We start from the raw sequence: 72,089 nt of genomic DNA, 5'->3' as shown, positions 1-72,089 counted from the left end.
CGACTGGAATAACTTAATATATAATGTGAGTAAAGGCCTTTTAAGTGCCGACATGCAGGAAAATTGCCTTAAAACAATTTTCAGATGGTATCTCACTCCAATTATCACCTCTCATTCCATTAAACGGGGGTCCAAGCTCTGTTACAGGGGTTGTGAAGTCGAAGGCACATACAAACATAGGTGGTGGGACTGCTCTTACTCTAACTTAATCTGGAATAAATTATCACTCCTTTTAAGTAGGATACTAGATAGCCCCATTCAGTTGTCGATGAACCAAGCCCTATTGAATGTACACTTAAGGCAGTTTAATAAAGACATTAATGAATTTATCAAAATTTTATGTACAGCCACACGCATATGTATAGCCCGTCACTGGAAGGAGGGGGCTCCCCCCTGGGACGAAATTTTACATAAAATTAGGCACATATACAATATGTCCGCACAGGCAGCAATATTACAAGACACTCAGGAAGCTTTTCACAAAGTCTGGTTTTATTGGATCACACATGACTCACACATGACTCCATTGTTTGAATTGACATTAGACCCCATACAGCAGAGATCTTATATGCCTTTATACATCCGTTGGTTAATCATAATTTTATCCTTATTGATGGAAATTTCACTGGGTGTGTCATGATCGGGAGGCACACTTTTCTTACTCTTTTTCTTCTTCCACTCTTATCTTCTTCTCTTCCCCCTTTGATTTTCCCAGCTCTTTTCTGTACTCCCTTTGTATTCAAGATCTTCATACATTTTTCGGTTAAGATGGGAATGAGGGTGTGTCCTTACCCCACTCAGGTTCCCCAGACAAGCTGATAGACAAGATGCATGGTGGCTGTTATTTAAGGAGTAATCGACCAATTAATTTAATCTATTTAGCAATACAAATGTAAATGTCTTAATTGCCTTTAGGAAATCTTAGTTACTGTCTACTTATATTGGTTTCATTGAACTGTCTGTCATTAAGTGGCTACGTCTTATGTGAAGGTCTTGTTTATTCTTTTGTATTGTTTAAATATCAATAAAAATGATTTCAATTAAAATATACTTAGGATGCCTCCAATGTATAGCGTGGTGTGGGTCCCGTAGTTGGTCTTTACAGAGGCCTGTGTAAAGAGGTGTGCTGAGTAATGTCTTGAATTAGCACTGTGCAGTCAGCTTTGCCGTTTTTTCACTGCCCAAGGCACTTGCTATATTTCTTGCTACATGCCGAGATTCCCCCAGTGTCCGTTTGTACTTACGAGCCGCATATTTTTAGTTGCTAACCACTTCTAGTGGGCTCCAAAATGGCGGTGGTGCGGCTGTAGACGATCTGTTTTCTTATAGCGGCGAGCTCTTCCGCACGATACCGGTCTTCAAGTGCTCACATCTGGCTCATTAAGTGTTGAGCAGCAGGTTGAGGTGATTAAGCCCTACGTAGCACTGTACTTGCTGTAGCTGGTCCAACGTTGCTCCGGAGCAGAGAAATTACACGGCCATTAGCCTGCTTGGCCAAGCCCCGCCTCCGCAAGAAAATATTTTTTACATGGGATTTGAAACAGGACAGTAAATCTTAAAAGGATATTCCAGCATAATAATATTATCTATCTATTACACAGAAACCACGTATCAGGATTGATAATGACATACCCAAAATGAAATAGTATGGCATAAAATATTGCTTTAACTCTTAGAAATTGTTATTTTCAGGTCGTCACAGCAACTTCCAAAATGCCCCTCAGAAATACTTTTTTCCCCCCTCTTCTTAACGCTGTTAACATAATCCAATCATCATCCATATGTAAATGAACCACTATTAGCCTGGGGGCGCACGTGCACATTAAGAGCTATAGCATTCTCCATTGTCCTTATTGGGACGCTTTAAATCACGCATTGTACTGAAGCCGCTTGCTAGTAACTGTGAGCTGTCAGATTTACGGAGCAAATAGAGTTCAATAGTAGCGCATGCACATCCTGATGCACGTCAACAGAGCTAGGTCACAAGGGGCGTTCATGGCCGTATATTAATATAATTCACTGCATTGGCTTTGAGAAGGCTAAAAGCGGAGGGCACTGGAAAAATGATTTTATTAAAAACGATTTATCTTAAAAACGAAGCAATATTTTTAAATGGATCATATTAGAAAGTGAAATATTTTTTAACAATATGTACGTTAGATATTTGATTTAAAAGCACTGGACTGTCCCTTTAAGTATCAAGGGACCATAGTCCCTCAATATTTACCTTCTTTTTTAGATTGATGAGTACGATTACAAATAAAACCAAAAGTCAAACCAGAAGAGGAACGCAAATTAAGAAAATTGAGTTACAAACAGGATACACGCCCCTTGTAAGCAATCAATCTATCCAATAAAGTGTTATCTAAACATCATATTCAAGTGTTAGCAAGAGGATTGCAGTGTTTTCCAGAGAAAATTTTGCCAGCCCGGGGGACAGTGTAATATTTTGCAATATTATAACATGTTCTGTTATTTATAAATGTTACTTAAATGGACAGTATACTGTAAAACAAAATTTATGCTTACCTGATAAACAGCTAGATTACGAGTTTGGCATTATGAGTGAAAAAGCATTGTTATGCTTCATAACACTGCTTTTTCCCTAACACCGCTATTACAAGTCTTGTCAGAAAAGGTGTACCGCACACCTTTTTGGCGGTCACGCAACGTCAGTACCGCACTTTTTAAAAAGTCCTTTTTTCAATGGGACTTCCATAGCGCCGGTATTACGAGTTTGCCTGGGAGGCCAAAAAGTGAGCGGTACACCCTATACTGACAAGTTCCGTACTGCCATCTGAAGTCAGTAGTTATAAAGCTGTAGCATAAGAGGCGGGGCTTAGCCGGTCTGGAAGATGGCTGCGTGATCCTATAGCTCCTAGGCCCTGTCACCCCAAACCCAAAAAACTAAAAGACATTGGCATCATTAACCATCCTTAAAAGCAACAACCAGTACCTAACACCTTGTAGATATCGGCAGAGAGAGGAAGCTGGGGAAATAAAGTCAGCAGCGGAGGTGAGAGGAGAGGCCAGAGACACCGGCTTTAACGTGCGGACTACCGCCTAATCACAGCACCGGATAGCAGATACAAGAGGGGAGAAGCACTGACCGAAGACTGGGGGTCCCAGAGAACATCCGATCAGAAGAGGTAGACAGCGAAGATAGTGACCAGAAAACGGAGCCGCCAAACCACGTGGTCACACGCTCAGCAACGGCCCATAATTATAGTGCGCAAAAGGAAGCAAGGTCGCATGAGCAGCGGTTCTGAAAAAGGAACAAAAAAGCACTAAATACCCGCAGTAAGTGTAACACATCGCACCATATGTTGGGGTCATAGATAGGAGTATTATAAAGTATTATAAAGCAAGCTCCACATGCTAAGCAGACCGTAGAAGCAGGCAAATAAACTACAAACAAGAGGAAACAGCATCATAAGGGGGAGAAATACCAAAAACTAAGCAAACACATAGGCAAAGATACACTGAACCCTGATATATATTTTAAAGGTACACACCTGACTGGATTATAAGGAAGGGAAGCATAACCTTTCTAAATACAAACGGGGCTGGACAGATTAGCAATATATGAACACCACTTCCAGTTACAATCAGTGAACCTTCTGCCCCCATTACATAAGAAAAATGCCAGGAAAAAAGATCAATAAACCAGACACTATCCCAAGGTCCAGAATGCTGCAACAATATTTAAAGCCTATTGAACATGTGTCAGACTCCACACCAGCAACCACTGAAATAGATAACCCACAGGGAAACATGGCGGAGAACACATCAGTGATACATGACAACACTGGGCTTACAAAGGAAGATCTATTGCCACTATGTACTAGGAATGATCTCAAAGAAATGGTCGCTGAAGTTAAAAATTGGTATGGGGACTTGAAAAGAGACCTATCTAGAGTGACACAGAGAGTAACAACCTTAGAAGAAAGTCATAACATTATGGATACGGATATTCAACACATGTCACGTCAGGCATATGACCAGGAAGAGACCATACAGCAATTATTAGACAAGGTTGAAGACTTAGACAATAGAGGAAGGAGAAACAACCTGAGGATAAGGGGCATTCCAGAAACAATACAGACAGGGGCATTGGAGGGGTGCTTGCAAGACCTATTTAGAACAGTTAAAGGTGATAACTGTGCCCCTGAGTTAGAGATTGAGAGAGCACATAGAGCACTACGTGCGAAACCACCACCCAAGGCACCGCCGAGAGACGTAATACTTAAATTGCTCCATTTCAAAGACAAAGAAGAAATCATGAAACAAGCAAGAATAAAGCAAAACATCACGCACGCGGGAAACCGCATACAAATCTTCCAGGACCTCAGCCCGACCACTCTTCAAAAAAGGAGAGAACTCAGTTACATTACAAGTTTCCTAAGAGAACAAAAAATTATATACAGATGGGGCTTCCTAGTCAGTATTATTGCAAATAGAGACAACACTACAGTGATCCTTAAAACCCAAGAAGATCTGCCGTACTTCTGTGAGGCCCTGAAGCTTAATCTACAACAACTGGAAAAAGTGAAGCAAGCAGAAAACAGACTACCTCCACATGAAAGTGGCCCTAGCTCTCCGTCAAAGAAAATTCCCCCCACACTAAAGAAAGCTCCCCAGCCGGAGAGAGCAGCTGATGCCACTATCGACTCGGAAACACATACTGGTGGACTACCTGCTGTGTAATAACGGCAGTATATACATGGACACTAGAGAACTGATATAAGGTTGTATGCTAACAATGTTTAATTTACTATTTACTTACTATACCGGTTGGGTTTGGGGGCAGGGATACTGCCTCTACTGTTTTTTGTACTGCATTAAGTTATACTGTTCTGTATTACACGACATTGGGACACAGATTAGTATCTGGGTTCGACACTGTAAATTGTTGCATTTCACCGGCAAAGGAAAAGGTTAGGCAGTTATTTGTAAGGAATATTTTCACTCTGTATTTTTCGGTCAAAGGAGGTCCAGAACGCTGACATATATACCGGTACTCATAGCATATAGAAAAGGGAGGGTACACTATACACACAAGAGCATTGCCTATTAGATTACACGCAGACTCATCTCTGGTTAGTATAGTAATTGGCAACCAACCATATAGAGTGCTTATAACAATCAAGGGCTAAATACATACAAAGAACTTGTATTTGTGAAAACAGGGCAGGTTAACACCTCTAGAGACACAGAGGGGGAGAAAACACACCCCATCATGCAGACAAAACGCTCCATAGCCTTCAATCATATACATAAAGAACAGGGCGATATAGTGTACATACAGGAAACACATTTCAAAAAGGGAAAAGAACCAAAGTTCATCCACAATAGGTACAAAATGGTTTTTCTGGCATCGGGGCCCACAAAAAAGGGAGGAGTAGGTATATTTATGAGAAACCATATACATTTCTGTCCATCGCGAGTTATTAAAGATCCTAATGGCGCTTATATAATAGTCATAGGCCTTCTCTTCAATACAGAAGTCACACTAGCAAATATTTACCTGCCGAACACAGGGCAGCACTTGCTACTCAAAAAGTCACTCAATTGTTACTGGAATATTCTAAAGGTATTCTACTGCTTGGGGGAGATTTTAACACCCCATTAGACCCAATAAAGGACACCTCTTTAGGTAAAACCAGCACACCTCACAAGGTAATAAAGGGAATACACACCCAGATGCAACAACTTCGAATACACGATGTTTGGAGGACAAAAAATCCATACAAAAGGGATTATACATTTTATTCACACCCACATCACATATACACTATGATAGACTATTCTTGCAGACCAAGTAGGGTTAACATTGATAGAAGAATCAACGATACTACCGACAACATGGTCAGACCATGCCCCAGTAAGATGCACAATTAGATGGCCAAATATACCAATAAAACCATTTATATGGAGACTGGACGAGCACATGTTAGACAATGCACTAAGTGAAAAAGTTATGGAGATTAGGCGCTTAATCTGCAAAAGGGATAAAGGTGTGTATGGAGGTCGTTAGCTAAATATGTAGAAAAAACTGGACCTTGGACAGAATAAGTGAAAAATTCTTCTACAATTTATTTTCAAAATAAAAACATGATAATACCAAGATAAAATAAATCACAATCCCTAAGTGTTGCAACACTATATCGATCAATTCATAAAATTTCTAAAATTCAGATATACATTTGTTTCATACACAAATAAAAGGATTTATCTGCTCTTTTGTATCCTTTGTTCAAAGATTTTAGATAGAATGTATTCTTTTATTTCAACACAATTAATAATATTTGTCTCTATTTGATATTTTATATCTATATTTCATCAACTTTAAAATTACAAATATGTAGCAAAAACTAACAATTAGTTAAAACAATTTAAAACAATTTAAATGCAAGATTATAAATGGTGTCCCCACAATGGCTGTTTACTTATATTGGTTGTAATTTTGTGTATCTAAAAAGTTCATCAAAGCATTTGTAAGTAATTGGAGATAAATTACTGAGGGCTGTGTTCTTTATCCTTATATTTATGTTGTGATATATTACGGTTTCACAGTTACCTCTTTGTATCCTCAGTGAGCTTAATTTGTAGAAAAGGAATGTTCCAAACAGTGTTTAGGGGTGATTTTCTTACCCTCTCTTGTGAGCTGTTACTACTCACGGCTTCCCAGCGGTTCCTATGTGTCCTCAGTTTGACTCTCAGACAAGGGGTTCCGGTAGGTAATTTTCTTTGTGTTACCTTGGAGTTCTTTGAGGCCATGAATAGTAATGACAGAGGTATCTCGTTTACATATGAATTTAATAAAGAACAGATCACATTCTTAGATCTGGATATAATGATAGTATCAGACAACATTGAAACTAAAACACACTTTAAAAAAGTCGATTCGAACAATTTTATACATGCCTCCAGCTGTCACCTCCCTAAATGGAAGGAAAGTATACCAATAAGCCAAAGTTTAAGGGTCCGGAAAAATTGCTCAAGGATTGATGACTTTGAATTCCAGATTAACATCTTGGAAGAAAAATTTAAGGAAAGAGGTTATAAGAAAGAAACAATAAATAGAGCAACAGAGAGAGCAAGAAACACAGAGAGAAAAGAACTATTAGAGTATAAACATAAATCTAATAATTATATGTCAGATGAGTTCAATGTCCCTTTTATAAATGACTTCAGCGAAGACCATTTACTAGTGAAAAAAATTTTAAGAAAACACTGGCATCTCCTAAAAAATGACCCAATTCTAGGAGACAAAATACCACCATACCCAAGGGTAATTTATAGGAGAGCACAAAATTTAAAAATGATTCTTGCACCGAGTGAGTACAAAAAACAGAATAAAAATAAGAAATCTTTTGAGAAAGATCTAAAAGGAGGGGATGTGAAAGGTTTTTTTCCCTGCCATGTATGCAGAGCATGCCAGTATGGCATTAAAAAGAAAACTGTTAGGACTCCTAATAACACTAAGGAGTTTAAAATAGAAAACACAATAAGGTGCACTAATAAAGGAGTAATCTATATGCTGCAATGCTCTTGTGAACTTTTTTACATAGGAGAAACGACGCGAATGCTAAGGGACAGGATAAGGGAGCATATCTGTAACATCAAAAAAGGGAACCTGGACACTTATCTTTATAAACATTTTAGGGAAATACACAAAAATAGAGTCTCAGATATGAAGTATTGGGGATTATATAAAGTGAAACCCAATTGGAGAGGGGGAGATTTAGAAGCATCTATTCTAAAAAAAGAAGCAGAATTCATATACAACTTCAACACGATTCACCCCCACGGTTTGAATTCAGAAATGGATATATCTCCTTTTCTAGGCACACAGTAATCACTATCTTTAATAAATTTGTATAACTAGTTTTAGTCACTAAAAAATGTATTATCCTAGAGATTTTTTCAAAAAAAAAAAAAAAAAAAAAAAAGGGATATTTAATTCCTTTACACAAACATATCACCACCTTATTTGTTAACCTTAAGTTAGAAAACAAAATAGGATATTTGAACAAAAGGACTCTAGGACCCAGTGGAAAAGAGAAACAGAAACAGTGAATGGACCAATGGAAATCAAGTCAGTGCTATATAAAGGTGTAAGGTGTGATCACACTTTATCTTGATAAAGCCAGGGTTGCTGGCGAAACATGTTGATATCTGTGTGAACACCAAGAAAGAAAAAGCCTGTTTTTTTCCTGCGTACAGAAGTACTTAAGTGCAGGAGATTGAGGAACTACAAACACAAAAGCTAACTTGCGCAAGTTACAGAAACAAAAGGATTGTCTACAGTTTGGTGCTGTAATCAGAGCACTTCTACAAAGACCAGTGACAAGGTAACACAAAGAAAATTACCTACCGGAACCCCTTGTCTGAGAGTCAAACTGAGGACACATAGGAACCGCTGGGAAGCCGTGAGTAGTAACAGCTCACAAGAGAGGGTAAGAAAATCACCCCTAAACACTGTTTGGAACATTCCTTTTCTACAAATTAAGCTCACTGAGGATACAAAGAGGTAACTGTGAAACCGTAATATATCACAACATAAATATAAGGATAAAGAACACAGCCCTCAGTAATTTATCTCCAATTACTTACAAATGCTTTGATGAACTTTTTAGATACACAAAATTACAACCAATATAAGTAAACAGCCATTGTGGGGACACCATTTATAATCTTGCATTTAAATTGTTTTAAATTGTTTTAACTAATTGTTAGTTTTTGCTACATATTTGTAATTTTAAAGTTGATGAAATATAGATATAAAATATCAAATAGAGACAAATATTATTAATTGTGTTGAAATAAAAGAATACATTCTATCTAAAATCTTTGAACAAAGGATACAAAAGAGCAGATAAATCCTTTTATTTGTGTATGAAACAAATGTATATCTGAATTTTAGAAATTTTATGAATTGATCGATATAGTGTTGCAACACTTAGGGATTGTGATTTATTTTATCTTGGTATTATCATGTTTTTATTTTGAAAATAAATTGTAGAAGAATTTTTCACTTATTCTGTCCAAGGTCCAGTTTTTTCTACATATTTAGCTAACGACCTCCATACACACCTTTATCCCTTTTGCAGATTAAGCGCCTAATCTCCATAACTTTTTCACTTTATACACCTTTCTATCTGGGAAGTAGATAGTAGGAGAATAGGGCAAGGGATATTAACTCTTAAGCGCTAGTTTATTTAACCCCCTTTTTTTGCTACATATCTATCACTTCCAATAAATAAATAAGCAGCTAGAGGGTGATGGAAATATTTTCCTATAGAGATAAACTTTTATCCGAATTAGATTTAAAAGATAAACCTAGTACATCAGGGGAACATGAAAGGATTGATGCCAATAAACTTATAAATGAACTTGAGAAAAATATGAATAAAGAGTTGAGACAAAAAATGGAACTCATATTCTTAGATAGATATTTGGATAAAGAGCTTATACCTAGAGGATTAAAATTTAAAAAATCCTGCACCTTCCAATTAAGTGATGCACATCAAGAAGAATGGGAAAGAGTACTATTTAATGCCTCTAAAGGGCTGATAGAGATTATAAAAAAATCTAGAAATGAGACATTATGCAATATTAATGAGGAAATTTTATCTATAAAAAATAGATTGGATAATAGTCAGGAACAGCACCTACTAAAAAATAGACAGAAGTTGATCATGGAGAGATTAGACACGTTAAAAAATGAGATTATTAATAACAGATGGAAGAAAATAGAGAGAGATGAAAAAGAAAAACAAAAAGAAATACAGGAGAATCAGGATATGGAAATAACAACAGAAAACTATGATATAGAGGATAGGAATGATAAACAAACCCTTAATGGGGGAGTTAAATATCATAAGGACAAGGGAGCTGAATACCAAGGAGGGGGCATTTATGAGGATCAAAGGAATATGAGAGATAAAAGATTTAATGAAAGAAGAGACTATTCACATTATAATTCAACATACAGAAGGAATAATTACCCTCATTATTACAACAGGGATTTTAGACCTTATAGGAATAGACAGTCATATAGACCTAATGAATATAACGGATCTTATAGAAATAAGGTTTTTAATACATATGATGGACACTATGATAATCGTAATTTCTATGATGGATGGGATACAGCAAACTACAGACATGGTAGGGAGGAAGAGTACACACCACATAGACAAAACAGAAATAGACTGGAGGAGAATTGGAAAACTTCCACACATAGAAATCATGAAAGGAAAGGGAGGGATGAAGGATGGAAACCAGTCACATATAATAGATTTGAACCACTAGAGAAAAGAAGACTAGATAGTTTTGAACTTACAATTGAGGAGGAACATTTTTTAGGGAAAAGCCCTCAAAAGGAGGGCAAGACAGTAAAAATAAAAGAGGTAACAGAAACAGGAAAACCTCAAAAAGCCATCACAAAAAAAAGAAATATAGAGGAAGTAGAGGAGGAAAGGGAAGACGAGATAGGGGTAAAGAGACAGAGATAGGAAAGGAGGTTGTTGACCTCCCTAAAAAAAGTAGTATTTTCAATTTAAGCGATAGATCCCTTTCAGATGAAGAAACAAAAATTTTAGGCTTAGGTTTAACCTTTGCTCCAAGTAAAACCTTGAATAAATTTGAAACCCATATAAATGTAAGGAAATTTATAAGAAATTTAACACTTAAAAGATACTATTTGAAACAACCTCTAGAGAATTACACAAGAGTAGTGACTGACGGGTTTGTACATACCAATTTGAAGCCAAAATCAAAGTTTTACCCCTCCAATGAGAAAGGGAGTAATATAGAGACTTTTGAAAAGCTAGTATTAGCAGACTTAAGAAAGGACAATCATAGCTTGAAAGTAAACTCCAATTTGAGTAGAAAAGATAGGGAGGTCCTCAAGAATTTAAAGGAGGATAACTCCATCACCATCAAGCCGGCGGATAAGGGGGGTGGCTTGGTGGTGATGGACAAATTGAAATATTGTAAAGAAGCTGAAAGGCTTCTGGGTGATAGGAAAACATACAGAAAATTGGAACTGAATCCCACTGAGAAATTCAATAAAAAGCTGATGTATATTTTGGGTAGTGGAAGAGAGACCGGCATTTTAGTTGAAATAATCTTTATTGTCAAAAAGGAAGACAAGAGACATATCTAATACATCATGCCCCTAGTTCAGATAAACATATTTATATTCATTGTTACAGTCTCAGGACCTCTTATTCTGTTCGATAAAGTTTTATAATTCCATATATCTGTCTCAAACAACATGAAAATGAGTTGGAGGATGAAACAACTTCTTTCAGCAATTAGTATATCCATCCGGCTTTCCCAATGTATCTCCATCATTACTGAAATCTCTGAAAGTCCATAGAGTCCTAGGAAAAGCTCCCACCTACTGAAGTTGCCTTCAGGCATAGGAAATATATGAGGTCCTGCTTATTTTCCTGAAGTAGGAACGAAATTATCTATAGTCTTCCTTCCCCTCCCTTTTCTAATGTGTTTTCCTTTTATTTTAATAATTATAAACATTAAACATAAACTTTTGAAACTGTAAAACAATAAACTCATAACTGTATAACCTTTCCCGTCGAGCAGAGAGAGAACCATCAAATTGTATCTAAGATGTATATAAGTTCCCCATAAAAGACTTAGTGGTAATAAGTTTAGGAGAGATCCCCTATCGTGTTATAACTCTTGAAAGACTTAAATTTCCCTTATCTCACTTCTATCTCTGTTCATGATCCAGTGGACCCAAATCTTTTGGAAATGTGTTGTTGTATCCTGCAACCAAGAGGCAGATTCTGACATAGCATATATATTATCTAACCTGTTAATCACTTCTGACCACGTTGGTGAACCTGTTCTCCAGTGTTTGGCTATACATATCCTTGTGGTTGTACAAAGTATATTTATGAATATATTGGTAGCTAAGTTTAAGGATTCATCTGAAACATGCAAGAGGGCCTGCGCCGCCGTTAGCGTCATAGATTTATCTAATAGGATACTTATCAATTTAGAAAGTTTGTTCCAAATTTGTTTAATCTCCCCACATTCCCACCACATATGCATATAATTTCCAATTTCTGCACAGCCTCTGTAACAGAGTCTACTTTTCTGCAATGTATAATGTGCAGTTCTTATGGGTGTAAGATACCACCTGTAAGATGTTTTAATAGAATTTTCGATAAGGTCTGCGCATATCAGCCCCTTGCTAATCCTAGAAAGTATTTGTGTCCATCTGTCATCATCATATGTTTCACCTAAGTCTCTTTCCCAATTCTCATGAAGCGGCAATTTGGAGCCTTTTTTTGCATCTTGTATTGCCAAGTACAGTTGTGATATTAGTTTTTTATTTCTACCTGGGGTTGCAATAATGCATTCTGTTGTAGTGTATGGGTTTAATGGTTTGTTTTGTCTGTATTTGTATATTGTGGTGGATATCTGAAGATATAGGAACCAATGTAAGGTGTCCGGCTGAAGTTTATCTTTCAGTTGGGTGTATGTGAGCATTTTACCTTTATCTAAAAAGTCTGCAACTCTGTAGAGGCCCTTATTTTCCCACTTACATATTAGTGTTTGAAATTCTGCAGGAAGTATAGCACCCAGTGGTATTATCTTAGTACCCTTGGGTATGAGGCCTAGAGAAGATGTGAGGTATTTCCACATATGCTTGGACTCCTCTGTCACCTTGAGTTTGTATAGTGTTTTGTTTGTAGTGTTTGAGGTATTCCAAACAATCGTGGCTGGATCATTCACCCCAGCTAAGTCTGCCTCTAGTCTAGTCCAAGTTATTTCTCGACAGTTTTTGCTTATCAGCGTAATTTGTGATAACCTAGCTGCCTGATAGTAGTCTAGCAAATTGGGCACCCCCACTCCCCCCAACTGTTTGTGTTGTTTTAATAGTTGGGAGGCTATTCTAGCTGTTTTGGGTCCTCGTAGGAACCTAATTAGGTCCATCTGGAGATCTGCTAGCTCTCTTTGCGGTACTTTGATTGGTAATGCTCTGAAGAGATATAATATTCTCGGTAGAATATTCATCTTTATAATCGATAATCTGCCATACCAGGAGAAACACCCCCTCCTCCATCTACCCAAATCCCTTCTTACGGTCTTAAAGATCTCAGTATAGTTTGCCTTATAGAGTCCCTCTAGTGTGTTTGTTATGTTAACTCCCAAGTATTCGATATATTTTTTAGCCCACTTAAAGTCAAAATTCGCTTCTATCAACTTACGAGTATGTAGTGGTAGTGGAGAGACCGGCATTTTAAAAGAAGGTGAATATAATTATATTCTGAATAAGTTCCCTAGAGTGCCGGTCTTCTACCACTTACCCAAGATACACAAGAGCCTCATAGACCCTCCAGGGAGACCTATAATCTCCGGTATAGGTTCAATGACAGCAAATTTATCAAGATATATTGATACCTTTTTACAGAAATATGTGGTAAATCTCAGTACATATTTAAAAGACTCTACCAGCCTCCTAAGATTATTGGAGAATATAAATTGGGAAGACTCTATGATATTAGCCTCCTGCGATGTGACTTCTTTATATACATCCATTAGACATGATTTTGGAATAGAGGCAGTGGAGTCCTTTTTGAATAAAGATGATGAGTTACCAAAAGAACAGAAAGATTTCTTATTGCAGAGCATAAGATTTATATTAGAACACAACTACTTCTCATTCAATAACACATATTATGTTCAAATTGAGGGAACCGCCATGGGCACAAGGTTCGCACCGAGCTATGCCAATCTTTTTATGGGAGATTGGGAACAAAGGTTCCTGGGAAGTCTGGAGCTCGGTGCGAACCTTGTGCTCTTTAAGAGGTTCATAGATGATATTTTTATAATTTGGAAAGGGGAAGAGACAGATCTCCTGGAGTTCTTTGAGGCCATGAATAGTAATGACAGAGGTATCTCGTTTACATATGAATTTAATAAAGAACAGATCACATTCTTAGATCTGGATATAATGATAGTATCAGACAACATTGAAACTAAAACACACTTTAAAAAAGTCGATTCGAACAATTTTATACATGCCTCCAGCTGTCACCTCCCTAAATGGAAGGAAAGTATACCAATAAGCCAAAGTTTAAGGGTCCGGAAAAATTGCTCAAGGATTGATGACTTTGAATTCCAGATTAACATCTTGGAAGAAAAATTTAAGGAAAGAGGTTATAAGAAAGAAACAATAAATAGAGCAACAGAGAGAGCAAGAAACACAGAGAGAAAAGAACTATTAGAGTATAAACATAAATCTAATAATTATATGTCAGATGAGTTCAATGTCCCTTTTATAAATGACTTCAGCGAAGACCATTTACTAGTGAAAAAATTTTTAAGAAAACACTGGCATCTCCTAAAAAATGACCCAATTCTAGGAGACAAAATACCACCATACCCAAGGGTAATTTATAGGAGAGCACAAAATTTAAAAATGATTCTTGCACCGAGTGAGTACAAAAAACAGAATAAAAATAAGAAATCTTTTGAGAAAGATCTAAAAGGAGGGGATGTGAAAGGTTTTTTTCCCTGCCATGTATGCAGAGCATGCCAGTATGGCATTAAAAAGAAAACTGTTAGGACTCCTAATAACACTAAGGAGTTTAAAATAGAAAACACAATAAGGTGCACTAATAAAGGAGTAATCTATATGCTGCAATGCTCTTGTGAACTTTTTTACATAGGAGAAACGACGCGAATGCTAAGGGACAGGATAAGGGAGCATATCTGTAACATCAAAAAAGGGACCCTGGACACTTATCTTTATAAACATTTTAGGGAAATACACAAAAATAGAGTCTCAGATATGAAGTATTGGGGATTATATAAAGTGAAACCCAATTGGAGAGGGGGAGATTTAGAAGCATCTATTCTAAAAAAAGAAGCAGAATTCATATACAACTTCAACACGATTCACCCCCACGGTTTGAATTCAGAAATGGATATATCTCCTTTTCTAGGCACACAGTAATCACTATCTTTAATAAATTTGTATAACTAGTTTTAGTCACTAAAAAATGTATTATCCTAGAGATTTTTTCAAAAAAAAAAAAAAAAAGGGATATTTAATTCCTTTACACAAACATATCACCACCTTATTTGTTTTCCCCCCCTCTCCCCTTTGTAATAGTATCTATATAATGGAGCCACTAAAATAAAGGGATATTTTTTTTTCTCTTGCACAAACATATCACCACATTATTTGTTTTTCTCCCCTTTCACTTTTGTAATAGTACCTATATCATGGAGCCACTTGAAAATTCTTCACCTAAGACACTTGGAAAAATAATATATTTATATAAAAAATTAATTGGGATTATTATTTTAAAATAAATGGATTTCTAAACTAATTTTTTCTAAAGATTTGTCAAAAGTTTAAAATGTTAATAGGAGTAATAGAAAATGAATGTGAAAATTAAATAAACTGTTAAAATATAAATGGTTGAACCCCTTGGCATATGTGAAGTAATGGAGAAAGGCTGTTAGGAATAATGAAAAAAGAAATCGGTTAACCACTCTGATATGACCTGAATAAAAAATAAAAAGTTAGAAAACAAAATAGGATATTTGAACAAAAGGACTCTAGGACCCAGTGGAAAAGAGAAACAGAAACAGTGAATGGACCAATGGAAATCAAGTCAGTGCTATATAAAGGTGTAAGGTGTGATCACACTTTATCTTGATAAAGCCAGGGTTGCTGGCGAAACATGTTGATATCTGTGTGAACACCAAGAAAGAAAAAGCCTGTTTTTTTCCTGCGTACAGAAGTACTTAAGTGCAGGAGATTGAGGAACTACAAACACAAAAGCTAACTTGCGCAAGTTACAGAAACAAAAGGATTGTCTACAGTTTGGTGCTGTAATCAGAGCACTTCTACAAAGACCAGTGACAAGGTAACACAAAGAAAATTACCTACCGGAACCCCTTGTCTGAGAGTCAAACTGAGGACACATAGGAACCGCTGGGAAGCCGTGAGTAGTAACAGCTCACAAGAGAGGGTAAGAAAATCACCCCTAAACACTGTTTGGAACATTCCTTTTCTACAAATTAAGCTCACTGAGGATACAAAGAGGTAACTGTGAAACCGTAATATATCACAACATAAATATAAGGATAAAGAACACAGCCCTCAGTAATTTATCTCCAATTACTTACAAATGCTTTGATGAACTTTTTAGATACACAAAATTACAACCAATATAAGTAAACAGCCATTGTGGGGACACCATTTATAATCTTGCATTTAAATTGTTTTAAATTGTTTTAACTAATTGTTAGTTTTTGCTACATATTTGTAATTTTAAAGTTGATGAAATATAGATATAAAATATCAAATAGAGACAAATATTATTAATTGTGTTGAAATAAAAGAATACATTCTATCTAAAATCTTTGAACAAAGGATACAAAAGAGCAGATAAATCCTTTTATTTGTGTATGAAACAAATGTATATCTGAATTTTAGAAATTTTATGAATTGATCGATATAGTGTTGCAACACTTAGGGATTGTGATTTATTTTATCTTGGTATTATCATGTTTTTATTTTGAAAATAAATTGTAGAAGAATTTTTCACTTATTCTGTCCAAGGTCCAGTTTTTTCTACATATTTAGCTAACGACCTCCATACACACCTTTATCCCTTTTGCAGATTAAGCGCCTAATCTCCATAACTTTTTCACTTTATACACCTTTCTATCTGGGAAGTAGATAGTAGGAGAATAGGGCAAGGGATATTAACTCTTAAGCGCTAGTTTATTTAACCCCCTTTTTTTGAGACAATGCACTAATACAGACAGATTTGAATTCTGTTATAGGTCATTATTTCAGAGAAAACACAAATGCAGACACCGACACGTCAGTAATATGGGAGGCACAAAAATGCGTACTGAGGGGAGAATTTATAAGACACAAAGCCAGGGAAAATAAAAACAATAGACAATTCACAAACTCAATAACCTCCCAAATCAGATATTGGGAAACAGAACTTAAAAAACACCCTAATTCCACTGAAATACTACAAGAACTCACCAAAAGTAAAACTGCACTTAACAATTATTTGCTGAAGGAATATCAGAGGAAAGCAAACATACTACAGCAGAGATACTTTGATGTCAATGACAAAACTGGTTCATCCTTAGCGAAGGCTCTGAAAAGAAAACAACTAGATACCCATGTATATAATAAATCTGACGCGGCAGGACAAACACACAATGACAGCATACATATAGCGGACGCCTTCAGACAGTATTATGGAAAGCTGTATAGTATACCAACGAAAGGCACACAGGAAGACATAGACAATTTCCTAGACGACATAGAGCTTCACCAATTGAATAGTGACGACTCCGAAAAATTAGACTCGCCAATCACACCTGAAGAAATAAAAAAAGCCATTAAAAACATGCTGAATGGGAAAAGCCCTGGACCAGATGGTCTAAGTATCAAATACTATAAAACATTCATGCACCATTTACTGGCCCCTTTAACCAATCTCTTCAACTCTCTACTCAAGGAAGGGGGCTTCACAGATAATATGCTAGAGGCACACATCACGGTTCTCCCTAAGCCGGGGAAAACACCGGACAGACCTGAAAATTACAGACCCATCTCGCTACTAAATTCGGACATAAAAATATTTGCCAAAATATTAGCCACCAGAATAAACACTTATCTCCCAGGGTTAGTGCACCCAGACCAAGTGGGCTTTGTGCCGGGACGGGAAGCGCGTGACAACACACTCAGAACCCTCCAATCAATCACATATGCCCAAATAAATAAGATACAAATGTCCCTTATATCAACAAACTATTGATACCAGAGGACATACAAAGCTTACCCTCATACACTAGAGCATGGGAGAAGGAACTAAACACGGACATTGAGCTACAGGAATGGCTAATAGCATTTCAGACCACTAAACAATCATCAATCTCAACCAGGGTACAAGAGTCAAACTACAAATTCTTATCAAGATGGTATCTGACCCCTAACAGGTTAAAGCAAATATATAAAACAACCTCAGGGAAGTGCTGGAGAGAGTGTGGACAAGAAGGCACACTAACTCACATATGGTGGGAGTGCCCTGGCTTGGATAGATACTGGGTGGAAATATTAGAATATGTGAGAATAGCAACAGGGAAATCTTTGCAGAATAACCCTAAGACCCTCCTATTTCTTTCGTTACCCAGCCTTGATAGTAAGGCTGCAAAAGCACTTAGGCTAGTCATGTTAAATGGGGCAAAAATGCTGATCCCCAAACATTGGAAGAATAAAGTAGCACCATCGGTTGAGGAATGGAAAAAGCAGGTAGACACACTACTACACCTGGAAAGGTATCACCACATGCAACACAACTCATTAGAAACTCACGAGATAATGCTGATGCAGTGTAAAGAGTGTCAAGAATCTTACAGACCAAGGGTTTGATGAACACACACCACAGTATTGTAGAAGTTAGAACACAAGACATATTAATGAGACAAGATAATGAGGGGAAAGATACAATAGATCTATATGGGAAAAGCTGGAACCCTCCAATAGTTAATAACAAACTATACCACCTATACATAGCCTTGTACTAGTAATTATAATCAGTTTGTTGTTGGCAAGGATGTACAATATAACACTTGACAGGATATCAGTTGACGGAGAACGAATAACTCAGAATTGCCTTATAGACATTGTAAGAAACAGGCAACACGGATGGACACTTGTTAATAATGTTATAGTGAACAGTTAAATGCATAGTTAGATTTGGTAACACAAGAAATGAAAAACAATTTTGGATGACAACTTGAAAGAATTGTTATGAAGGAAGGGAGGAGAGGGATTCTCTCCCTCCCAACCCGAAAAAGCATATTGTATATTTGATGTTTTTCTAAATAAAAATTATTTGAAACTTAAAAAAAAAAAAAAAAAAAAGTGGAGATAAATGTCTCATGTATAATGCGAGTGGAGTATATTTGATACATATAAGCAAATTAAGAGATTACCTAATCTATAAATTGAATAATGTCTACAGAAGAATAAAGTAGCACCATCGGTTGAGGAATGGAAAAAGCAGGTAGACACACTACTACACCTGGAAAGGTATCACCACATGCAACACAACTCATTAGAAACTCACGAGATAATGCTGATGCAGTGTAAAGAGTGTCAAGAATCTTACAGACCAAGGGTTTGATGAACACACACCACAGTATTGTAGAAGTTAGAACACAAGACATATTAATGAGACAAGATAATGAGGGGAAAGATACAATAGATCTATATGGGAAAAGCTGGAACCCTCCAATAGTTAATAACAAACTATACCACCTATACATAGCCTTGTACTAGTAATTATAATCAGTTTGTTGTTGGCAAGGATGTACAATATAACACTTGACAGGATATCAGTTGACGGAGAACGAATAACTCAGAATTGCCTTATAGACATTGTAAGAAACAGGCAACACGGATGGACACTTGTTAATAATGTTATAGTGAACAGTTAAATGCATAGTTAGATTTGGTAACACAAGAAATGAAAAACAATTTTGGATGACAACTTGAAAGAATTGTTATGAAGGAAGGGAGGAGAGGGATTCTCTCCCTCCCAACCCGAAAAAGCATATTGTATATTTGATGTTTTTCTAAATAAAAATTATTTGAAACTTAAAAAAAAAAAAAAAAAAAAGTGGAGATAAATGTCTCATGTATAATGCGAGTGGAGTATATTTGATACATATAAGCAAATTAAGAGATTACCTAATCTATAAATTGAATAATGTCTACAGTTGCTTAATCATATCCTTAGCAAGGAGCAGTAAAATATATACAGGGAGTGCAGAATTATTAGGCAAGTTGTATTTTTGAAGATTAATTTTATTATTGAACAACAACCATGTTCTCAATGAACCCAAAAACTCATTAATATCAAAGCTGAATATTTTTGGAAGTAGTTTTTAGTTTGTTTTTAGTTTTAGCTATTTTAGGGGGATATCTGTGTGTGCAGGTGACTATTACTGTGCATAATTATTAGGCAACTTAACAAAAAACAAATATATACCCATTTCAATTATTTATTTTTACCAGTGAAACCAATATAACATCTCAACATTCACAAATATACATTTCTGACATTCAAAAACAAAACAAAAACATATATATATATAAAATATAACCAATATAGCCACCTTTCTTTGCAAGGACACTCAAAAGCCTGCCATCCATGGATTCTGTCAGTGTTTTGATCTGTTCACCATCAACATTGCGTGCAGCAGCAACCACAGCCTCCCAGACACTGTTCAGAGAGGTGTACTGTTTTCCCTCCTTGTAAATCTCACATTTGATGATGGACCACAGGTTCTCAATGGGGTTCAGATCAGGTGAACAAGGAGGCCATGTCATTAGATTTTCTTCTTTTATACCCTTTCTTGCCAGCCACGCTGTGGAGCACTTGGACGCGTGTGATGGAGCATTGTCCTGCATGAAAATCATGTTTTTCTTGAAGGATGCAGACTTCTTCCTGTACCACTGCTTGAAGAAGGTGTCTTCCAGAAACTGGCAGTAGGACTGGGAGTTGAGCTTGACTCCATCCTCAACCCGAAAAGGCCCCACAAGCTCATCTTTGATGATACCAGCCCAAACCAGTACTCCACCTCCACCTTGCTGGCGTCTGAGTCGGACTGGAGCTCTCTGCCCTTTACCAATCCAGCCACGGGCCCATCCATCTGGCCCATCAAGACTCACTCTCATTTCATCAGTCCATAAAACCTTAGAAAAATCAGTCTTGAGATATTTCTTGGCCCAGTCTTGACGTTTCAGCTTGTGTGTCTTGTTCAGTGGTGGTCGTCTTTCAGCCTTTCTTACCTTGGCCATGTCTCTGAGTATTGCATACCTTGTGCTTTTGGGCACTCCATTGGCCAAACTGGTGGCAAGTGGCATCTTGGCAGCTGCACGCTTGACTTTTCTCAGTTCATGGGCAGTTATTTTGCACCTTGGTTTTTCCACACGCTTCTTGCGACCCTGTTGACTATTTTGAATGAAACGCTTGATTGTTCGATGATGACACTTCAGAAGCTTTGCAATTTTAAGAGTGCTGCATCCCTCTGCAAGATATCTCACTATTTTTGACTTTTCTGAGCCTGTCAAGTCCTTCTTTTGACCCATTTTGCCAAAGGAAAGGAAGTTGCCTAATAATTATGCACACCTGATATAGGGTGTTGATGTCATTAGACCACACCCCTTCTCATTACAGAGATGCACATCACCTAATATGCTTAATTGGTAGTAGGCTTTCGAGCCTATACAGCTTGGAGTAAGACAACATGCATAAAGAGGATGATGTGGTCAAAATACTCATTTGCCTAATAATTCTGCACTCCCTGTATATATATATATATATATATATTTTTTTTTTTTTGAATTAATAATGATATATCTAAAGAAATAAATAAATATGTATATATCATAGTAAAAAAATAAATAAAAAAAAAATAAAAAAATAAATCTGTAGCATAAAACTCCTAACTAAAGTGTCACAAAGTACACTAAAAACCCATAAACTGCCTATTGACCCCTAAACCAAGGCCCTCCCGCATCACAAACACTAAAATAAAATTATTAACCCCTAATCTACCACTCCGGACATCGCCGCTACTTAAAAAATGTATTAACCCCTCTTCCGCCACTCCCTGACGTCGTCGCCACTATAACAAACCTATTAACCCCTAAACCGCCACCCTCCCGCATCGCAAACACTATTTAATGATTATTAACCCTTAATCTGCCGTCCGCCCACACCGGCGCTATAAGAAACCTATTAACCACTAAACCGCAAGCCCCCCACATCACTACATAAATATATTAACCCCTAACCCTAACGTAAGTCTAACCCTAACACCTCCTAACTTAAATATAATTAAAATAAATCTAAATAAAACGTACAATTATTAAACATTACAATAAAATTAAATAAATTAAATTAATAAAATACAAGTATCTAAATTACAAAAAAAATAAACACTAAATTACACAAAATAAAAAACGAAATTATCAAAAATAAAAACGAATTACTCCTAATCTAATAGCCCTATCAAAATAAAAAAAAGCTCCCCCAAAACAAAAAAAAGCCCTAGCCTACACTAAACTGCCAATGGCCCATAAAAGGGCCTTTTGCAGGGCATTGCCCCAAAGAAATCAGCTCTTTTACATAGCAATTAAAAATACAAACATCCCCCAACAGTAAAACCCACCACCCACACAATCAAACCCCCCAAATAAAATTCTATCTAAATGAACCTAAGCTAACCATTGCCCTGAAAAGGGCATTTGGATGGGCATTGCCCTTAAAAGGGCATTTAGCTCTTTTGGCATGCCCTGAAAAGGGCAATCAGCTCTTTTACGAAGTCCCCAAACCCAAAGCTAAAAATCCCAAACCCACCCAAAAAACCCTTAAAAAAACCTAACACTAACCCCTGAAGATCCACTTACAGTTTTCGAAGTCCGGACATCCATCCTCATCCAGCCAGCGCAGTCTTCATCCAAGTGGGCAAAAGTCCTCATCGAAGCAGGCAGAAGTCTTCATCCAAGCGGGCAGAAGTCCTCATCGAAGCTGGCAGAAGTCTTCATCCAGTCGGCATCTTCTCTCTTCATCCATCCGGCGTGGAGCGGGTCCATCTTCAAGACATCCAGCGCGGAGCATCCTCTTCTTCCATTCGTCGCTGGAAAATGAAGTTACCTTATTGGAATAGCCAATAGAATGCAAACTCAATCCTATTGGCTGAATCAGCCAATAGGATTGAGTTTGCATTCTATTGGCTATTCCAATAAGGTAACTTCATTTTCCTGCGACGATCGGAAGAAGAGGATGCTCCTTTATTTTAACTAGGTACCTAGTAAATAGTTAATAACTATTTACTAACTAGTCTACTTAGTTAATATAAATACAAACTTACCTGTGAAATAAAAATAAAACATAAGATAGCTACAATATAACTATTAGTAATATTGTAGCTATCTTAGGTTTTATTTTACAGGTAAGTATTTACCTATTTGTTTCCGCGATCGCAGATGTTAGGCTTTTTTTTGCCGGCTCTCCCCATTGGGAAATGGTGCACAAGCACGTCAAAACACTGCTTGTATTTGGGTGAGGTATGGAGCTCAACGCCACCATATCGCCCGCACAAGCCGGGTTTTTTCAAACCTGTAATAGCAGCGCTATAGGGAGGTGAAATACTGCCGCTTTTGTGGCAGTCGTTAATTTCCCTATAGCACTCAAAACTCGTAATCTAGCTGAAATGTATTTATTTCCAGGTATGGAGAGTCCACAAATCATTCTAATTACTAGTGGGATATTCCCCCCCTTGGCCAGCAGGAGGAGGCAAAGAGCACCCCAGCAGAGCTGTTAAGTATCACTTCCCTTACCCATAACCCCCAGTCATTCGGCCGAAGGAAAATGGAAAAAGAAGATAACACAAAGGTATAGAGGTGTCTGAGGTTTTTAAAAAAAAACAAAAAAAAAACTGCCGCTTGAACATAAATAAGGGCGGGTTGTTGACTCTCCATGCCTGGAAATAAATAGATTTATCAGGTAAGCATTAATTTTGTTTTCTTTCCTAAGGCATGGAGAGTCTACTAATCAGTCTAATTACTAGTGGGAACCAAAACCCAAGCTAGAGGACACAGAATGAAAGGGAGGGAGAACAAGACAGGCGGACCTAAACCGAAGGCACCACCGCTTGAAGAACTTTTCTCCCAAAAGAAGCCTTATCCGAAGCAAAAGTATCAAATTCATAGAATTTGGAAAAAGTATGTATGGAGGACCATGTGGCTGCCTTGCAAATTTGGTCCACCGAAGCTTCATTTTTGAAAGCCCAGGAAGATGAAACAGCTCTAGTTGAATGAGCCATAATTCTCTCAGGAGGCTGCTATCCAGCTGTCTCATAAGCTAAATGAATAAAATTTCTAAACCAGAGAGAAAGAGTAGTAGAAGTGGCCTTCTGACCCCTACGCTTACCAAAGAAAACAACGAACAGGGCAGAAGTCTGCTGAAAACTTTTAGTTGCTTAAAGGTAACATTTTAGAGCATGCACAACATCCAAGTTATGCAAAAGACGTTTCTTTTGTAAAGAAGGATTAGGACAAAAAGAAGAAACAACAATTTCCTGATTAATATTGCGATCTGACACTACCTTAGGGAGAAACCCCAGCTTAGTACGTAGGCCTGCCTTATCAGCATGAAAAATAAGGTAAGGGGAATCACACTGCAAAGCCGAAATTTTGGAAACACTGCGAGCAGAAGAAATAGCAATAAGAAAGAAGATAGCAACTTAATATCAACAGAATGCATTGGTTCAAATGGAGCCTGCTGCAAAACTTTAAGAACAAGATTAAGGCTCCAAGGAGGAGCCACAGGTTTAACCCCTTAATGACAGAGGACGTACCAGGTACGTCATAGGAAAAAACTCCCTTAATGACAATTGACGTACCTGGTACGTCCTCTGTTGTCTGAAGTGCTGGAAGCGATCACGATCGCTTCCAGCTGCTTCCAAGGGATTGTAGTGATGCCTCAATATTGAGGCATCACTGCAATCCCCTATTTTACATACCGATGCAGAAAGGGCCACTCTGTGGCCCTCTCTGCATCGGCCATTCATGCTAACAAATTCGTTGGTGGGTGGGAGCAGCTTTTGTCTATATGAGCCTCAGTTGTTTCTTTGCCAAAGCGATCTGACAACGGTGGTTATGACCGGAGGGGCGTTTGCAGGCCTGATTCTGACCAAGGCCGGAACAAAAGACTGAACGTCTGGCAGATCTGCCAGATGTTTATGTAAAAGAATAGACAGTGCAGAAATCTGTCCCTCCTGAAGAAAAGACAAGAATCGAGGAACCCTTACTTTGTTCCTATAGAAATCCTTTGAATTACACCAATGAAGGTATTTACGCCATACCTTATGGTAAATTCTGCGATTAACCGGTTTACGAGCCTGAAGCATAGTATCTATGACTTTCTCAGAGAAGCCATGTCTAGCCAGAACTAGACATTCAATCTCCGAGCAGTCAGCTTCAGAGAATCCAGATTTAAATGAAGAAAGGGACCCTGAAGTAGAAGGTCCTTCCTCAAAGGTAACCTCCAAGGCGTAAGAGATGACATTGTCACCAGATACGCAAACCAGGACAGACGCTCTGTCCTGCTTGATGCAAGCTATTACTTGTGGAAGTAAAGCAAACGGAGGAAACAAGTATGCTAGATTGAAGTTCCAAGGAACTGCCAGAGCATCTAACAGAACGGCTTGAGGGTCTCTTGATCTTGAACCGTACTTTGGAAACTTGGCGTTTTGACGTGACGCCATCAGATCCAACTCCCAAACCCTTCACCTGTGAGTTATCGTGAAAACCTCTGGGTGGAGAGCCCACTCTCCCGGATGAAAAGTCTGCCTGCACAGAAAATCCGCCTCCCAGTTGTCCACCCCTGGTATGACAAAGAAGACTTGGATTGTTCCAGCTTGGAAAAGGAGGAGGAAGACTTTTGTCCCTTAAAGTTACGAAAGGAACGAAAATTAGAACTCTGTCGACCCTTAGGTCTATTCTTTTTATCTTTAGTTAGGAAAGTGCCCTTTCCACCTGTAATTTCGTAAATTATTTCAGCCAGACCCGGGCCAAACAAGGTTTTACCCTTATAAGGCAAAGATAAAAGCTTGGACTTGGATGTTACATCTGCAGACCAGTATTTTAACCACAGAGCTCTGCGAACTAAAACAGTAAAACCGGAAATCTTAGCTCCCAGCCTAAGAACTTGCATGTTGGCATCACAAATAAAGGTATTGGCTAGCTTTAGAGCCTTGATCCTGTCATGGATCTCCTCTATAGTCGTCTCTTCTAAGATTAGAGTAGATAAGTTATCGCACCAATAAGATGCTGTCCCCGCAACTGCAGCAATACTAGCAACAGGCTGCCACTTCAATCCCTGATGAATATACATTTTCTTCAAAAAAGCCTCAAGCTTCTTATCCATGGGATCCTTGAAAGAACAACTATTTTCAATGGGAATAGTAGTTCTCTTGGCAAGAGTAGGGATAGCTCCCTCTACCTTGGGCACTGTGCGCCATGAGTCAGCAACAGGGAACATCTTTTTAAAAACGGGACGGGGAAAAAGAAATCCCTGGTTTATCCCATTCCTGAGATATGATATCTACCATACGGTCTGGAACCGAAAACACTTCCACAGATGAGGGTTCATCATATACCCTATTAAGTTTACTAGACCTCTTTGGATTCTCCACGACAGACTTGTCAGATTCTTCCAAAGTAGCAAGAACCTCCTTTAAAAAGTACTCAAAAGTGTTCTAACTTAAATCTGAAATTAATCTCCTCTAAATCTGCAGAATTAGTCACCACAGTATCAGAATCTGATAATTCTCCCTCAGAAGCCACTGAGGTACCATCCTCATCAGATAACTGAGACAAACTGACTAATGCAGCCTTAGCAGAGTCAGAACCCTTATTAACATCCATATATTTAGATTTCCTCTTGTGCTTACCTGCTGTCAGGGTGCCAGGAATCAGACTGAGACGAGAAGTGCAAAAATAATCACACATTTAATAATAGCAATAATAAAAAGTCCACAAGTCAAATAACAAGCCATGAGTCAAAACAAGAGCTGGTAGACAGACGAGCCGAGTCAGGAGCCAAAGCGAATAGTTAGACGAGCCGGAATCAGCAACAAGGAAAACAACAGAATTGGGAACAAGCCAGGGATTAGGAACCAGGAAGGACGTCAGGCAGCCAGGTAATACACAGGAACTCTCACAAACAGGTCTGAGACAACGCAAAAGCAAAGCATACTGAACAGAGGCCCTTTAAATAATAAGTGATGACATCACAATTCTGAGACTGCATCCTGTCTCACACAAATGATGCACACCAGTCTGGCCATAAAAGGAAGTGCAGGAAATGAGCAGCATCCCCCACAATGCACCATAGTCAGGAAGAGAGGTGAGTAAAATGGCTGCCAGCAGCACATGACAAACAAAACAGGGAAAAACCCTGACACCTGTCACTTTCAGAAAAGCTGATAAAGCTGCTGAAACCGCAGAAGTTATCTGCACAGCAAAATCCCCAGGTAAATAAACACCCCCAGGAGGTTGTTGAGAGGAACCACAGGGCACTGCATGTGAGGCTTTGGACGTTTGAGGGGAAAGCTGAAGCATTGCTAGGACAACATTATCCTGAGAGACAGAAGGCTCTGAGAGAGAAATCTTATCTTTAAACAATAAAGTTTTATTTAAGCAGGAGGAGCAAAATTAAACAGGAGGAATAACATTAGCCTCCAAGCAAAATAAACATTTCTCAAAAAAAACCTACTTTCTTCATTAGTATCCATAACTGTGAATAAATTGGCCCCCACAAGAAATTAGTAAAATAAATATTGTGCCCTAAAACATATACACTCTGTATAACTTTTTGTATAAAGCAAAAACCAGCACTGTAATACCTCTGCTTTGCTGAGGACTTACCACCTCCTGAACCAGAAGAGTACACCCACTAGCTATCCTGGATCACCCACGATTGTAGCTGAAACCGTGTAGTCAGGAGCCGAAAAATGTGCACTGAAATCACACTATGATAACTGCACAGTAGATATTCTTGAGATAGAGACAAAAGAACGTCCACATACTCCTCTACCAACTCCGCTATGAACTCCAAAAAGCGGAAGTGCGGAGGAACGGTCATGTGACCACAACTAAAAGGAACTGCGCCACCAACAAAAAAATGGCGCAAAAATAATTCCAGCTCAAATAGTAAAATAGTTACACACTGAAAATGAACTATCCCCCAATAAAGAGTATTCAAACCCAGACCTCTGGGATTCCAACCACTGAGCCATAGCTACAAGTGTCTAATATCTCTCAAGCCCAAGATTAAATTCTGTCAGCCTATTTTAATGCAGTGCCCCCATATACATCCAGATTTCTAAGCATAAAAATAAAGGAGTCCCAATAATGAAAACTACAAGAAAATTAACCCTTAGAGTGCTGGTACCTTCAAAACCTAGAAGGGAAACAATTACCTGTGGCTGCTGCTGTCCAGCAGGGAACAACTTCTATGGTGTAGCAGATACCTTCTCTTCTGCCATGGACCAGTAGAAAAGGAAAGAACAGAGTAACCAACCCTGGCTTTCTATAATTGGGTTAGCAATAATGTTAGAAGTAAAGCAAAGACAACCTTGCCGCCTTCTAACTGCTAAAAGCCACCATTACTCTTACTAAAGAGATTGACATGGACAAAGTATAGCCCCTAATCCTTGCTTGCAGTAAATAGTACCCATTAAAGGATTAAATATCTTCAGACACCATTTTAGCACATCCTCCCTTGACAGAGGCAAAGAGAATGACTGGGGGTTATGGGTAAGGGACGTGATACTTAACAGCTCTGCTGGGGTGCTCTTTGCCTCTTCCTGCTGGCCGCCAGGAGTGAATATCCCACTAGTAATTAGAATGATTTGTGGACTCTCCATGCCTTAGGAAAGAAAATAGTTTTTCCAATTACTTTTTTTACAAGCTGCAGAGTATTAAATGTATGAAAATTCCTCTTTGCTCTTTCTTACTCTTTCTTTCTTTTCCTTTCATTGTGTATTTATTTTTTTCCTTTTTCAGTGTACTGTTAGTGAATAATTGAGACTTAATAACTGCAAATGATGATAACTCAGGCAGAATGACATTTTCTTTTTTCTTTATTTACAACATGCTAAATGTTTACATAGCAATGACAAGAAGTTTTATAAGTTCTTAATAGTACATGTTTTGACACATTTGTTGTTGCTGTCGTGTGGAAGAACAAATGGAGAAAGGCTTCTTCTTTTTCTTGCCTTTTGGATGACGATGTAATGAGAAATCTATGTGTAAATCTATATCCAGCGTTGTTATTTATGTATAATTGTTTCCACTGAAAAACTAATACAAGCAAACTTCACTAAAAATATTTCAACATAAATGTCTGAGAATTAGTTGTTTAGGGTTTATTTGTGTATATGAATTAGCTAGTTCTGTGTTTTGAAGCCACACCCTAATAAAATGGGTTGAGTTTGAAGGTATAGGGGATGAATTCTCAAGCTACGAATGGAGCTTGATGCCCCTTGTTTCGGAAACAGAAGTTATGAAGCAGCGGTCTAAAGACCGCTGCTCCATAACTTGTCGCCTGCTCTGAGTCGGCAGACAGAAATCAACCCAATCGAATACGATCGGGTTGATTGACACCCCCTGCTAGTGGCTGATTGGACGCAAATATGTCTTTTATACCCCAATGTGAGTGTAATTTCTTCTGCTGGCTGTGTTTACACAGCTTATCTATAGCTTGGACCAAAGGCCATAAACTTTTAGAATAGGTGGGGATACCACAGGCTAAATCAACTATTTCAAATGTCAATATAAGGGTAAAGGAAATACTTGTAAATAATTTTACACTCCAGCATGTAAAGTTGATCATTGCAAACAAATTAAAGGGAAGAACATTTTTGAGTAAACTGTCCCTTTAAGCTATCCAATGCATAAATTAATTGCGTAATTTAGCATAAATTGATTAAATGAGTTTGAGCAACAAACATTGAAAACATTTAAATGTTAACTAATGTTAGCTTTATTTTAGCCAGGTGGTGCACCTACTAAAAAGGCCCTGGTTAAAAATACTGGTATTGTCTTCTCACCCACACCTAGAGTAGATACATTTAAATTGACTAAAGATCTTTATTCATATGGGCGTAAATTAATTTTACACAAAATGTACACTCAGCAAATTGATTTGTCTGAACAACAGGCTTTATTAGATTTCATTGAATTACTTAATGAAAGTAAAAAAACAAATGATAAGAATGTTTAATTATAACTTTCTATTAAGTCTAAATGTATGCATTTATGACACAGATGTCTAAGGTCCCTCAAGATCAGGTACATTTAAAGGTTGTGAGTCAAGAGCTACTATCTTTACAAGAGAATAGAGGTACGAATTTGGAACCAGGACAGCTACTGGCTTAAAACGATATTGAGATATGGGATGATGTAGTGGGTAAACATTCGGGTAAGGGGGCAACATTGTACTTTGGTCCAAGTGTTCTTGGGTCCAAGAAGGCAAAGGGTAATGTTTGGCAGTTTTTCTTTTGTCCCTGCTCCCTCAGGTAACCTCTGTTCATCATATCATTATTGAGACCTATCATGTCACACATTAAACCCTACTACAAGGAGTCTGGGATTATATTGGGTAATTCATACCTTCCAACACTTCCCAGAGGCACCCACAGATGTTTTGCTGGCGGGGTGACAAAGGTAGAATAATAGGCTTATATTAGGAGGGACTGGGCATGTTAAGGGCAAGATCATGGTAAGCCAGGTGTGTCCTGGGTGTAGGGTTGCCACCTTTAGTTCAGACCACACCTGCTCACTCTTGCGCCATGCACAGCGCATCAAAACAAATGTTTGCAGAGTATGCACTGCATAATAACACATAAACACAAACTTGCACATAGACATTCACAATCTCATACACGATATATACATATATATATATATATTTATATATACATATACATATATATATATATATATATATATATATATATATACACACACACACAATGCATATTATGTTAGAGAACTGACCTAACTTTATACAACACATGTTATTATAGAAAACTGAGATACGTATATACAGTACATGCCATGAGAAATAAATGAGATATAAGGGCAGAAATGAAAAATATCTTGAGAAAGAAAAGAGCTGAGGACATATAGGAGATCACCAACTACAGCACAGATGAAATGTAAAAATAGAATCAAGACCTCACATTAGAGAGAGTAAATCTTAGCAGATAAACAGGCCTTATAGAATAGAAATCTAAATGTAGAGTGAGTGTAGGTGGGTTATTATTATTTAATGTGTCAGGACAAGTAGATGGTCAATAGGGACAAGTATGTGTTTTGTTAGTTTTAATTTCCACATTCCTGGAAAATAGGAACCAGATCTGAGCAGACATATAAATAATTAAAATACTACAAAATCAGAACAGAGATATAAAAGAATGAAAGTTATAAGAGTTTATTTATAAAGGCCACAGATCAGGCCTAGTGCAGTAAGAAATCACATGACAGACGATAATTCAGATACTTGTTTACTGATGGATGAACAATGCCCCTTGAATACAATACTGGAGGCCACAGATCAACTCCACTGAATAAAATCTGAGAAACAAAACAAACAGGATTAACCCAAACTGCCTGAACTACCACAACGGCATTACACTCATCCCCATTACCTGCTAACTATTAAATACTGCCTTACCTAATTATCTTCAACCTCAATAGACCACCCAACACTATTAACCCTCTCCCTATTTGACTTCCTTAAACGCAATTGACCCTTACTGTGCTTGCTAAATCTTCTGAATTAGCAACTACTGCCATATACTGTTCCACATCCACCAACCAAGTAGTAGCAACCTTGGGAGACACTTATTCCCACATCATGAAAAACAAGTTTCTTTCAACAGGCCCCCACTTATGATTATCTTACCAATTAGACCACCAAGCAAATGTGAACACTGCACCTCAGACCCCGCCACCACCACCTAAATGTACATCTCTGTCTTAAAACTGGTTCTTGTGAATTTCTCGTTGTATCTTAGTTCATGATTGAACATAGTTTGCTCATCTTCATTGCAGATGAAAGCTCCAAAAGGAACAGTGTGGCTGCAGGTAAAATGAAGTTGCATTTTATAGGTTAAAGGTTAATTATGATTAGAGGAGCGTTGTGGGATGTGATTAATTAAAGTAGGAATTTCCTAGAAAACATTTTAAAGAGACATGAAACACATTTTTGTATTTCATGATTCAGATAGAAAATACAATTTAAAAAAAGTTTCCAATTTGCTTCACATTTGTGTAGTTCTCATATTATTCTTTGTTGATGAGACATCTAGATAGCTAGCATACACATGTCTGGAGCAATCTAGTGCTCTTGCTAATGTATAGCATTGTTGAAAAACTGCTGCCATATAGTACTGCAGACGTGTATGTGCCTGAACTTAACTTCCTACTTTTCAACAAAGAATAACAGGAAGACAAAGAAAATTTGATTATAAAAGTAAATTGGAAAGTTGTTTAAAATTGTATGTTCTATCTGAATCATGAAAGAATATGGGAAAGTTTTCTTGGGTGCAGGGCTTAATTAAGTTAGGGATTCCCCTATGGGTGGTGGTTAACTAAGATGGGTGTCTATTGAACAATAGCAGTAAAACTGAGTATAGCATATTGATTGGAAAGTTATTTAGAATTGGGGGTTGCCTAGGAGATTAAGGTGGAGCTACAGTAGAGTTGGTACTTTGGTTCTCTTGGAGGCTGCATTTTTGTTATTGTAGCAAGTTGGTAGTGTGTATGGTGTTGTTTAAGTCTAGTGGCAGATTAGTAATAATGCATCTCCCTGTATAATATAATTTTTCCTATAAATTATTTCACTGTTTATCTTATCCCACCATAACCGTTTTCCTTATCTTTCATACTTACTCTATGATAGCACAGGATGCGATAAGCAATATCTCTGGAGCGTGGTAACATTAGCAGTGCACGCAACTTGATATTACAAGTTTTGGTAAATTTTACAAATAGGAGATAGTGGCACTACTTAGTAACATAACAGGATTGATATAGAACTATAGAAATTACAGGGGGATAATTATGTCTCCTCCTGGTGCTAGAAGAACAAGACAAGTGGGCACGAAGAGAAATGTCCAATTATGTATTGTACAGGTTTAGAAATCAGCAGTGCTGAACATAAAAACAAATGTCCATAGGGCAGGAGATACGGTCTTACGCGTTTCAGCGAAGCATTGCCTTACACATAGACCTCCTGGTGCTACCAACTCCACATAAATTTGAACATATATAATTGGGAGCTAAGAAAGGGAGCTAAGGGGCAGCTATTTCTAAAACTTTAAGTTTATTTATATAGATTAAAAAATATACTATTTATAATGGGATAGAAAGTGAGCATAGTGGAACAGAAAAAAACATGTTTTCAAAAAAGAGCTGAAAACTTCTCACCTCCAAGTGGCAAAAAAGCCCTTGTTTAGGAGGACGCCCATTCCAGGTCTCAGAGAAGTGCCAGCGGAGCTGATATAAAAAAACTGCTGGAGATGATAGAGAAAAATGCCCCCAAGATTCCTGGTCGATAGATGGATACCTTGGCGTCGGGTGTAGACAACGTTCACACACCTCTAACAGGCAGAAAAAGTTTTAACTTCTGGAGTCAAGGTGACGTGTTTCAGCTCGTATACGGGCCTTTCTCAAACCAAAAGAGACTGTAGAAAACTCTAAAAACATTTTGAAGATTTAAATAAAATGGCGATCAATCAGAAAGCAGCTGCTCTTCTCTGGTCGCCACTTAGGAGAAACCGCTCTTCAAATACTAACGGCTATAGGGAGTAGTTCTCAAATAGGTCCACGAGACGTACATCATGGCGACCAGTCCGAATCACGCCTACTACCTCCGTTATTTTGAATTTAGCATCTCGTTTCTTAGTTTCCATCCAGGTCCGCGTAAAAGTGCTAGAAAGTTTTTCCATCAATCAGATTAGCGCCTACCACTACCATTGTTTTCAATGGGAAATGTTTTAATTCCCTATTTTTTGCTTTTAAACAACTTAAACCAACAATAGCTATTACTTTTATAAATCCTCTTTTTTCCTACATATATGTTACTCTGACATACACAATCTAACAGTTTTTATGTGAGTTAAATTAAAGTGTAAAGTATGTAATTCTCTGTCACATTTTCAAGTTATTTATGTAACTCATTTCACAAAAACACCCAATAATTGTTGTTTTCATTCATATCTCTAGGGTGTATACTGTTTAGAAGGTATATCCACTTTGTTTATGCTTGTAATAATACATTTGTAGGATCTCCACCCCTAATGCCTGGATTGATTTGTTCAAGTCCCCAGCATTTTAAGTGTTTTTTATTACCATCATGGTAGTGATGAAAGTGTTTAGCTACTGTGGTTAATTTTTTGTCCTTTTCTAAATCCTTAGGAGCATTTCTAATATTACACAAGTGTTTTATGATCCTGGTACCGAAATTCCTCGTTGACATTCCTACATAATACAAATTCTCACAGCCACATGATATGCAGTAGATTATGTTGGGGGGTTTTTTTGGGAAGGGGTTTATCTTAAAGTGACTTTTAATTATGCAGCTGCATATAAAAATATTTATAAAACGCACTAATCATTTTTATCATCAGTAAGAAAAAGAGCACATTGCAAACCTGGCAGAAATACAAAATTTGCATTATGATAAGCTATTCATTAAATTGACAATAGCTTCATATTCGATTTAGCTTTATACAGTAGCAAACAATGAAACTGTTCAGCTATGAAAAACTTTAAAATAATACAATGATTTTTCAGTAGAAAATTTAGTCAAGAATAAAAAAAGACAATCGGCTAGATTACGAGTTTTTCATTTTGAGCTGTGCGGTGCTAATGAGCAGTTTATGCTCACCGCTCACTTACAGACAGCGCTGGTATTACAGGTTTTTACAACCCAGACAAGAAGTGAGCGTCAAGCAAAATTCTGCCCCTTACCGCACTCCAATACCAGCACTGCTTACGTTAGCGGTGAGCTGGTGTAACGTGCTTGTGCACGATTTCCCCATAGGAATCAACGGAGAGAGCCGGCTGAACAAAAGTCTAACACCTGCAAAAAAGCAGCATAAAACTCCTTAACGCAGCCCCATTGATTTATGTCTACACCTAACACCCTAACATGAACCCCGAGTCTAAACACCCCTAATCTTACACTAATTAACCCCTAATCTGCTGCTCCGGACACCGCCGCCACCTACATTATACTTATGAACCCCTAATCTGCTGCCCCCAACATCGCCAACACCTATACTTATACTTATTAACCCCTAATCTGCCGCCCCTACCTACATTTATTAACCCCTAATCTGCTGCCTCAACATCGCCGCCACTATAATAAACATATTAACCCCTAAACCGTCGCACTCCCACCTCGCAAACATTAGTTAAATATTATTAACCCCTAATCTGCCGGCCCTAACATCGCCGCCACCTACCTACATTTATTTACCCCTAATCTGCCGCCCCCAACGTCGCCACCACTATTATAAATGTATTAACCCCTAAACCTAAGTCTAACCCTAACACCCCCTAACTTAAATATAATTTAAATAAAGATAAATAAAATTACTATAATTAACTAAATTATTTCTATTTAAAACTAAATACTTACCTATAAAATAAACCCTAAGCTAGCTACAATATAACTAATAGTTACATTGTATCTAGTTTAGGGTTTATTTTTATTTTACAAGCAAGTTTGTATTTATTTTAACTAGGTAGAATAGTTACTAAATAGTTATTAACTATTTAATAAACTACCTAGCTAAAATAAATACAAAAGTACCTGTAAAATAAAACCTAACCTAAGTTACAATAACACCTAACACTTCACTATAATTAAATTAATTCCCTAAACTAAATACAATTAAATAAAATGATCTAAAGTACAAAAAAACCCACTAAATTACAGAAATTAATAAACAAATTACAAGATTTTTAAACTAATTACACCTAATCTAATCCCCCTAACAAAATAAAAAAGCCCCCCAAAATAAAAAAAAATCCCTACCCTACACTAAATTACAAATAGCCCTTAAAAGGGCCTTTTCAGGACATTGCCCCAAAGTAATCGGCTCTTTTACCTGTAAAAAAAATTACAAATCCCCTCAACATTAAAACCCACCACCCACACAACCAACCCTACTCTAAAACCCACCTAATACGCCCTTAAAAAAACCTAACACTAACCCCTTGAAGATCACCTTACCGGGAGAAGTCTTCACCCAACCGGGCCGAAGTCCTCAACGAATCCGGCAGAAGTGGTCCTCTAGATGGGCAGAAGTAGTCCTCCAGACGGGCAGAAGTCTTCATCCAGACGGCATCTTCTATCTTGATCCATCCGGCGCAGAGCGGGTCCATCTTCAAGACATCCAACGCGGAGCATCCTCTTCTTTCCACGGTGACTGAAGAATGAAGGTACCTTTAAGTGACGTCATCCAAGATGGCGTCCCTTCAATTCCGATTAGCTGATAGAATTCTATCAGCCAATCGGAATTAAGGTAGAAAAAAATCCTATTGGCTGATGCAATCAGCCAATAGGATTGCAGTTCAATCCTATTGGCTGATCCAATCGGCCAATAGAATGCAAGCTCAATCCTATTGGCTGTTTGGATCAGCCAATAGGATTGAACTTCAATCCTATTGGCTGATTGCATCAGCCAATAGGATTTTTTCTACCTTAATTCCGATAGGCTGTTAGAATTCTATCAGCCAATCGGAATTGAAGGGACGCCATCTTGGCTGACGTCACTTAAAAGGTACCTTCATTCTGTGTTAGCCGTCAATTGAAGAGGATGCTCTGCGTCGGATGTCTTGATGATGAACCCACTCCATGCCGGATGGATGAAGATAGAAGATGCCGTCTGGATGAAGACTTCTCCCGGTAAGGTGATTTTCAAGGGGTTAGTGTTAGTTTTTTTTTAAAGGGGTATTGGGTGGGTTTTAGAGTAGGGTTGGTTGTGTGGGTGGTGGGTTTTAATGTTGGTGGGGGGTTTGTAATTTCTTTCACACGTAAAAGAGCTGATTACTTTGGGGCAATGCCCCCGCAAAAGGCCCTTTTAAGGGCTATTTGTAATTCAGTGTAGGGTAGGGCTTTTTTTTTATTTTGGGGGGGCTTTTTTATTTTGTTAGGGGGATTAGATTAGGTGTAATTAGTTTAAAAATATTGTAATTTTTTTTCTGTAATTTAGTGTTTGTTTGTTTTTTTGTACTTTAGATAATTTTATTTCATTGTATTTAATTTAGGGAATTAATTTAATTATAGTGTAGTGTTAGGTGTAATTGTAACTTAGGTTAGGTTTTATTTTACAGGTAACTTTGTATTTATTTTAGCTAGGTAGTAATTAAATAGTTAATAACTATTTAATAACTATTGTACCTTGTTAAAATAAATACAAACTTGCCTGTAAAATAAAAATAAACCCTTAGATAGCTACAATGTAACTATTAGTTATATTGTAGCTAGCTTAGGGTTTATTTTACAGGTAAGTATTTCATTTTAAATAGGAATAATTTAGTTAATTATAGTAATTTTATTTCAATTTCTTTTAATTATATTTAAGTTAGGGGTTAGGTTTAGGGTTAGACTTAGGTTTAGGGGTTAATAACTTTAATATAGTGGTCGGCGACGTTGGGGGTGGCAGATTAGGGGTTAATAAATGTAGGTAGGTGTCGGCGATGTTAGGGCCAGCAGATTAGGGGTTAATAATATTTAACTAATGTTTGCGAGGCAGGAGTGCGGCGGTTTAGGGGTTAATATATTTATTATAGTGGCGGCGATGTCCGGTTCGGCAGATTAGGGGTTAAAAATGTTTTTTAGTGTTTGCGATGTGGGGGGGGGCTCGGTTTAGGGGTTAATAGGTAGTTTATGGGTGTTAGTGTACTTTTTAGCACTTTAGTTAAGAGTTTTAACTACTGACTTTAAAATGCGGTACCAGTCTTGACAGGAGAATGTGTACCGCTCACTTTTTGGCAGACTCGTAATACCGGCGCTATTAAAGTCCCATTGAAAATATAGGATACGCAATTGACGTAAGTGGATTTGCTGTATTTCCAAGTCTGGCCAAAAAAGTGAGCGGTACACCTGTACCTTCAAGACTCGTAATACCAGCGGGTGTTAAAAAGCAGCGTTGGGACCGGCCAACGCTGCTTTTTAAACCTAACGCCAAACTCGTAATCTAGCCGAATGAATTTTCTAAAGCAAAAAGAGTACACTGTTAGCTATTTCATAGATAAAGCTATGACCAGGATGTAGAAATCCAAGCACAATGGCCTAAATTCTCAAAAGTGTAATTTAGTAGACCTAGCATAGTTACCAACACAAGGAGAACCCTTTTGCTAAAGGGTTCTATATAATAGCAAAAAAAAATGGAAATGTGTTCTCACGAGTAATGGCCTCTAATTTCATAATATTTTTGAAGCCTCTCACATGAATTTATTTTTTATATTAATCAAAGTTGCTGATAAGAGCTGCTGTACAGGGATTAACACCACCAATGACCCCAATAATCAACTTGTCTGGAAGTACTATCTTCGCATTAAGCCTTTTCCTTTCCTTGAGTGTACCACAGCTTTTATGGTTTTAACTTTAAAACCAGAAATTAAGTTAATGGCCTTTTGTCTTCTTTTTTTAAGGAACTCTGTTGTTCAGTCATTTTAGCCCTCAAGTTAAGGATAATGGAGATAGCAGAAGACCAAAGTGAAGCACAAGTAATCCATCCTGAATTGCATTGTTACCAATTGCATTAAGAATTTCCCTCAATGTCTGAAAATGCTCCAACAAGTGATCACCACATATTATGTCCACCTGACAAGTTGCATTAAGTTCCATTTTCCTTCTTAGGAAAATTTCTACATGTTTCATTGTAGCTTCTCCTAAAAAACATACAAACTTCTTCTCTAGTGGCTTAAAATGTCCTGTTCCTTCTTCAGCTCCCATGAACTCCAAAAGCAGAGAAACATCTAATTCAGGAGGAATGTGAAAAACAGGTTCTATTAATTGTGTTTGTCTTTCCTCTGTTAGTTGAGATAGGCTGTGGAACTGGTTTGGGAACTTCTAGATCATTTGCTTTATAGAAAGCACACATTTGTTTTTTTTCTTGTTCTTCCAAATTGACTACTATCTTGAAGACAAGGTCTTGTTATTGTCTGTCTGACCTGATATTATATAGAGGTTGCATCTGATGAACTACAATGTTGCACTTTGGACATCGGTTAGTGTAGTAAAATTGTTTAACTATGCAACTTTTACATAATGTATGAAGGCATTCTGTGATTGTTTTTAAGGATGTTACAATAAAAGGTATATTTTAACCTGAAAGCTGCTTTGGAGTGCTGCCTTTTGCTGGACCATTCTGTGATTGTTGTAGCATCTATTAGATAACATTTGCAGATTGAGCAGCACAGAATATAAGGATTTAGATCAGCCAGGTTAATTACGGTATACGCTCCTCTACATTCTCTTCAACAGACTCATCTTCTAAGGACTCCCCCTCAATATTCACATCTCCCCCTTCGTCCTCCAACCCTTCATTCCCCCTGGACATTTCATCCTTATCGTCAAATGAAGAAGTGGTAATTATGTTTTTATTTTTGCAGTTAATATATTGTCTGATTTTCTTTATATTACCAAATCTATCCATGATTTATTGTTTCTTACACATATGGTTACATACCTTGCAGTGTCCACATGCTATAGACCCACTGTATAAATGTTTTTTTTGCCCATATCTCTCATAGTGGCTTCTGACCCATTTGTTTTTTAGATTAGGGCCTCTTCTATTGGTAATGTTAGGACTCTCAGGGATTATGGATTTGGTGATAGGGTCACTTTAAAGTACCTGTCAGTGTTTCTGCAAGATAGATTTTATTGCCTTAGAATGTGTTAAATATGTTGTAATAAATCTCATTTCATTATCACACTCTCACATTTCTTTCCCTAGGTATTAATAGTTCATCTCTATCATGGTACTGGTACTAGGAATTTCGGTACCAGGATCATAGAACACTTGTGTAAAATTAAAAATGCTCCTTAGGATTTAGAAAAGGACAAAAAAATAACCACCGTAGCTAAACACCTTTATCACCACCATAATGGTAATGAAAACCACTTAAAATGCTGGGGACTTGAACAAATTAATCCAGGCATTAGGGTGGGGATCCTACAAATGTATTATTACAAGCAGAAACAAAGTGGATACACTTTCTAAACAGTATACACCCTAGAGGTATGAATGAAAACAACAATTATTGGGTGTTTTTGCGAATTGAGTTACAGAAATAACTTGAAAATGTGACAGAGAATTACATACTTTAAACTTTAATTTAAACTTACATAAAAATCTATCAGATTGTGTATGTCAGAGTAATATATATGTAGGAACAATGAGGATTTATAAAAGTAATAGCTATTGATGGTTTAAAAGCAAAAAAATAGAGACTTAAAAATTTCCTATTGAAAACAATGGTAGCAGTAGGCGCTAATCGCATTGGTGGAAAAACTTTCTAGCACTACGCGGACCTAAATGGGAACTAAGAAACCAGATGCTAAATTCAAAATAACGGAGGTAGTAGGCGTGATTCTGATTGGTCGTCATAATAGATTTTATTGCCTTAGAATGTGTAGAATATTTTGTAATAAATCTTACTTCATTATCACACTCTTTCACATTTCTTTTCCTAGGTATTAATAGTTCATCTCTATCATGGTTTAGGGCTCTGTGATATGCTCTACTAAGCCATCTTAGACTATATCCTCTTTGGAGAAATCTCTGTCTGAGTTCTGATGCTGCTACCTTGAATGATTCAAGATCAGAGCAGTTTCTTCTCTCAAATATTCCCCTATTGATAAACCCCTTATAGTAGAGGGAGCATGGTTACTGCTAGCTGATGTAGATTTTCTATAGGTCTCTGTCTTGATATAATTAGTCTGTGATTTCGAGATGACCACATCTAGCAAATTAATCTTGTGCATATCATGGTTCACTGTGAGTTTTAAGCCCATTACATTAGAGTTAAGGGTTGCAATAGATTTTTCCAAAATCTCCAAAGGACCTTCCCAAAACAAAAGAATATCATCTATATATCTGGTCCATAAATTAATATATTTAGTGAATTCTGACATATATTCTTTAAAAAAAACATATTGGCTTCCCACCAACCTTGGTATACATTTGCATATGTGGGTGCACAGGTCGTCCCCATTGCAGTCCCACATACTTGCAAATAAAGCTGGTTATTAAATAGAAAATAATTATGTGTCAGTATAAACTGGAGTAGACTCAGAATTAATTATTTCTCTTTTAGTTTTAAAGCATCATCCAGGTCTAGGAAATAGTATTCTGTGTTTATACTAGTGTACAGAGATTCTACATCTAGGGTGACCAATATTGTCTCAGGTTTTAGTTCTCTATTGTTGATTTTATTAAGAACATCCATAGTATCTCTTTAGTGTGAGGGCAAGTTGTAAACTTTACTCCTCAGCCTGGCATGAATATATTTGCTAGCTTTTTCACACAGTGAGAGATTCCCTGAGACTATTGGTCTCCCTGGTGGATTGAACAAATCCTTATGCACTTTGGGTAAAAAAATGAATTGTTCCTACCCTTGCACTGGGCAATAGTATGAATTATTTTTCTATATCATCTATGGTACCTCATTCCAATCTTCATTTATAATTCTGTTGTATTTGTTTGTAAAGTCTGAGGTTGGATTGGAGAAAAGTTTCCTATAATTATTGGTATTGAGTAGTTGACTAATGGCTTCTTTTTCATACTTAGTTTTTGGCCATAGTACTATATTACCAACCTTAATCTGGAAATGTATATAACTTAAGACCTTTGCATTAATTTATATTTAGTTGGTGTAGAGAATACCAATATTAAATCTTATATGAGGTGTGATGGTAAAATAAAATAAAATAATATAATAATCTTCTATCTTTTAGTTGGGGTAAAGAATACCAATAATAAGTTCAAGGTGTGATGATAAAATAAATTAGTATCTTTTCAGTGGTAATATAATGTGTGCTGCGTAGAAAGCTACTTAGTGAAAGTGTTAATGAAAGTGTTAATCTTTAGGTAGGGTAGACAATATCAATAATATGAGGTTCAGGTATGATGACAACTGAGTCTAGGAATTTACACACAACTTTAAACAAGATCTTTATTAAATAAAGGAAACTAACTTATCATATAATAAAACAAGATCATTTTTAAGTATAAGTATAAGTAACTAACCCATCATATAGTACTAATCATCCACAGCCTACACTGTCCTTTAACAAATGATAAAGAGAGAACAGTATGTTATTTTTTAACAAAGGATTAAGTGAGAACAATTATAACTTAATATAACTTAGCCCAAGTTTATTCTATCAATAGTGGGATGTAATCTTAATATTACTATAGCTTACCCCTAACATCAGTATTTTTATATATTTATATAATTTTTTTAAAAAACATATTTATGTATTCTTTCCAATCTTTTTTAAAAATAGCACTTATTCTGAAACAAACACAAAAATTACTTCTCCACATTGGAGTTTTACACAACAAAAAGAATGAAGTCCTACTAATATTAATTCTATCAGGACACTTTATCACCCGGTACAAATGATTAAATAAGAATGGTATAATATCCTTTAACAAAGGATGAAGTGAGAACAGTAAAACTTAGTCCAGGTTTATATTTTAAAAATGGGGATATAATCCTAATGTATTATAGTTAACTCCTAACATGAATGTATGTAATTTCCATATTTGAATATTTGAGTATACATTTTATTTCTTTATAAATATGTATTCAATCTTTTTTCATTTTTTCACTAAGTGACAATTAAGTCTAGGAATCTAAACACAACTCTAAACAAGATCTTTACTAAGTAAAGGAAACTAACCCATCATATAATAAAATAAGATCTCTATTAAAGTAAAAGTAACCAACCCATCATACAGTATTAATCATCTACAGTTTACACTGTATTTTAACAAATGATAAAGTGAGAATAGTATGTTATTTTTCAACAAAGGACTAGTTGGACTTTCATCCAGCAAAAGGAATGAAGTCCTATTAATATTAAATCTAGTATGATACTTTATCACTCGGTACAAATGATTAAGTAAGAATGGTATATTATCCTTTAACAAAGGATGAAGCGAGAACAATTATAACTTAGTCCAGGTTTTTAATTTTTTTAAAATTGGGATATAACCCTAATGTATTACAGTTAACTCTTAACATGAATGTATGTATTTCTAAATATTCGATTTTTTGGGGATACATTTTTAATGTTTTATACAAATGTATTCAATTATTTTATTTTTTTGAGAAATTTCATTATGAGGAAGCTAACACCAGAAATGAACCTTTTAACAATGACAGTAATCTAATAACCTCACAAAAGAATGAAGCCTTAACAATACTAATTCCAGTACGATACTATATTATTCTGCATAGTCCATGTTTTTTTTTACTAAGAAATACAAGCTTTCAGAGGTGAATCACATTATGTCTGGCAACATAGGAGTTAACACTCCCTCCCACAATACACTCCACCCACTGAAACAAGAGTTTAAAAGGCGACCACAGTAAGCTGATGGGCATCTTGAAAAAGGCTCTGTTGCCGAAACGCGTTGATCCGCCCTACAGCTACAGACAAACTTGGCACCCAGGACCGTTGTCTCTAACAGGAGGTTTGAAATAAGAAATCCCTGTTAGTTAATGTACAGCGAGAGGAGCCACATACTGAAAAATATTTAAAAGGAATGAAGTGCGCGCACTTAATTTAAACAAGGAGAACCTCTGATTAGTCACAAAGAACCCACGTGACTCTATTGCCGAACCGGACAGCTGATATATCAAACACTGACAGGAAAAGTAAGAATACACGGAGGAGCGTTTTTTATACATAAAGGTACTGTGTGACATCTCTAATTGGAAACTTTTAAAGGAACTACAAAAAAAGAAAGACTGTGGGTAAACACCTGCTAGGAAAAGCCCTCTAATTAAAGCTTGCAACACTGTGTTTAATAAGACACACAGCATTTTGAAAACACTCATTACAGACTATCAATACAGAAAAGGCTTATCATTGTTTTACCATTGGTTCATACTGGTGTATGAAAGCTAACTATACTTATCAATCTGCAATGGTTTATTGTTACTGTATCAACCTATCCTAGGAAAAGCCCTCTAATTAACCTTTTAACGCTGTTATGCCGTTCTATTCCGTCATAATTACACTGGGCTTTAAAGCCGTTATGACGGAATAGAACGTCATAACAAACGGCTGTCCTGAAGCCTTCTGTGCTTCAAGGACTTGATCGCGGTCTGGAGGGCGTTCCTAGGGTTGTAGGGACGCCCCCCAGATGCGATCCAATAATTGAAATCTCGCGATCGTATGCACGATCGCGTAGTTTCAATTTGTCTACATCTGAACAGGTGTTCCGATGTAGGCACTTTAACCCTGTCACTAAAGGGTTAAAGCTTGCAACACTGTGTCTAATAAGACACACACCACTTTGAAACACCTGTTACATACTACCAACACAGAAAAGGATTATCATTGTTTTCAATATTAATTCATACTAGTGTTTGAAAACTTACTCCTCTTATCAATTTATAGTGGTTTATTGTTACTGTATCAACTTATGCCTCTACTAATTTTTACTTTATTATATGCCCATCATCTAACATATTAGCAGCTATTGGAGTCTTTTCTATCAGAATTGTAGTTTTAAATTAGAATTGTAGTTTTTAATGCATTTATAACACCGGTGTTATTAAGTTTTTAGAATCTAATTTTTTAGAGCATTACTGTTTAATATTTTATTGCTATTAATGTCTGTAAGGAATTTTTATTTCTCAGTATGAATTTACTTAATAAATTAACATTATAACACTAATCTGCATACTATCCCTGTTTTTCTCATTTTTAATTAGGATCCATATATTTTTTACCTAAAATCAAAAATTTGTGAGGATCCCTAGTTCCCATTACTAATTTAATCACAAATATATTTAACTATATTTATTTATTTTTTTTGCACCCCTACTTTTCACTACAACAATTATCATCCATACTGCACGTATACTATATACACAGAAGATCCTCCTGGTGACATAGAGTCACTTTAAACTTACTGCTCTAACACTAATTTCACACCTATTTACTCTCATGATTTAATTTGTTTTTTCCTTACATAAACAAGGAGAAATGAGCATGTTTTAACTTTCATTAACACTTTCACTAAGCAGCTTTCCACGCAGCACACATTATATTATCACTGAAAAAATAGAAGATTATTATACTATTTTTTTTTATTTTATCATCATACCTGAACCTCATATTATTGGTATTGTCTACCCTAACTAAAGATTAACACTTTCATTAACACTTTCACTAAGTAGCTTTCTACGCAGCACACATTATATTACCACTGAAAAGATAGAAGATTATTATACTAATTTATTTTATCATCACACCTTGAACTTATTATTGGTATTCTTTACCCCAACTAAAAGATAGAAGATTATTATATTATTTTATTTTATTTTACCATCACACCTCATATAAGATTTAATATTGGTATTCTCTACACCAACTAAATATAAATTAATGCAAAGGTCTTAAGTTATATACATTTCCAGATTGCGGTTCAGCGCCCCTTCCTACCCCACTATAATTTCTTTTTTTCAAAAACTTTAGGTGTAGTCACTTGTGAGAAGACTACACTAGTGAAGGAGGCTATATCTGGAGTGAGTTAGATTGTTCAAATTACCCTATCTATACTATATTACCGACCTTGTCACTTGATTTAATAATCACATCTTCGTAAGACTGTATATCTTTCATAGTTAAATTCTCTTCTTTGGTCATATTATGGGATGTGACTGGTAAATCACTGTTACCCTCGCATACCATATTCAGAAATGTCTATTTCAGGAGAGGTCCCCTTGGGAGGTACAAATGTTGATTTCTTTTTTTCTTTTTTTTCTTTTTTACAAAGTGGATGTAAACTCAAGGGGATGTGAATCCTTTTTTTTTTCCAAACATTTTTATTGGTTTTTCAAAATTATTATAACAATAAAACAACGCATAATTTTTTCAATGCATGCATGGTTACATAGAAATTGTTCTTTTGTAAGCATATGTATTTCAATCATATTACAGTCCAGATGTAGCCAAGGTGAACATTCATGTGTACAATATTATTACATAAACAGTTTCATATTGTCTTTAATTTCTGTCTATTCAATTTTAGTACCAGAAGTATGTTACTTTCAAATGGAATTTATTTTTTGTTAACATATAAGGATCCACTCTTATAGGCGGGATAAAGAAATTAAGGCCTAGGATAGGGAAGAAAAGAGGGGAAGAAGAGGAGAGAAAAAAGGGGGGGTTAGGGGGGGAGGGGAGGGAACATCAAGCATGCATATTAAAGTAAGATAAACCGGACATTTCTATCTCACATTTCAATAATTTAGGGACAGATTAAAGAAATAAGAACTAAATCATTTATGTAGCCAGATATCCCATATGGACCAGTATGTCTCAATTTGGTCAATTGAGTTATAGAAGTGTCTTTCCATTGTAGTCAAACCATTGCACTTAATTCAGCTAGATGCAGAGGTTCAGGTCTTTTCCATGACCGAGCTATACATAGTTTAGCGGCCGTAAAAATACAAATCACCAATCTCTTTGACGTATCTGGTATAGTGTGTTCCATGATATGCAGTATGGCATTGTAAGGGGATAGTGTGGACGTGAGGTCCAGGGAGCCACATAATCCCTTAATGTCTTCCCACAATGGTGTGAGTTTTGGGCTCCCCCACCATATATGTATGTCTGAGCCCACATCACCACATTCCCTCCAACATAGGGGTGAAACTATCGGGTACAGTTTAGCCAGTCTAAGAGGGGTTCTGTGCAATTTCTAATAATAGTTTAATGTAAACCTCTAGCATTGTGATACAATGTACAGTTCTTTTAGTCAAAATAATGGCTCTGTCACAGTTTTGGTCAGAGAAGGTGATTTACATTTCCTTACTCCAAGCTTTAATTTGCCAGGGTAATCCAGGGATAAGATCTGAGAGAAGAAAGTTATAATGTACTGTAAGAGGTTTAGAAAACCTAGATTCCCCTAGCCATCTACTTTTCCATGCCATGCCCTTCCTATTAGAATGTTTGGGGAATCCCCAGATTCAAAAGATTCAACAAAAACCTAATCTACCCATTGCCCTGAAAAGGGCATTTGAATGGACATTGCCCTTTAAAGGGCATTTAGCTCTTTTGCATTGCCCTGAAAAGGACATTTAGCTCATTTAAGAAAGCCCAAACCCCAATCTAAAAAAAAAACACCCAATAAACCCTTAAAAAAACCTAACACTAACCCTCGACAATCCACTTACAGTTTTTGAAGTCCCGCTTGAACTATCTTCATCCAGGCGGCAAAGTCCTCATCCAGGCAGCGAGAAGTCTTCATCCAGACGGCCTCTTCAATCTTCATCCAGACAGCATCTTCTATCCTGATCCCGGCGGCGCGGAGCGGGTCCATCCTTTAGACATCCGGCGTGGAGCATCCTCTTCATACGTTCGCCGCCGTACACTGAATCTTCAATGCAAGGGAGCTGATTTGAACAGCCAATAGGATTTTCGCAGCCATTTTAAAAAGGCTCCCCTGCATTGAAGATTCAGTGTACGGCGGCAATCGTATGAAGAGGATGCTCTGCGCCGGATGTCTTCAGGATGGACCCGCTCTGCGCCGCCGGGAACAAGATAGAAGATGCCGTCTGGCTGAAGATAGAAGAGGCCGCCTGGATGAAGACTTCTCGCCACCTGGATGAGGACTTTGCCGCCTGGATGAAGATTGTTCAAGCAGGACTTCAAAAACTTTAAGTGGATCTTCTGGGGTTAGTGTTAGGTTTTATTAAGGGTTTTTTTGGGTGGGGGGGTTTTAGATTAGGGTTTGGGCTTTCTTAAAAAAGAGCTAAATGCCCTTTTAAGGGCAATACCCATGCAAATGCCCTTTTCAGGGCAATGGGTAGATTAGGTTTTTTTAGATAGTTTTTTTTTTTTGGGGGGGGGGGGTGGGGGTTTGTAATGTTAGTGGGTCTTTGTATTTATTTTCATGTAAAAGAGCTGTTTAATTTAGGGCAATGCCCTACAAAAGGCCCTTTTAAGGGCCCTTGGTAGTTTATTATAGATTAGGTATTTTTTTTATTATGGGGTGTTTTTTAATTTTTTAAAGGGTATTAGAATAGGAATAATTTTATTGCTTTGTATAATTTTGTTGGTTATTTTTTGTAATGGTAGGTTTTTTTTATTTTTTGTAATTTTTGTGTTTTTTAATTTTGTAATGGTAGATTTTTTTATTTTTTGTAATGTTAGCTTTTAGTGTAAGGCAGCTAAGGTTTTATTTCACAGGTAAGTTTGTATTTATTTTAACTAGGTAGTTAGTAAATGGTTAATAACTATTTACTAACTAGTCTACCTAGTTAAAATACATACAAACTTACCAGTGAAATAAAAATAAAACCTAAGCTAGCTACAATATAACTGTTATATTGTAGCTAGCTTAGGTTTTATTTCACAGGTAAGTATGTATTTAGTTTTAAATAGGTATTTAGTTAATAATTGTAACTTTAATTTAGCTCTATTTTAATTATGTTAAAGTTAGGGGGTGTTTAGGGTTAGGGTTAGGTTTAGGGTTGCGGTTAGGTTTAGGGTTAAGGGTTAATAGTTTAATTTAGGTTGTTGCGATGTGGGGGGCTGGCGGTCTAGGAGTTAATAGGTTTATTTAGTGGTAGTGATGTGGGAGGCCAGAGGTTTAGGGGTTAATAGCTGTATTTAGTGGCGGCGATGTCGGGGAGCGGCGGAATAGGGGTTAATAACTTTAATATAGTGGCAGCGATGTTGGGGGGCAGCAGAATGGGGTTAATAACTTTAATATAGTGGCAGCGATATCGGGAGCGTCAGATTAGGGGTTAATAACTTTATTTAGTGGCGGCTATATCAGGAGCGGCAGATTAGGGGTTAATTACATTATGTAGGTGTTGTCGATGTCGGGGACAGCAGATTAGGGGTGTTTAGACGTGGGGTTAATGTTAGGGTGTTAGGTTTAAATATAACTTTTTTTTCCCCCATAGACATCAATGGGGCTGCGTTACGGAGTTTTTCATTCCGAGATCGCAAGTGTTAGTTTTTTTTCTAACACTCTCTCCCCATTGATGTCTATGGGGAAAGCGTGCATGAGCACGTCAAAACAGCGCTTGCTTTTTGTGCAGTATGGAGCTCAATGCAGCCATATTTGAAAAGTTGTAATGACTGCGCTATAGAGGGATAAATAACGCAACTTTTGTTGCATTCATTAAAAACCCTGTAGCGTGAATAACGCGTAGTCTAGCTTTTTGTTATGTAGATTGTCAGCACACAAATTTGTAAAATATGTAGTGAAAGTATTTTCCTTCTGCCATTTTTATACATTTAAGGAAGGTCCGTAGCCAGAAGTGCAGGGCTAAGTTCATGGAAATAACAGTACATAAGAGAGTCTGATCGCTTTTATTTTTCCCCCTTGGTGTGTTTAAGGATTGTTAGTTGGTACACCTAAACTGAAGAAGGCTGCGTAGTGGGACTAAGATGGCGGCCGCTCCCGCCAAACCTCTATCTCTGTCTTCTACCTCCTCAGCGATGCCCTCATTGACCTCCCGGCCAGCCAGCCACCAACTCACCAGACGATCAAAACACCCAATCGGCCACAGCACAGATGGGTCTCCACAACGAAAGTGCCGCCTCTCGTCAAGACAGTCTCCGCACCTCAAGCAGCAAGATGCGGCTCAGCTCTCAGTCTCCATGACTCTCCGAAGCCTAAGGCCCACCTCAGACAACATAGACACTACTCTGGAGCGGAGCCCCGACCCTCTGGAGTATAAGGTAAGTTGAATGTTGGGTGTGAGCAGTTGCGCTCAGCTGTGTGGTGGCAAAAGAAAAAAGGCAGCCAACAATACCCAGTCTCCATGGCACTTATTTAACTCAGACACACCTTAGTTGAAATAGATATAACTCCGGAGCGGATTCCCGACCTCCGGAGTATGAGGTCAGCTGTGTATTAGGAGTGTGCGTCAGTCAGATCGAGTATCTTGCCGACCACAAATATTCCAGCTCCAAGAAGTGTGAAGTCAGCCCTTCAATGAATTAAATTGTCCAGCTTGATATTGGCACAAATTCATATAGTGTCCAAGCTTATCTTCAAGAGATTTTAGATCCCAAAATTTGTGGAATCAAAGTTTTAATGCTGTAGGAAGCACAGAGCACCTCTCACATGTGACTGTTCTATATAGCGGTTAGCTCCACCCCCCACCCCCATGTTGATTTCTTTTTTTAAATTGTTCTCCAATCTGTTAAATAATTGTATTCTGATTCAAAGAGTAAACTTTCCAAATCTTTCAAGGTTTGTTTCTCACTAGGAGGCATAATACCCTCTCCCTTATTATGGAAACACTTCTTAAGTAATACTTTCCTCATAAAGAGATTGACATCTTTAATAGCCTCGAACTTATCAATGTTATTAGTAGGCACAAAACTTAATCCCTTTAGAAGTATGGATATGTGGGCAGATGACAATTCCCTATTGATTAGAGTAATAATTAATAGTTTTTCTTCCTCTGTCCTCTGAGTTCTTTGAGGTCTGGGATGAATGGAGGTCCTTAACTTTCTTTCTGTCCCTTCTTGCATGTCTAAAGGGATAGATATTACTGGTGGTGTCAAATGTAATTTACTAGTAGAACACTCTTCATCTGAGTGAGGTTTCAGAGTCTGACTTATTGTTTAAACTGCTTTTAGCCCAATTGTATACTTGGTTATTTTGATAGTCAAGGAGATCCCTATTAATCTTTCTCTCCTTTTTAAAGGAGATAGATCTGAAAAGCCTTTTCATTTCCTCTTATTTTTTCTATAATTGTTTTGAAATTCTTCTAATTTTTTTAAGTTTTCAAATCTGCAGTTATTTTCTTAACCTCGGTAATGATCATTCTTACTTTTTCTGTTTCATATTTAACTATCAGTTTAATTAACTTAATATAACATTCAGTTAAAGGTACATGAAACCCAAAACATTTTTCATAATTCTGATAGAACATACAATTTTAAACAACTTTCCAATTTATTTCTATTACCAAATTTGCTTAATTCTCTTGGTATCTTTGGTTGAAGGAACAGCAATGAACAACAGGGGGCTCGCTGAACACACTGCATGAGCCAATGCCAATAAGTGTACAGGTCCACCAACCAATTACCAGCTAGTTCCCTGTAGTGCATTGTTGCTTCTGAGTCTCCTTAGTATGATTTTCAACAAAAGATATCAAGCAAATGAAACAAATTAGATTATAGAAGTTAATTGGAAAGTTGTTTAAAATTGCATGCTCTATCTGTATCACAAAAGAAAAAAAACTTGGGTTTCATGTCCCTTTAAAATTTCTTCCAATTTTTTTTAAACTCCTCAGACATGTCATAATAGGCGGGGAATAGTCTATTGAATCATGAATGGAAAAATGTGGGTTTAGTATCCCTTTAATGACAAAGAATAGCCACATTGTGGACTACACTGTTACAATCTGTAAACCTTGTAGGTGTAGTATCTTGAGGCCTACTATGTGTTAATTCTAAGGGTTCTAAGGTGCAAATTTGACTTATTAACTTTGGATCATTTGTTGCTGCAGTTGCTTTGGACATTGCTGTTTCAGTGAACTACGTGTTTTAAATGTTTTTTTTGTGTGTTTTTTCAAAACCTTTATTTTATATGCCACTAGACTCTTCCTGTCTAGTATTAATTGACAAAAACTCAAGTTAATTGTATGTTTCAGTTCAAAATCAAATATTCAAACTTAAAAAACGTCCTCCCCATCTTGGTAGCTTTGCATGAAATCTCCTCCCCCATCTTGATAGCTTTGCATGAAATCTTTAATGACATCACAGATTACATATTTGATTTAATCATTGATGACATTACTAATGACATCACATCCCATGGCATCATCATACAGTCAAAACTATGTATGTAAAAGAACATATGAGAAGTTTTTTTTTTTTTTAAATCTCTGATACCACTCTTTGGTGTCTACACCGGGGTCTACCACTATAGCAAGGTGTAAGAACATTTTTAGGGTGTGGGAGATGGGCACATGGCAAGATGCAGGCTGTGTTTGGCAAGGTGTTAAGACATCTCACAAGTTCAGGGATGAACCAGATCTTACATACACATCACAAAGCTGTGTTTAGTCTGAAAAATAGTGCAACTGGCTAAAACGACAGCAAGAGTAGTAGGAAACTGCCAGAACCACCATAAGAACTAGCACCAAGCACAACCATCATAAGCAGCAGTAACAGCCATAACTGTTGAAGGTTCCACATCCTCTAACAACACAAAATCAGTATCTGAGCAGGTAGACTGTCATCAGTCGACCCTCATGAAATTTGGGAGATTCTGTTTAACCCCTTAATGACCAGAGCACTTTTCCATTTTCTGTCCGTTTGGGACCAAGGCTATTTTTACATTTCTGCGGTGTTTGTGTTTAGCTGTAATTTTCCTCTTACTCATTTACTGTACCCACACATATTATTATATACCGTTTTTCTCGCCATTAAATGGACTTTCTAAAGATACCATTATTTTCATCATATCTTATAATTTACTATGAAAAAATTGAAAAAAACACACTTTTTCTAACTATGACCCCCAAAATCTGTTACACATCTACAACCACCAAAAAACACCCGTGCTAAATAGTTTCTAAATTTTGTCCTGAGTTTAGAAATACCCAATATTTACATGTTCTTTGCTTTTGTTGTAAGTTATAGGGCAATAAGTACAAGTAGCACTTTGCTATTTCCAAACCATTATTTTTCAAAATTAGCGCTAGTTACATTAGAACGCTAATATCTTTCAGGAATCTCTGAATATCCATTGACATGTATATATTTTTTTTTAGTAGACATCCCAAAGTATTCATCTAGGCCCATTTTGGTATATTTCATGCCACCATTTCACCGCCAAATGCGATTAAATACAAAAAATCGTTCACTTTTTTACTATTTTTTTCACAAACTTTTGGTTTCTCACTGAAATTATTTACAAACAGCTTGTGCAATTATGGCTTAAATGGTTGTAAATTCTTCTCTGGGATCCCCTTTGTTAAGAAATAGCAGACACATATGGCTTTGGCGTTGCTTTTTAGTAATTAGAAGGCTGCTAAATGCCACTGTGCACTACACGTGTATTATGCCCAGCAGTGAAGGGGTTAATTATGGAGCATATAGGGAGCTTTTAGGGATAATTTTAGCTTTAGTGTAGTGTAGTAGACAACCCCAAGTATTGATCTAGGCCAATTTTGGTATATTTCATGCCACCATTTCACCGCCAAATGCGATCAAATTAAAAAAAAAACTTTAAATTTTTCACAATTTTAGGTTTCTCACTGAAATAATTTACAAACAGCTTGTGCAATTATGGCACAAATGGTTGTAAATGCTTCTCTGGGATCCCCTTTGTTCAGAAATAGCAGACATATATGGCTTTGGCGTTGCTTTTTGGTAATTAGAAGGCCGCTAAATGCCGCTGCGCATCACACGAGTATTATGGCTAGCAGTGAAGGGGTTAATTAGGTAGCTTGTAGGGAGCTTGCAGGGTTAATTTTAGCTTTAGTGTAGAGATCAGCCTCCCACCTGACACATCACACCCCTGATCCCTCCCAAACAGCTCTCTTCCATCCCCAACCCCACAATTGTCCCCGCCATCTTAAGTACTGGCAGAAAGTCTGCCAGTACTAAAATAAAAGCTATTATTTTTTTATTTTTTTTGAGCATATTTACATATGCTGCTATGTAGGATCCCCCCTTAGCCCCCAACCTCCCTGATCCCCCCCCAAACAGCTCTCTAACCCCCCCCCCCTGCCTTATTGTGCACCATATTGGGTACTGGCAGCTGTCTGCCAGTACCCAGTTTTAAATTAAAAACGTTTTTGTTTATTTTTATTTAAACAACAATTTTCTGTAGTGTAGCTGCCCCCCCACAACCCCCAACCCTCTCCCAGATTACTAATTTTATTTATTTATACCCTCTCTCCCACTGAGTCCTTATAATTGTTCCATAGTGTAGGGTTCCCACCCGCACACGCGCGCGCATTCTGGCACGCACCCCACACGTGATCCTGCCCCCCGCCTCCATTGATCGCCGCCCACCCGCCTCCCTGGATAAGCTCCCACCCACCAACGAACACCGCGATCAATGGCCGATGCAGAGAGGGCCACAGAGTGGCTCTCTCTAAATCGGACTGCTCAAAACTGTTATTGCAGGATGCCTCAATATCGAGGCATCACTGCAATAACATGAAAGCGGCTGGAAACGATCAGGATCGCTTCCAGGGCTTTCAAAGACCAACGACGTACGGGGTACGTCCTTGGTCATTAACTGCATTTTTTTGCAGGACGTACCCCATACGTCGTTGGTCGTTAAAGGGTTAAGGTATCTGTCCAAGCAGATGCAAACATAGTGAGGAATCTAAAAAAATGTAAGTTTGTTGGCATTGGGTGATTTTCACATATGTTTATAAATTGCTGTACCAGCAGGGGGCAGGCTTACTAGCATTGTCAAAAGGTGTGAAAATATTTTTGGGCACTTTAAATATTTTCTTTTATGATTCAGATAGAGCATACGTATATGCCCCTGCTTTTATACAAATCATACTGAGAGAACTACAAAAAATTGTTAATAGAAGCAAATTAGAAAGTTATCTCCAGCAAGATAAGTTTGACATACTGGAGCAGTAAGAGGCTTTTTGCATGAACACTTAGGGCTCCATGTACGAAGCAGCGAAAGCTGCTCCGGAGCCCTTGCGGGGCAGGTTCGCATATGCGAACCTGCTTCATGCAATGTAAGAAGCAGCGGTCATTAGAACGCTGCTTCTTATACACTACGCCACCTCTGAGGTGGCGAGGGAAAATCACTGATATCTTGCTCGCTCTCTGTGATTGACAGCCCCTACAGTCGCGCGAATGAAGGGGCAGGCATTACACACTCCGACGAGTAGCCCATGTGTAGCGAACAGCTTCGCTAGTTTAGAAGCTGTCCGCCCACCTGTTAGTACATGGAGCTGCAAGAACCATAACATTGATATGAGATGCCCACGTCAAGAATGCAGCTATCACTATTTCAGTGACATAAGCCCATATGGTGTTTATGCATCCACATTGTGCAGCATCCTAGTCACATCCTCATTGTACAGCATCCTAGTCAATGCACATACCACTTGCATGCAAGTGTAGATTACACATATTTATTCAAACAGGATGTAGAAGTAAACAGGTTAAGTATCCTCTTTCCAGATTTCCTCATAATGTATAAGACAGGAATACTAACCAAGTCATTTTGCATGTAGGGAGTTTGGCAGCTGTTAAGCCATATCTAATCTCTGACCCTTGATTCTAACCCATCTCTTTCATCCAGAGTTTCCCCTAAATAAGCCTTGCCTTATACCTACAGTATAGGTTTGACCATTGGACCATTGAGCCTTCTCAGTGCTATTATATATTTCCTGCCTATTCTAAGATGTATCTTTATTATCATTGTTAAGTAACTACCAATACATGAAGGTAAACTTTCATGCGCAAATATATAACACTCTCACATGTGAACTTTTTCAGGAACCACCCCCCCCCCATGAACTCAAATTGATTAAATTAGCACATGGTAACCCTTGTGAGCAGTAACGCCACGTCAAGGCTTCAACCCCTGTTGCAGCACATTCGCACGTCATACTCCTTTCACTCACAGAATCACATGCCTTAAACTCTTAACAGAATTGTCCAACCTAAGGACCAAAGGCCACAATGATACCCTACAAAGACTTTTTTTTTGTTTTGTGTTTGAGACAATGAGGTATGTTGTGATATTTTGAAAACATGCAAAAAATGTGTTACTCTATCACCGATCAGTGTTACAATGTACAAAACAATAAACAAAAAAAATATTTAAAAAAATGTGAAACAAGGGGGGCAGAGCCAACTGCCGAAGTGATAGGACGCAGCTTACAGGAGCTCAGGCTCCATTATTTCTTATTGGGTGCAATTGTAATGTATTTTCGCTATAATTACGATATATGACTCTCACAATCCTACCTGAGGTTTCACCCCAACAAGTCTGAGAAATATTGACACATCTGGACACCTCACTTTGTTGCTTTGATTGACCGCGTGGGTACAGAGAACGGACACCAATACCACAATGGCAGGTTGAGATGACTACCGAAGAGCAAAAGTTTACAGATTTGCTAAGTGAGACATTGGAAGAACATTTATATGGTCTAAGCCTCATGATAACGCAATCATGTATATATGGACATTTCTAATAATTTCGTCTTAGCTTTTATAGTAATGTTAAGCCAACATCACTCCACCCTCACAGATACAGCTTACTAGGTAAGCAGAGGAAAATGCATCCTTAGAAAATTCTAATCTTTCCTAATCCCTCTGAAAATCCCCATAGCCGATGATATCAATCCAGAGGGCCACGAGTGGCCCTTATATACTGCAAGGGGATAACACTTCATTAACTGTACATTTACCTTAGAGGGGATATAGTATTATAACAACTTAAAAACTGAGGTGTGATATTGTTTGCTTACAGTTTTTATATAGACTATTGCATTTTGAGATGTTTTTATAATCAAGTGTACTTTATCACCCTACAAGAACTCTCATGGAAAATCATCTGCTGTGATATCATATTATTTGTTAAATTTACTACATGATCTGTCCGAAAAATGTCATATATCAAATGGTTGTACTTCGCTATCACCTCAATAAAAATTTATATTTATAAAAAAAAAATATGTATGATACAATATAATACTGTTAATTAAAATAAGAAAGGACTATATCCTTTCTTATTTTAATACAGGGTTATATTGTTTCACATGTTGTGATATTTTGTTAAAGCAGCAACAGGGTAATGTGAATAAATGGTAGTTAAATTAGAAATAGTAAATTTTGATGTGTAGACAACATTTTGGGCTATATTACAAGTGGAGTGCTAATTTATCGCTCGCCCGTAAACGGGCAAATTTGCCCGTTTGCGGGCACGCGATAACCAGCCATTACAAGTTACAATTAGCTAATTACAACTTAGCGCTTAGAAAATCAGATCGCTGGTTAATTTTAAAAATGTGCTCCAAATGCCCCCAAAATACAGTATAATGTATTTCATTAAAAAATTAAAATTGTAGCATTTTTATTTTTTAATAAAATAACTGCACTAGGCAGTATTTTGGGGGTAAAGTTGGCGGGAGTGGGGTGATAGAAAAAACAGCATTGATAAGGGGCAGATTTATTAATGTGCGGGCGGACATGATCTGCTGTAGCGGATTATGTCAGCCCCACATCGATAAATGCTGACATATGCTGTCGGCATTTATCATTGCACAAGCATTTTGTGTGAAATGTTTGTGCAATGCCGCCCCCTGCACATTCGTGGGTGTCAATCATCCAGATCATATCCATTCGGGATGATTGCTGTCTGCCTCCTCAGAGGTTGCGGACAAGTTAAGGAGCAGCGGTCACTTAAATTAATTTTCCAGCGAGCCTAAAGGCTCGCGCAGAAACAGTAGCGTACGCTGCTTCTTAAATTGGCCCCTATGGTAACACTGTGTTTATATATATATATATATATATATATATTTTTTTTTTTTTGTGTATATACAAATATTAACACATAAATATATAATCATATATATATATATATTTAATATTGCTGCCATTGCTGCGCTACTTACCTCCTTAGGTTCTGTGCCATCTCTGACAGAATCAAGCTCCCATTGGAGCAGATAGAAGCACACTCTTGTGAGCGCAATGCTTTCCAGCAATCAACTTGCGCTGGTATTACTCAGTGAAGCGCAAATATTGCTTTCACGAAAGCAATATTTAGTGCTTCACTTGTAATCTGGCCCTTTATGTAATAATAAATGTGTCTGTATGGATCTCTGCAATAAAACAGATAAATCACTAAATTATGTTGCTAGACACCGTGGCCAGACTTTTGGCCGACGGACACTTGGCCTACGGACATTTGGCCGAAACACAAGTGGCTGTCACATAACAGTCCGGCCACGAGATAGATAGATTTGATAGATAGATACATAGATTAGATAGATAGATCAATAGATGCAATAGATACATTTGATAGATACGATAGATAGATTTGATAGATAGTTTCCCAGACAGAGAATTACAAAACGTGCGGCCTAGGACCCATGGTAAGGTTCCCAGAGGCAGTTGCGGCGCCCGAGGCTGTGATTAGAACAGAGCACTCTGGAACGTATCTGCCCTCGGCCGAAATCGGAACATTCTTTAGCTTTCTGTCTGTCAGCCAAATGTCTGTCGGCCAAATGTCCGTTTGCCAAATGTCCTTCTGCCAAAAGTCTTTCTGTATTTTGTCAGAGCACCGCTAGACACATACTGGCATATTTCGAGTAAAAGTGCTGGCTTATATGTTAAATTATGGCTTATTTTACTTATGTGCAAGTGAGATGTATATTTTTATTTTTAACATTACTATTCCTTTATTTAATCACAAGCCCTGCCAGTAGTAAAAAATAAATGTTGTGACTATGGTTGCCAACTCTGCCTCATTTCCAGGGAGCTCCCTTATTTGCCCAAACGTTTTTACAGTCTTCCATGCTCCCTTATTTATCTGCACTTAGAACATTTTCCTCTGCTACTTTTTATACTTAGGGGCCGATTTATCTAGGGCTGAATGGCCCCTGATGCCTCTGTTTTCGCACGAGCCTTCAGGCTCCCCTGGAAACAGCAGTTACAAAGCAGCGGTCTTAAGACTGCTGCTCCTTAACTGGTCCGCTGCCTCTGAGGCTGCGAACATCAATCCGCCCGATCCTATACGATAGGGTTGATTGACACCCCCTGCTAGCGGCTGATTGGCCATGAATCTGCAGGGTGCAGCATTGCACAAGCAGTTTATGCTGTCAGCATTCAGCGATGTCTGTTGGACATGATACGCTACAGCGTATCATGTTGGACAGACATTGATAAATCGGCCCCATAATGTTGTACTCTTGTACTTTTATTTAGTTAATAATTTTGATGTATCTGACAGTTTAATGTCTTTACTCCCACTGTATCTTCAATAGAATTCAGATTTGCAGAAAGTTGTTGAATGTATTAAGCTAAACTGTGTGAATTAAGATGATCATTTTGTTGTACCAAACTGTATCAAATGTATAATAAATTATTGTTTTCAGTAACTACTGTAGAATTTATTAAATTTGATAACTCCTTAGTCTTCTTTATTTTCTTTTGGGTAAATAGATTGGACACCCCTAGGGGCCGATTTATCACTGTCTGGCGTTCATGATCCGCTATATCGGATCATGTCCGCCAGACCTCGCTGAATGCCGACAGCATACGTTGTCGGCATTTAACATTGCACAAGCAGTTCTGGTGAACTGCTTGTGCAATGCCGCCCCCTGCAGATTTGCAGCCAATTGGCCGCTAGCAGGGGTTGTCAATCAACCCGATCGTACACGATCATGTGGATTGCAGGCCACAGCCTCAGCGGAGGTGTACGAGTTAAGGAGCCACGGTCTTTAGACCGCTACTTCTTAACTCCTGTTTCCAGCGAGCCTGAAGGCTCGCACGGAGAGAGATACATTAGGGGCCATTCAGGGGTTGATGAATCGGCCCCCTGGTCTTATCATAATGCTTATTATTTTTTATATTTATTTCTATTTCTTTTTTTTTTTTTAGGTTACAGGGCACAAGAAGACAATATGGACTAGAAAAACAAATGTGTCCAGGGCTCAGAAATTTCTACAATGGTGATGCAACAAATGACTTGCCAAGGAGATACACACTTCAGCTGTCATCAGAACACCCACAGATCAATTTGTAGGGCATTTATAAGATAAAGGACTAAATATAGGATCATATCTAAATCATGAAACATCAGTTTACAAATGTATTATTGGAAACCACTTTTGGAAGTTACACATCCAAAACACGATACTGTATCAGATAAAAAGCAAACCCCCAGATTTCAGATGTCATGCCCATTGAGGATAGATGAACAGGTGGGGATAGGACAGATGGGGGTAGTGCTTAAACCTTACAGCCTTGGCCATATTATGCCTCTCTTTATGCACCTTGTCAATAAAATAGATTCTCTTCTTGAGGATCCTGAGGCTGTTCCCTCTTTAGATACAGTACACATCATACACAACACCTTGTAAAGCATAACATAAAAGTATATCGACCATTGAGGCTGAGGCAATAAGCATTTTTCCTTATATAATAAGTGTTACTGGATATAGTGGCTTATCCGTCAATCTAAAAAAAAGTCCCTCCTTTTCTACTCTTTAGCTTTCTTAGTAAAATAATTGGCATCAGTTCTAACACCTGCCTATTTACAGAACATTAATTATTTGCATAGGGTTTCCATCATTTCCAGTATCTCCCTCCACATCCACTACACACTCGCACACATGCAGCCAACCAGACTGGAACATCAGCATTTTGGGCAGAGGCACTTGATATTTTTTTAGGGAGCAATAGCTATGCACAACAAACAAAGAGCAGCACCTCTGAAAGGCTGAAAACATACTTTTCAGAGACTCCCCAGCCCAAAAGTTGCAATCTCTTAATTTACTGGGATCAGAGGAGCGGTCAATGGCCAGCCCTTTCCCTGATCACCCAGCATTTGTTTTCCTGCCCGCATACCAGCACCCAAACCATTTTCTCTGTTACCTGCAACATATAAAGGTCACTAATCTTCCTGCATCTAGAGGAGCAAATTGCCTTTAAAATTTATTCTTTCAAAGCTAGGTTTCCAAATTTACTTTTAGAGACAAATTAAAGGGACACTGAAACCAAATTTTTTTCTTTTGTGATTCAGATGGCGCATGCAATTTTAAGCAACTTTCTAATTTACACCTATTATCAATTTTTCTTCGTTCTCTTGCGATCTTTTTTGAAAAAGAAGGCATCTAAGCTTTTTTTTTTGTTCAGTAATCTGGACAGCACTTTTTTTATTGGTGGATGAATGTATCCACTAATCATCAAGAACAACCCAGGTTGTTCACCAAAAATGGGCCGGCATCTAAACTTACGTTCTTGCATTTCAAATAAAGATACCAAGATAATGAAGAAAATTTGATAATAGGAGTAAATTAGAAAGTTGCTTAAAATGTCATACTCTATCTGAATCACGAAAGAAAAAAATGGGTTCAGTGTCCCTTTAAGCTGGGCACTTGGGAAGGTAGCTGGCAACTTGATGCCCTGTCCAGGAGGATAGGCTCACATCTTGCTTTAATGTAATTTACGTATAAGGCACCATATCCTGCTGCTGGCCTACATGTCATCCTGCCCATTTGTGATGTTTCTGATGCTGCATCTTGTGACAGTTTTGGACAGCCCTGACTCTGCGTCCAAAATACGAGGACCACACTTTTCTGTGACTTAGTTGATGTATTTGTACCACTGTGTCCTTCTCCCCTCAACTACCCAACCATGCTGCTGATTTCACATTGTTATGATTTAAGACAACATTGCTGTATATATATATATATATATATATATATATATATGTAACCACTATTCTCTGTATCCACTCTGATATTTGTGTTGACGCCTTAGTGATTTGTGTCTAAATTTTCCATTTTCCCTCCCTATCTTTAATTACTTTCCCTTTGTTTCTGTCTTCTTAACATCCCTTCAATTTCCCTATTTATCTATTTTAATACTTTTCTTGCATGTATTTAGAGATTTTCTCCAAATGATATACACATATGATGGAAACTCTATGCAAATATTTAATGTTCTGTAAATAGGCAGGTGTCAGAACTGATGCCAATTATTTTACTAAGAAAGCTGAAGAGTAGAAAAGGATGGACTTTATTTTTAGATTGATGGATAAACTATATCCAGTAACACTGATTATATAAGGAAAATGCGTATTGCCTCAGCCTCAATGGTTGATATATTTTTATGTTATGCTTTACAAAAGGTGTTGTGTATGATGTGTACTGTATCTAAAGAGGGGTACACTGAACTATATCTAGTAAAACATTTGTATATAAGGAAAATGCTTATTGGATCATCACTGGCAATGAGGGCTACAGGTGTAATTCACAGTTATGCACAATTAGCTTATAGTGATATTCTTTAATATGATGCCTTACACGATTTTTATATTTTGTGTACTGTACCACCTTGTCTAAATAAAGATAAAATTAGAAAAACACATGTATGTCTTGTATTTTAGATATTTTGGATTTCCTCTGCACTACACAAAGGATAAACCTATAAGATGCATATAACACACACTGTATACATGACACATGACGCGGGGGCTTAAAATGGAACTAACTTTGAAATATGTCAGAAAAAATCTACTACTCATTTGAAATTCAGTGCTTTTGCATTGTCTTTTTTTATCATGCATTTTTTGATAAATACGATTCTACTGTTTTAATTAGTGTATAATACAGATGTTGTCACACAGTATACAATACAGAATATAACCCCAAAATATTATTAGTTTTTACTGTTGTGTATGTCCTACTTTATTAAGATTTTTGGGTATTGAAAATGAAAAGCTAATATCACTGGAAGTGCTGCAGAGAGGTACAAGTTTTGTAAATATGAAAATGGGAACGTAAGATCTTTCACCTGCTATTTTTTTTTTCATTATGAAAATTACTTATTTTAATGGATGAGTGAGATAAACTTTTTTTTTATTAGCGGCTTTTATTAAAGTAACAAAAAATGACAGGAATAACAAATATATATGTTAACACATAAATCAAATTACAATCGTTTCATACAAATGGTGTATATAATTTGTTCAAAACCTTTTCTGCAAAATTTGCCAAGCTTTTGTTTTTTATATCATTTAAACAGATAAAGATGAGAGATGGAAGAAAAAGAAAAAGACAAAAAGAGAAGAAAAGAAAATCATCAGTCACTATTATTATTTTATTATTATATTTGTAGAGCGCCAACAGGTTCCGCAGCGCTATGAACATGGGTGGTATTTAAAAAATGATTACAGGGATCAAATTGGGAGAGAGGGTCCTGCCGAGAGTTGCACTGTTGTAATCGGCTCTTATGAAGGTGAACTACAAACAGCTGGACTCATAGGGGCCTATTTATCAAAGGTCTTGCGGACCTGATCCGACAGTGCGAATCACTGACAGTGCAATCCGCTCTCCGCATTTAACATTGCACCAGTAGCTCACAAGAGCTGCTGGTGCAACGCCGCCCCCTGCTGACTCGCGGCCAATCGGCCGACAGCAGGGAGATGTCAATCAACCCCATTGTATTCAATCGGGTTGATTTCTGGCGATTCCTGTGCGCCTCATGAGAGCTGGCGGACAGGGTTATGAAGCAGCGGTCTTTAGACCGCTGCTTCATAACTGGTGTTTCTGGCGAGTCTGAAGACTCGCCAGAAACACGGGCCCACAAGCTCCGTTTGGAGCTTGATAAATGGGCCCCATAGGCTTACATGCTATGGGTTTTAGGGGATAGCAGTGGAGATAGGAAGGTTAGTGTAGGTTGTAAGCGCCCCAGAACAGTAGGGTCTTCAGGGAGCACTTGAAGCTTTTAAAATAAGGGGAGATGCTATTGCCGGTTATTAAGCTGTTTACCAAATATTTAATAGAATTTTCACCTGCCACATTATAAAGAGACATCTTTTATTATTCAAATAGAACATACAATTTTATGCCACTTTGCAATTTACTTCTATTATCTAATATTATCTTGTTACCCTTTCTTGAAGGAGCATCAATGCACTACAGGGAGCTAGCTGAATACATTAATAATAAGAGGCATATGTATACAGCCACCAATCAGCAGCTCCTGAGCCTACCTAGGTATCTTTTTCAGCAAAGGATCCCAAGAAAATAAAACAAATTCTATCTGAATCATGAAAGAAACAAAATGGGTTTCATGTTCCTTTAAACTAAACTGCTCATATATTTGGGCTACAGACCTGACTTAGCATACAAAGGTCAATAAAAATATATATTAAACATGGGCTGCACTAAATATAGAAAATATAAAAAATAACACATTGTATGTCAATAAACCATTATCGTGACATAGACCAGTGTTTTCCAAACTGTGTGTCGGGACACATTAGTGTGTCGGCAGCAGTGTGTAGGTGTGTCCCTGATTCAGCACAAATTTTTTTAATTTTTTTTTTTGTTTCTGACTTTCCGCCTGCCTGCTACGCATATCACATGGTTGACTCGTGATTGATACCTAGTGGGCCACAGATCATCTTAACCAATTGGCACAGCTCAGTGGGAACTGAAACTATTCCCATTGGCGGCACATTGGCTCGTGGCTGCACGTGTAGTCTCCTTAATTGGCTCGTGACTGCATGTGTAGTCAGTGAGTGGGACAGCAGTGTGTTTGCAGCGCGGGCAGTAGTCAGTCCGACTCACCGAGCTCTGAGGGCGGCAGCTTAAACGCTGAGCTGAAGTCAGTGGGGTTTTTTTTGCAGCTAGCTCCCAGTAGTGCATTGCTGCTCCTGCTCTTGATATATGGATAGGAAGTGGAAGCTTAAAAATGCTTGATGATGAAATGCGAGTGTCTTTATCTAATATTCCACCAAATATTCACAAACTGTGTTCATCCCATCAACCTCATACATCCCATTAAACTAGCAAGTAGCTATTGGTGTTAAACTTTTTTTTAATTCTTGCACATACTTACTGTTACTTGTAAATACAATTCATTATTATATAATTCATGTATGTGTCTGTATCTCTTAAAACAAGTTAGTTTAACCTCCTGTTTGCCAGTACAACTGAATTACTGTGCCGCGGAATGATGTAGGTCTAAAAAGTGTGTCACCAACATGACAAGTTTGGAAAGCTCTGACATAGACAATAATTAGAGTTGGACATTGTACCATCAAGTCACTTGTAACATTGTCCCACTGTTCCAAAAAATTACAAAACACATTCACATTTAAAATTATTAAACCTTATTTACTGTAGGAAATGCTAATTCACTAAACTAACATTTTTGTAAAACCCTTACTCGTGTGTGACATTTGTGGCAATTACTACAAGCCAAAAACAAGATGTATTTTAATCACATAGATTAGTGGATATTAAAATGTTTTAATCCCACTGATTCCTGCACATTAGTGGACATTATACCCCTTTACATAAACTGCTATTGCCCACAGTTAGTAACCCATCATAGCTAGGCTGGTCACACTGCCCATTATGACATCACAAAGTCACCACAGTATAGAAACTGCCCCTTACAATAGCTATGTGTCTTATGCTATAGATTGCAGACGACTCACAGGTCTGTACAATTTATGTAACTTATTCTTAAGGGAGAGAGAGGAGGTGGGAGAAAGGGAGAGAGAAGGGGGACAGAAATAGAGAGGGAGAGGGAAAATAAAAGCAGACAGGTAGAGAGAGGGCAAGTGAAAGAAAATGGGAGAGATACTGGCTTCTAATTGCAATGTATAAGGTCTATTGTTATCTTGTAAAAAGTAATGTTAGATCCAAATTGAACTATATTGCAGTTATTAGACAGACAAATAGCCACCATGCTGAAACTTAGGTTTCCCTAGTTTGATCTCTTATGATAAGGTCAATTAGGGTCAAACATTGTAATTTTATTTATCAAATTCTAAAGTCTCCTTAACATTTCAATATCCCACTCAGCCTCTAAAGATCTGTCACTTGCGATCAACCCCTATGTATTGTAGTTACTATAACAATTAGAAATACCAATCTGGGGCCAGATTACAAGTGAAGCTCAATGGTTTGCATGCAAGCGATATTGGGTTTTTGCGATCGTTAGTGTGCAGGTTAAATTGTGCTCGTATTACGAATTGAAAGTAATCACGATTTATGCTACAATGATTACCACGTACTCAGAGCACTGGTTAATGGTTTTGCAAAACAAAAAAGTGTAACAAAACACATAAAAAATACATTACAATGTAGAGTTACAGTCATAATAGCACCATCTAATAAAAATTACTTTAAAAAAATTGTACAAAAAAGTTATAAGAGCTCAAAGATATCAGGTCTCGGGTGTTAGGGAAAAAAAAGCTGGCAAAGGGCTTTAACATAGGGATACATAAATATACATGTCTGAGGATGGATATGTGTATATATATATATATATATATATATATATATATATATTTTTTTTTTATTTATATATATATATTTATATGTGTATATATGTATTACAGACATAAATACACCTACTGTATAAACACATAAATACATGTGTGCACACCTATAGACATATATATAAGTGCATTGGATCCCTTAGCAATTAGGTAGATGAATACATGTAAAATCATAGTTATGCAATATTCATGTCAGGCTTGCGCATATTAGACTATGTGATCAGGTTAGCGCAAATGAGAATATGCAATCATGTTTGCGCGAGAATGGGGTGTTTTTTCCACTTTTTTCCCCATTGACTTCTATAGGGGAATACGTGAATGAGCATGCAAAACTCTAACTTCGGATTTTTGCGCATGTTGGGTTACCGCTAGAGCAAAAACAGTTTACTTTCAACTCACAATACAAGTGCAACCCAACAAGTGCAATTAACACTCAAGCAGAAGCGTTAATTAGAGCTGCAATTATAATCTGGCCCCTAGTGTAGTATGACAATGAATGTAAATTATATATAAAATTGCCATAAGCAATATGGGTGGGCTATTCCAATATACAGATTCCCCAAAAGCATGTACAAAAGAAAATCAATAGAATACATATAGGATAATAATATGAATGAAAACAATAATAAAGAAGGACCCCCAATCACTGTAATTCTCTGAAGACCGGTTCCACATCTGTTAGTGCATCAAAAAGATGTCTCTTTGGATCCTTTGTCAAGCTATTCTGCTTTACAAGGATGTGGCCTCTACTTATCAAGCCTGCAACTATCTTGCATTCGACGGCACCAATACGTTCGCCTAAGATCTCCTAACATCGCTGCCGCGGACCTTAATACGTTCTCCAAAATTATCAAAAAAGCTGTCAAAAAGCTGCGCACCAAGTACGGGGCGATGAGCAGCGGATTGTTGTTAACTAACAGTCATCGATCTCGCTGCTCTTCGGCTTTTTCACAGCTTTCTTGGTACCCTGTCACTAAACACCCACACTATACTATACTGTTTTACCCCTATACCGCCGCTCCCGGAGCCCACTGCAACTCTAATAAATGTATTAACCCCTAAACTACCGCTCCCGGAGCCCACCGCAACTCTAATAAATGTATTAACCCCTAAACCGCCGCTCCCGGAGCCCACTGCCACCTACATTATACATATTAACCCCTAATCTTCCGCCCCTATACTGCCGCCACCTACATAAATTCCTTAACCCCTATCCTGCCACTCCCGGACCCCGCCACAACTAAATAAAGTGTTTAACCCCTAAACCGCCGCTCCCGGAGCCCACCGCCACCTACATTATATTTATTAACCCCTAATCTGCCCCCCCTACACCGCCGCCACTATATTAAATGTATTAACCCCTAAATGTCTAACATTAACCCTAACACCCCCTAACTTAAATATAATTTAACTAAATCTAAATAAATTATTCCTATTTAAAACTAAATACTTACCTATAAAATAAACCCTAAGCTAGCTACAATATAACTAATAATTACATTGTAGTTATCTTAGGGTTTATTTTATAGGTATGTGTATGTGAGGTTTGAAATCCACTGGTTGGCGCGTCTGATGACGTAGGCTCTCCTGAACAGCTGCTGTGTATACCGGAACCCAATCTGGCTGGTGTTACCTGGCCTCCGTGTAATCTCCAGAACTCACCGTGCTCACTAGGGTTCAGAATAGCAACAATAGAGCAGTGAAAGGAGCACCGGCTGCGAGATATAGTTTAAAAAGTCATTCTTTTATTACACCATGGCGTTGTGTTAAAAATCCACATCAAAGGCACAGACATGGTACATGAACAATAATGGTCAGCAAGTAGCAACTGACATGTTTCGGCTCAGAAGCCGTCCTCATAAGCTGCTTAGGGGGGTGTTAGGGTTAGAGTTAGGTTTAGGGATTAATAACTTTATTATAGTAGCGGTGACGTTGGGGGCGGGAGATTAGGGGTTAATAATTGTAGGTAGGTGGCGGCGATGTTAGGGAGGGCAGATTAGGGGTTAATACAATTTATTATAGTGTTTGTGAGGCGGGAGTGCGGCGGTTTAGGGGTTAATACATTTATTATATTGGCGGCGAGGTCCGGTCGGCAGATTAGGGGTTAATAAGTGTAGGTAGGTAGCGGCGACATTGGGGAGGGCAGATTAGGGGTTAATAAATATAATGTAGGTGTCGGCAATGTTAGGGGCAGCAGATTAGGGGTTCATAGCTATAATGTAGGTGGCGGTGGTGTCCAGTCGGCAGATTAGGGGTTAAAAAATTTTATTATAGGGTTGGCGATGTGGTGGGGCCTCGGTTTAGGGGTTCATAGGTAGTTTATGGGTGTTAGTGTACTTTATAGCACAGTAGTTAAGAGCTTTATGTTCCCGCGTTAGCCCATAAAGCTCTTAACTACTGACTTTTTTTGGCGGTAGGAGTCTTGTCGGTAGAGTCTCTACCGCTCACTTCTTCCAAGACTCCAAATACCAACGTTAGGCAAATCCCATAGAAAAGATAGGATACGCAATTGACGTAAGGGGATCTGCGGTAGCCTGGAGTCGCGGAAAGAAAGTGAGCGGTAGACCCTTTCCTGCCTGACTCTAAATACCAGCGGGCGTTAAAAAGCAGCGTTAGGACCCCTTAACGCTGCTTTTGATAGCAAACGCCAAACTCTAAATCTAGCCGTATGTTTTTTGCTGTAAAGTCTACCTATGACATCAAAAATCTATTGAACATTTTTTAAATTGATAAAACAAGATTTCCTTTTTATAATGATAAAAAATCTCTTAAAACAATATCTCAAAAATCAAATTTCTAGCGATCAATACTAACAAAAGTTTGAACTAATATAATACTAAATTATGTAATTATCAATCAAGTAAATTAAAACGATAATATATTTTTAGCATTTTAGACCTCTCGAGTACAATGTTCCCATTTCAAAGAAATCTGTATATTGAAATAACCCATCTCCATTGCTTATGGTGATTTATATATATATATATATATATATATATATATATATATATATATATATATATACAGTATACATATATATATATATATATTATTTGCAATGTTGATGTATTTTGCAGCCCCCTCTTGTGAAAACTAGAGTATTAACATGATGATCACACATATTACCTCTTATGAGTTGACAGAGATGGGGGTACTCAGTACCAGTGAGTACCCCCACAAAAAAGCCCTGTATATATATATATATAATTCATTTTTTATTTGGTGTAGATTACAAGTGAAACATAATGGTAGCGCTATAGAGCACTAACATTCCTAGAGTGCAATCTATAGAGCTGCCATTTTTATTTCCATATTAAAAGTAAAATGTAAGCACTCAAGCCAAAGTCTAGGGCTCTTAGATCTGGATATCAGATAGCTGGGCAGCGTCAAATCCCTCACCTAATAGACTTATAAGGGTAATGGAAATGCTTGCAAACAATTTAATACACTCCAGCAGGTAAAGTGGATCATTAGGAACAAACTAAAGGGGAGAACATTTTTGAGTAAACTGTGCCTTTAATGTTCCTGGGTCCATTGTGCGCAACATTGTCAAGAAGTTTACAGCCCATGGCACTGTAGCTAATCTCCCTGGACGTGGACGAAACAGAAAAAATTATCAAAGATTGCAAAAAAGGATTATTCGAATGGTGGATAAAGAACCTCAATCAACTTCCAGACAAATTCAAGCTGACCTTCAGGCACAGGGTACAAATGTGTCAGCTCACACTATACGTCACCATCTGAATGAAAAGGGACGCTATGGTAAAAGACCCAGGAGGACCCCACTGCAGACACAGAAACATAAAAAGCCAGATTGAAGTTTGCCAAAACTTACCTGAGGAAGTCAAAATCCTTTTGGGAGAATGTGCTGTGGACAAATGAAACACAATTACAGCTTTTTGGCAAAGCCCATCATTCTACTGTTTTCTGAAAAATAAATGAGGCTTTTAAAGAAAAGAATACAGTCCCTACAGTCAAACATAGTGGAGGTTCACTGATGTTTTGGGGTTGCTTTGCTGCTTCAGACATTGGATTGCTTGACGGTGTGCATAGCATTATGATATCTGAAGACTACCAAATAATTCTGTGGTGCAATGTACGGCCCAGTATCTGAAAGTTGGGTCACTGTCAGAGGTCATGGGTCTTACAGCAAGACAATGACCCAAAGCACACTTCAAAAAGCACCCAGAAATGGTTTAAGACAAAGCTCTGGAGAGTACTAAACTGGCCAGCAATGAGTTCAGATCTCAATCCCATACAGCACCTGTGGAGGGATCTCAAAACAGCAGTTGGGAAAAGAAAGCTTTCCTATCTGACAGACCTGGAGCAGTTGGCAAAAGAAGAGTGGTCCAAAATTCCAGTAGAGAGGTGTAAGAAACTCATTGATGGTTACAGGAAGCGATTGATTTCAGTTATTTTTTCAAAGGGGTGTGCTACCAAACATTAAATTGAGGGTTCCAATAATTTTGTCCAGTCCATTTTTGGAGTTTTGCGTAGTATGTGTCAGATTTGGCTTTTTAACTCCACTTTTTTGTGTCATACCAATACAAACAAAAGAAATAAACATGAGAATGCCTAAACATTTGTAATTGCAACAATTTTCTAGGCGAAGTGGTGCATTATCTGACAGAAATGCAGGGGTGCCAATATATTTGGCCATGACTATACAGGGAGTGCAGACTTATTAGGCAAGTTGTATTTTTGAGGATTAATTTTATTATTGAACAACAACCATGTTCTCAATGAACCCAAAAAACTCATTAATATCAAAGCTGAATAGTTTTGGAAGTAGTTTTTAGTTTGTTTTTAGTTATAGCTATTTTAGGGGATATCTGTGTGTGCAGGTGACTATTACTGTGCATAATTATTAGGCAACTTAACAAAAAACAAATATATACCCATTTCAATTATTTATTTTTAGCAGTGAAACCAATATAACATCTCAACATTCACAAATATACATTTCTGACATTCAAAAACAAAACAAAAACAAATCAGTGACCAATATAGCCACCTTTCTTTGCAAGGACACTCAAAAGCCTGCCATCCATGGATTCTGTCAGTGTTTTGATCTGTTCACCATCAACATTGCGTGCAACAGCAACCACAGCCTCCCAGACACTGTTCAGAGAGGTGTACTGTTTTCCCTCCTTGTAAATCTCAGATTTGATGATGGACCACAGGTTCTCAATGGGGTTCAGATCAGGTGAACAAGGAGGCCATGTCATTAGATTTTCTTCTTTTATACCTTTCTTGCCAGCCACGCTGTGGAGTACTTGGACGTGTGTGATGGAGCATTGTCCTGCATGAAAATCATGTTTTTCTTGAAGGATGCAGACTTCTTCCTGTACTACTGCTTGAAGAAGGTGTCTTCCAGAAACTGGCAGTAGGACTGGGAGTTGAGCTTGACTCCATCCTCAACCCGAAAAGGCCCCACAAACTCATCTTTGATGATACCAGCCCAAACCAGTACTCCACCTCCACCTTGCTGGCGTCTGAGTCGGACTGGAGCTCTCTGCCCTTTACCAATCCAGCCACAGGCCCATCCATCTGGCCCATCAAGACTCACTCTCATTTCATCAGTCCATAAAACCTTAGAAAAATCAGTCTTGAGATATTTCTTGGCCCAGTCTTGACGTTTCAGCTTGTGTGTCTTGTTCAGTGGTGGTCGTTTTTCAGCCTTTCTTACCTTGGCCATGTCTCTGAGTATTGCACACCTTGTGCTTTTGGGCACTCCAGTGATGTTGCAGCTCTGAAATATGGCCAAACTGGTGGCAAGTGGCATCTTGGCAGCTGCACTCTTGACTTTTCTCAGTTCATGGGCAGTTATTTTGCGCCTTGGTTTTTCCACACGCTTCTTGCGACCCTGTTGACTATTTTGAATGAAACGCTTGATTGTTCGATGATCACGCTTCAGAAGCTTTGCAATTTTAAGAGTGCTGCATCCCTCTGCAAGATATCTCACTATTTTCGACTTTTCTGAGCCTGTCAAGTCCTTCTTTTGACCCATTTTGCCAAAGGAAAGGAAGTTGCCTAATAATTATGCACACCTGATATAGGGTGTTGATGTCATTAGACCACACCCCTTCTCATTACAGAGATGCACATCACCTAATATGCTTAATTTGTAGTAGGCTTTCGAG

The 72,089-nt window shown here is 37.6% G+C and overlaps 1 pseudogene; it reads right to left on the bottom strand.

Annotated features, from left to right (window-relative positions):
• Window positions 1–38,346: 38,346 nt before the first annotated feature.
• LOC128661541 (polycomb group RING finger protein 6-like) lies at window positions 38,347–39,357 on the bottom strand (annotated as a pseudogene).
• Window positions 39,358–72,089: the final 32,732 nt, after the last annotated feature.

The sequence above is a fragment of the Bombina bombina genome, chromosome 1, assembly GCF_027579735.1.
Source record: "Bombina bombina isolate aBomBom1 chromosome 1, aBomBom1.pri, whole genome shotgun sequence".
Classification (NCBI taxonomy): domain Eukaryota; kingdom Metazoa; phylum Chordata; class Amphibia; order Anura; family Bombinatoridae; genus Bombina; species Bombina bombina.
This window is presented reverse-complemented; position numbering and strand designations above follow the sequence as displayed.